This window comes from Eutrema salsugineum, unplaced genomic scaffold (assembly GCF_000478725.1).
Source record: "Eutrema salsugineum unplaced genomic scaffold, Eutsalg1_0 scaffold_1, whole genome shotgun sequence".
In the NCBI taxonomy this organism is placed as follows: Eukaryota; Viridiplantae; Streptophyta; class Magnoliopsida; order Brassicales; family Brassicaceae; genus Eutrema; species Eutrema salsugineum.
In genome coordinates this window covers 11069233-11136511 of record NW_006256909.1, presented here as the reverse complement: position 1 = coordinate 11136511, position 67279 = coordinate 11069233, and the positions used below count along the sequence as shown (strand labels likewise).

Here is a 67279-nt window from a genome sequence, read left to right as displayed (position 1 = left end):
GAATACTTTTAATAATAAATTATTTTTAAAATTTAAATATTTAAAATTTAAAAAATATATTATATATAATATGAAAAAATAGGGTAAAATTATGTTTTTATATTCATAGTCTTTTTCAGATCAATCGAATGGACGTGTTAAAATTATGTTTTTATAATCGTTGTCAAATTTATTAGAAAAAATAAGTTTAAAAAAATAAATTTTATTTAAACACAAAAATAAATTTGTGTTATTTACTAAAAAATCATATATAAAATATGTAAATTATAATATCAAATTAAATTAAAAAAAAACAAAATTTATGACGCATAGGATAGAATCTAGTATCCTTTAAAGAGGACTTTCGTAACAAGCACAAGTACAACGCTCCATTTGGTGCCTCTGATTTTTTTTTTCTTCCCGTGGTAATATTGATCTAAATGCATACTTAAACAAAGAAAATCAAACATTATAAACATAACTAAAACTAAAGATACGATACAACAACTGATCATACTCAACCGAAAAACCAAAATCAACGAAAGACACTATGAGAAAAACGTGATTTTTTTCTATTCATATATATATATATATATATATATATATAATACTAGTAAAGAAAAGTAAAAAGTAACAAAGGAACAGTACTTGAAAAAAAGTAACAAAGGAACAGTATTTTAATTATTTTTGTTATTTGTAATGGTATATCATATAAGTTTTTACTAGGATACTGGTCCGCACGCATGTGCAAGCTTGAATTTTTGTTAAAAAAATGAATGTAGTTGGACCGATGTTAAGTACATTGAAAGTTAGTTACTTGGTTTCTGATGGATTCAAATTGGTATATAGATCGCGACGATTTTTAAAATATTTAGTCAAAGACCAATTTTTTGTCATATATTAATATAACTTTTTATTTGTTACTACTGACAGATTTTGAGGACAACAATAGTAGAATAGCAATAAAAATGTAAAGTAATTATAATTTTTCAAGCATGATTAATCTTACCAAAATTTTAGTCTACATGCTTATATACGCATGTACTACTGGTTGTACAAAAATATTATATTTACTTATCATATATAAGAATTGGGATATTGATGTTCTTGATTGGTATAATTTGCTCCAAATCATGATAATGAATACTAAATGTAATTTGAAGATAGGTAAATAATTCAAATAGGTAGAGTTCGCCCTAACTCTTTCTCTCCCAGGCACATTTCCCCAGGCAGCCGCTCGACTCAGTTTCACCGATCTAACATCTTCTTCTCCGTCCAATCTTCTTGTTGTCGTTTCCTCCTCTCTTCAACTGGGTTTGGGTCGAGCCTTGCTCCGGCCTTGGCTGTGAGTCAAGCGCCGGCAAATTATTATTCTCTCCGTCGTTACTCTCACTTGTTTATGTACTTTCGATTTATGCTCGCTCTTGCCGTCACGTCACCACCAGCTCAGTCCCACCATCTCTGCATCTGCGTTTCACCGCCACACCCTCTCTCCGACACGCCATCTCACCTCTCTCCTCTATTGCCAGCTTTCCACCTTGCCTCCATTCGCTAGATTTGTCATCTTCTTCGCTATATCTCCTTTTGATCAATCTTAGACAGTTTCGAGGACAAACTGCTTACAAGCTATCAAAAGTTTCTCTAGCAACGAAGTCGGGCGGTCCTGCTTCCATGTCTGCATCTTCCAGAGCATTGTACTACTTTACTGAGCCGGTCTTCCAGGTTCCCCTTTGCTCACTCTCTGCTTCTTTTTCTTTGGTAAGAAATGGACTGCTTGTTGAGAGAAGGATTTTGATCTTGTGGAATCCCGATATAGTTAGTTATGTTCTGAAGGCTGTTTTCTCCGGCATTCCCACGTTTTTGGCCTTTAATGGCATCCATGTCGTCTTGCTTGAACGGCAGGAAGGTATTTTGTGTAAATCCAAAGCAGCTTTGCTTGTGGTATCCGTACCTGTCCATAAATCTTTCACAAAGTTTATTTGCCAAATTCAGGATCATTTGAGTAAATCCAAGGTGTTTTCGCATATGGTGTCTTTATCCCAAGGCTTTGAACGCCTTGAACTCGTCATTTCCATTTTAGTGGCAGATGATCTTTCTCAAGCTATCTCTGAAGAATTAAGGATAATCTCGGTAAAATCCGACTCCTTCCATTTGGTTGAGCCATCATCTAAGGCTTTTGTGACTTCGAACTTCGTGGTATTCTCGAGGATTCCACTCCTCACCAGAAGATTTGTTTTCACTTCTATCAAGTTTATCATAAGTTTATTTTATGTATTTGCTGCTTCCTTCGGGAATAACTCTTTGTATGCGGTTCACGCATCTTTCGTTTCGTTTGATTAATCGAAGTAACTGGTTGCACAAAAAAAAAAGAATACTAAATGAAATTTTTGTATTTAGTATATTATATTATGAAATTGGCTAATGTTTGTAATATAATAAATTCTAGTATTCATATTTTTACAAAACTATACTTAAATGCTGAGAGTCTTAATATTTTGGCTACTACAAAAAAGTCAATAGTGGTTATAAAAAAAATTATACAATATAACATGTTTTTTAACTATGTTATATAATCAAATAGTTTGTATTAACTATTAAAGTTACTGGGTTATTACTGTTATTTACAGGAAATATAAATAATATAAAATAAAAATCAATTTTTAATACAAATTATTTTGTTTAATTTTTAATCATTCTCTTTTTCAGTTCTACTGTCTCAAAATAATCAATTTCACTATGTAACTGCAAATGTGACCATCATGGAGTCTCAAGAACTTTCTCAAAAAAGGAAGAAGGATAATATGATGATGGAGCTTCTCTTTACAAAAGGAATATAGATTTCATTCTTTAATGAGTGATTAAGTCCAATATTGCTGAAAACCACCGTATTTGCGAAGATAACCATGGTCCCACCGTATCTGCAGAATAGCAGGGGAAGAAGCAGAGGAAATTACCACCGAAACCCTTAAACTCTTTCCTGTAAATCCCTGTTAATATTACGGAAAGTATTAGTAGGGGTGTAATGATAGTTATAGGGAGGCTTAGCCTGCGCAGCAACAGAGAAAAAATCTCTAGTATGTCGACGCGGTTCACCATGAACCACTCATTTCTTTCCCGCCTGAATATCGCATTAAATGCTGAGATACGTGCTAGATTACATTGACCCTTGCGCCATATCGCTGTATTCTCGTATGTATAGATAATCTTAGCAGTCCAGTCAGAGAAAACGCCATAGTTAGACCTGCAAACAGAGACAAAAAGAAAGAAATTTGTTTGTGCGATCTAACAATATCAGCAAGTTCAGTTCGAGTGCAAGAAACAAGGTACATTTATTCTTACATTCATTGCTTATATGAGACTTAAATGCAGATAGAAACGAACCTCGTACAGTAATTAATGAACGACTGCATTTATAGCTCATTTATGTTGAGATAAATTTGTTGGATTCGAGTTATACAACACTAAAACACATTTACCGTTTACATATTCCAGGTGAAATGAGTTTGATGGTGAAGTACGTAAGAGGTGTGTGGAACAAAACTGCAGATGGTGACTGGGATTTTGAAGTGGAGACACCCGGAAGAGGGTACAGACTCCTGATGTCAGAGGGAGAAACCTTCGAGTCGCTTGATGGAATGATGAGAGCCCGGTACAGTCTCGATCCAAACGACATGATGGCAATGACCTACCAGACCCCTCCAAGCATCTGTGTAACTCCAGTGTGGAAGACTCCTCCTTTCGACATCATCAACAATGGCGATGTCCAACTCTTCATGGCTCTCCGAGTAGAGGTGGAGACTCTGGCCATTTGTGTTACTGTGGGAAACGAAAACGTGGAGCGCTACCATCGTGATCGACGCCTCACTGGTGATGTTAGCGGACCGCCGCCTGGGTTTAGTCGTCCAACTCGGGAAATCCCTGGTAATCCTCTTGGTTACAGCGATAATTCATTTAATACCGTTGAACATGCAAAGTATGATGATAAAACATGTGGTGGACTTACGATGTTTACAATTTTTGGGAAGGCCTCTTGGAGGGACCAACGGTGCTGATTGCTGAGAGTGTATTCCATGAGATCTTTAATGAGGAAGAGCAGCGGTACATCATGGAGTTTCATAATGCCTACACACAGCGGGAGTCTTCTCGTCAACCACCCATCGAAAACGATGACAGCTCATCCGGATCCTCCAGTGGAGAGTTCAACCAGTTGCATCATGAAGAGGGAATAGAAAGTTTGGACATCGGAATCTTAAACGGTGACCCCATCTCAGCTCAACCACAAACGCATGTAACTCGCGCAGTAGCCAACCTCTCCCTAAGGACTACAATGGGTGGAGGTACGGACTATTTTAATCCATTTTATGACATTGCCATTACCCTCTAACTATAGTGTTGTATGAGGTACATTATGATTTAACGGCTAACTTTGTTATTACAGTAATTGGAAGCTCGGCTCTATCTTCAGGTTCAACGAGCGGTGGCCAGATCAACATCCCTCCAACTGACGATAAGGGGAAATCTATGATGCCGAATGATGCTGCCGGTAGTCCATTCCTCGGATTGACAATCGCATACGCCGGGGAGGGTAGCGGCGTGCCGAATAAGCCGGTTCTGGTTTCAGATGATGATCTCCCTGACCACGACGGAGACTACATATGTGAGTGGGACGTGTACCACCAATTTCATTAGTCAAAGTCTAACATTAGCATTATAGTGCTACTTTCTAAATTATCCTTTATTCTTAGGTAATGGTGTGAACAAACCAGATCTGCTGTACGTGGGAATAGTGTTCGAAAACCAGAATGCTTTCAAGCTACACATGTCACTGTACGCCATTGCGAAGAAATTCCACTACCACAACCGACGATCAACACCGAATCTGATGGTGTTGGAATGTGTGGGACAAAGCTGTCCATGGCGGGTTTATGCCGTAAAGATGCAGGGCATCGAATGGTTCCAGATAAGGAAGGCGGCGTTGACACATAACTGCACGGTTGACGATCGTGGCCAGTACCACAGACAAGCCACAACAGCGGTCATTGGTGATATGGTGAAGAACAGATATGCCGGAGGTCTGGTTGGACCAAGACCTAACGAATTGCGGGATATGATGCGGGATGAACATGACCTCCCAATTTCTTACTGGAAGACTTGGAGATCAAGAGAGATAGCAAGGGAAGGAAGTTTGGGGGCTGCTGGAACGTCTTACAGAGAACTTCCAAATTTCCTTCAAAGTATGGTTATCTCAAACCCTGGCAGTATTGTGTCTTTGGAAACAGACAACGAAGTTGGTTTCGGGCAATGATTTAAATATCTCTTCTTTGCTCTTGGAGCAAGTCTGAACGGGATTCCATACATGCGAAAGGTTATAGTTGTAGATGGGGCACATCTGAAAGGGAAATATGGAGGTTGTTTGCTTACAGCTAGTTTTCAAGATGGTAACCACCAGCTGTACCCACTGGGGTTTGGAATCGTTGACGGAGAGAACGATAGGGCCTGGACTTGGTTTTTCCAAAAGCTGGTGGAGGTGATACCTGATAACGAAGATTTGGTCTTCATCTCCGACAGACATAACTCCATTTATGCAGCCCTGCAGAAGGTAAATGCGTTGCTTCCTCAATGAATTTATTACTCCGGTAACTGGTATGTTTACAATCCTTTACTAATGTTAACGACCAATGTAGATATTGGTAGCTTATATATGGGGGTGTTAGATCGGTAAATTCTATGTATTATAATGCATTTAACAACTACGATTTAAGTCTAAGTAGACCTGTTGAGATAGTATTTAGATTTCATTACTCCGCTAATAGATCTGTTTACTATCTAGTCAAAATGTTAACGACTAATATAGATATGATATCAGCTCTACCATATTCTATATCCGTCTTCGAGGGATATTAGCTGATGTAAGTTATTCACAATGTAGGTTTACCCCAAGTCTTACCACTGTGCCTGCGTCGTACATCTCCAGCGGAATGTGCAGACAATTTTCAAGAAAAGATATCTAAGCTACATGGTCTCGAAGGCAGCCAGGACTTTCGTCCCTTCGGAATACTATGAGTATTTTGATGAGATTCGATCCATGGACGAGGGATGCGCAAGTTACCTGCCTTCTATCGGCTTTGAACACTGGGCGAGATCCCATTTCCCAGGTGTTCGTTACAACTCATGACCAGCAATGTGGCTGAATCTTTAAACAATGTCCTGTCAAGTGCCCGTGACTACCCCATCGTCCCACTGGTGGATTGCATCTGCGCCACACTGATGGGATGGTTTACCCGAACACGTTTAAGTGCTAACCATTGTGGTACAACCCTAACACCAAAGGTGGAGGAGATCCTTGCGACCAACTTCGAAATGTCAACGGGATTCTCATTCCGTAGAGTTAATGAGGTCGAGTATGAGGTGAGGAATAAGGAAGGCGTCCCATTCCTGGTCAATCTCGAAACAATGTGCTGCAGCTGCAACGAGTTCCAGATGCTATGCTTCCCTTGCCCACACGCTGTCGTTGGCGCAATCCGTACGGGAACAAGGGTTGACACTTTTTTGGCTTCTGAGTACAGCACCACGTTCTGGAGAAAGGCGTACGAGTGCAGCATATATCCGGTAACAGCACCAATCCCGACCATTGCAGTTGGTGATGACTTTTCAGGACTGAATTTGCTTCCGCCTCGTACTAGGCGACCACCGGGGAGGCCGCGCAAAACACATATCTGTTCCCGCGGAGAGTTTGGGGTACATAGATAATTATCATTTACTTTCCATATTAGACCACCAATACTTTGGTTATCTATTAAAAATAGTTTGTACAATTTAATGAAGGGAACCCAGCCAAGCCTGTTCCGTGTTTGTGGTCGCTGTGGTGGATTCGGTCACAACTGCGCCACGTGCAAGATGCCTATTTAGGACGAGTGGGAAAAAGAGTCAAGGAGAGAAGCAGTGGAGTTGGTTTTTGGTCTGCTTCTTTGTTGATGGGGCCATCTGAATTAATAACTATTTTGTGTAATATTTTGTTAAGTTCTGGACCCCTTTAAGTACTCCTTTTAAGTTTGATGTAATATATTTTAGGGGGTGTGGTCGAATCCCCTCGAACTTGTTTCTTTCGGTGCTTAACAAAACCATGTTTCCTTTGTTGGTTAATGTTTAATGAAGAACAAAATCTATGTATGATTATTGTTAGCACATACTTGAATTGTTAGATCGGTATTTGATTTGTTATATAATGCATTAAACCTATAACCTAGTTGGCAGACACCCAACAATGACGGAGGGAACGACTAATATACGCATCCTGGCGAAATGTAAATGTGTTGCTTCTTCAATAAGTTTATTAGTCCGCTAATTGGTATGTTTACAATCCATTAATAATGTTAACGACTAGTATAGATATTGTTAGCATGTATTTTGGGGTGTTAGATCGGTACGTTTTTTGGAATACAATGCATTAAACAACTACGATTTAAGTCAGAGTAGAACTATATTAAATTGGTTAGAAGTGTTAAGAATTTGTCTGGAAATCAGATAATGCCAACGATACAGGTTCCACACAAATTGTCCGTTACCCTTGTGGTAAATAATTTAGACTTGCTAACACGTTTTTTAGATTTGCTAACAAATTAGTTAGTTCTGTTCGTAATCGGTTTAGACGTAATCAATAAAAGAAAACTGATACTTGAACAAATATCCTGAATAATCGAAAGATAACAGTTCAAACTACAACAGTAATGCAAGCAAATGTATAAATAAGGTTATCATACAACGACAATAAACCCAATCACATGGGATTACCAACAAGACCAGGAAATCATCAGAGTTCTTCAGCAAATTCCTCAAAGAATTTCACAGCCAATACCTGGCTCGCATTGACAAGTTCTTCTGGGGTCATCAACTTGCATCTCTCCACACCCCCAATACAATGGAGCATTGCATAAAAAGCAGCAGATACTCCAGAATCGGTACTTATGGGGTTCTGGGGAATGCCTTTGGCTCTTTGTATCAAGAAGATTTTACAGTCGATAAAACGTTTGTAACCCGTTAACCTTTTCAATACATACGGCAACATCTATGCTAGAGGTGTAATCTCTTTTTTAACGGCCGCCTCCGTCCGAAGTGTGTGTTACAGTCGATAGCCAATATCGACCCTCCCAGGACGTCAACATAAACTGCTATCCAATGCTCCTTGTCCACATTGAAAGGCAAATACAATCTTTCTGGTGGCGGTTGTTCGGGTGTTTCTGGTTCCAGGTATTCCATGACACATCGACAAATACAAACTTTGGTTTGTCTTTGGGAGCAAGGTTTTTGAACTTCCCCCAGCATTTCATGAGATGAGCAACAAATTTCGTCTCCATAAACTCGGTCTTATTGTGACTTGGCTTGGGATAGAGCTTGTTATACACTGCACGGGCATAGAGCAACAGAGCATCCATCATCTGCAACCAATTGTCTGTGAGTTTAATATATGAGGTAAACACATTTTTATAGAATAAACATAAATCAGATTACGGATGACCATCCCCAGGTCTTACCTTTGCCAACATGGGTTTAGTCCTCTCTCCGATTTCAACCACGTCTTTAGCAGTAACAGATGATCCATCCCCGAGGCTGATCACACTGCAATGAAATCCAACAATTAACAAAGCACCTCAAAACAACCACGAACTTTACAGACTGTAACTTACCATAGCGATTTTACTGTTGAAAGCAACCGTGCAAACTTCTCAAAATAAATCCTCTGTTGTTCGAGAGGACATAAAAATGGGTTCGATCCCATGGAGGATGCCAAAAGCCGAGTATCAACCTGGTAATCTGTAAAGGTCGTATTCTGGATCCTAGGTCTCTTACCCCTTCGTGGGGCGACATTGAAATCAGTAACATCGTCATCGAAATCATTGCCACTATCGACATCACAGCAAATATCGTGGTCATCTTCCCCACCCTGAAAAAGACAACAAGAGGTTGACACTGAAACAAGCTAAAATCCCGAATTACGAATCTAAATGGGAGTGTAGACTCTAACAATATATTTGGACTTCTAACATATATGTTACTCTGCTATCCCGTGTTGTGGCGTTGTTATATATTCCAATTACGGTACCTTCGACTAGTACATGGGTGTAATAATATTGTTATCATGATAATCATATTGATACCGCGAATGTCATTACCGGATTGGTCGGCGGGACGTCGTTGCTGTCACCAACCTCAGAGCCAGATGCGTTAGTTCCTTTGCTAGCAATCGAATTGCCTTTCGCGGTGGGGAGATCCTCGCCCTGTTGGCCATCTCGCTATAACATTATATAGAGATACAAATGAAGCAACTTATAAGTTGGTGGTAAATTAAAGAAAAATTTGAAGTCCAATGGAAGGTTAATATGCACTAACCGATCCAGGAAGAGCATTCACCATCCCGATAGCATCAGCAATCACGACATTTGGGTTCAAATCGTCGTTTACCCGGGGAATGGTGGCACTCAAAGCGCGAAGAGCTGTCTTTGCATTTGCTGTATTACCCCCTTGACCGCAATCCGATCTCTGCTTCCCAGCAGATTGTTTCCCACTGATCGACAGCGACTTATCCAACAAACCAAGAATGTTGGAAACAAGCTCTTCCTGCATCTCTTTCAATTTGACATCAAGACTTGTCTTCAAATTTTCTTCAAAGCCAGAAACAACTTGGTCAAGAGCTGAAATTTTCAACAACGCCTCGGACAACGAACCTTGTATATCTGCGAGCTGTTCCTTAACAAGCGAACAAGTGTTATCCACGGGATGACTCGTACTGCCACCGCTGCCTTTGTCAGAAGTATGCATCCCAGAAACAGAATCCATTAACTTCTCCTTCTCTTTCTTCTTGTTTACCTCTTTCCTCTCTGATCACATCTTCACAAGTTCGGCTTGTGTCATCCCCCCCTTGAACATTTCCTTCCTGAATTGGAAACCTTCGCCAATAAGTTGCACCACATAATCAACTTTGGGGTCTTCCTCGTCATCAGACCAATCAAGGTCCATGTTCTCCGTGCTGACATTGGGATCATCAGGAATAATACTAAAAACATCAGCCTGCACATATGATTAGCGGTTAACATAAAAGTTAGATGTGTATTTAACTAGGTTAAGATTAAACAAATCGTTAGACGTCAAACAACAATGTTAACTGATACTTACTTTGCATTCTTCATCTATCTCTCTCGCATGACCAGGACTGAGTCCAAGTTTGTGAACCTCCGATCTGGGATTAGTTTTGGGTGCAATCCGGTCTGTGTCCATCACTGGCTCCTGAACCAAATTGCCCTCAACGCCTCCTCCCGATTGAACAGTGTCGTCGATGTCGACCTCTTCATCTTCACCATCTTCAGATCCCGATGAATTGGAAGATTCATTTACTTGAACTACCTCGGTCAACGCCGGAATAGCCTCAACCAAAATTAACTGAAGTGCCTGAAAAAACCTTTAACTGCAACGGTACTTTGGGCAAGTGCAACCTCGTCTTTTGTTTTTATGCTAGCGATTAACATCTCAAACCCAAGTCTACCCCATGGATATAGAAAGAATTCATCCAGATCTCTGATTAACTCGACATGGTCAAAGACGATTTTGGACCGGTGGTTCGTAGGACAAAAGACTGCGCCGGTTATAGCGAGACATGCATACTTCAACCGAGTGGTTCGGTCGGCAACGGTTCTCTTTTTCAGCATCTTGGTTGCCAAATCAACACTGCAAACTTTGAGGTTGCCAAACAAATCGGGCCAATATGGTTTCTCCTTAACCGGATTTCGTTTCTTCTTCTTCAATCTTTTGGGATACCTGCCGCAGGGAAGACCGGTGACGATTGCAAACTCGCGCAGCGAAATCCTAATAGGCCGACCAGCAAACAAAATCCAAATCTCGTGTTTCTTGTTAACTTTGAGCAGTCTGGTGATAATGTAATGCCCGAAACTGCCGGATAACGATGGTTTCTCTGCCGTCGCGATGAGCTTCCCAAACGGCGAACTGCGTAAGTAATTCCTCTCACCTTCATCGAGAGCATCCATGATGTTACCGATGCTCTTTGCTTTATGGTAGGAGTTCACCCTTTCGCCGGTAGGTTCGTCGCCGGCGGCGAAAATTCTGGATGGTAGTTCTTGTATCGCCATTTTAAGATGAAGAAATGGTGGAGATTAGATCTGAGTTATCGTATTTGCGAGGATTTTTAGGGAACTCAAACGAAAAGCAGTTTCTCTTTTTAATTTTCAAAATTCAAAAATGAATTATTACATTTACAGAGGGAGACTTTCCCTCTACTCTATAACCGCTATAATTAATAGAGTTATAGGGAGTTTTTTTGGATTATCGTAAAAGTGAACAGAGCCTTTTCAGCTAGTTATGTTTGCAAATACGGTGGTATTCTGCGTTATGGTATGCAAATACTCTTCTTTAATTTCCATGAACACATAAGGACACATAAGATCATTTAAAAGATACAAACTGATGAAAATATGACCTACCTGTTACAATGGAGTAAGGGTAATAATTAGAAACAGTAATAACAAATTTGAAACTACACCACCAAACCTTAATTAAAGAGGTCAATTAGCTTGGAACCATTCTCTATCTTCAAATTGTTGTTATACACAACTTCTTTTCTATAACATAATTCCAAAAAAGATTATTAATTTTTCTGATAATCAAAACAAAATACATATACAAATTAAACTAAACACATATATTTCAGTTTCAGTTTTTTTTTTTTTGGTAAAAGTAACAATATTTTACCAGACCCATCAAGCAAAAGGATACTCACCTATAGTAAAAAAGTTTCACGGACGAACATTTCACATCTCAGAGACCTGAACAAAAAACAGAGACGACTAAGTTAAAGAAAAAATGAGAAAATTGAATAAAAACAAAAGAAGGACGAATCTAGATCTAATAATTATGTACTCCATTCTACGCTATATAGAGGATACCGTGACAGTAACATAATACACGTTTTTATGGCTTCAAACAATTGGCAGCGACAAAAAAGACTCGGTTTTTGGAAACTGAGAACTTTATAGGAACTACTAATATATAAAGCAATAGGACGAATCTTTTTTTTTGATAAAAATAGGACGAATCTTGAATAAAAGCAGTTCGTTATCAAAGTTAATATATCCCAATGGAAATATGTAAGGAGGTTAAAGAGTAACCTTAATTTGACGAAATCTATTTATTTCACCTTGTTGGCATTTGATTGCTCCAGAATGTCCTTTCCGATGAGAATCATAGTGAGATCATTCTTCTGCGTTTTTGAGAAATCTAAACATCAAAGATTCCAACCATCAAACATAAGAATACTCACATAAATATAGAGAGGTCGCAGGAAATTTTCAGAGTCGCAAAAAATTGATCAAAACATGAACTTAGTCATGTTATCGGCATGTTTGTTTTATTAAGTTTCTCATGCTTTCTCGCCATTTCCAAATTTACAAAAAAAAAAAAGCAATTTAAAACAAACATGCCGATAACATGAATAAGGTAAATAAAAGAGAAGACAACAATTAAACAATCAAAGCATGTATCTTCTTTTGCTCATCTTAATGATATATAGATTTTTTGTGCAGCAATTCACTAAATAAAACATGCTGAATTCTTATGAATTTTCCTACCAAAATTTTGGTAGGAAAATTTTTTTATCATTTTCCTACGAATTTATGACAAAAAATAAAAATGGTAAGAAATTGGAAGAAAATTTTGGATCATAAATAAGAGTGACTCATCAGCTACTCTCATCTAACTTTGGTCGTTGTGATCTTCTGATGCGCGCAGTATCCTCTCTGCTCTTCCGCTTATGGTCATCAGCGCTTTGAGAGGTTTCACTCTTTGACAGGTTTGTGGAAAGCCATTCGAAGCTTACAGGACTTAAGTCAACCGGACAAGATGGAACTAATGGTACAAGATCGTCAGGGTCAACTGTTGCGGTAACAAGGTAAGATGCATATGACAACAGGATAAGTTGAGTGAGGAAAGCCGAATGTTTTTTTATTTGCTTAGAGATTACCAACAAACTCAATGGCCTAATGTGGTACGAACGATTTTTGCATTTCCACAAAACAATGTCCAGTAACATAAAGCGACTTCTCTCATAATTAACATCCCCTGAAAGTACAAATAAACGTCGGTCAAGAATATTAGAGACATATAAACAAGTGCAAAGGGAATAAAGACCATTAATAGACACATAAATGCGAGAATTCACCTTGTGGGGGTACAACAATGTTGATACCGGCATTCTTATAGGCAACATCGCGCCATTCATCCCTCAAGTTTTTCTCATCCACATAAGCCATGATTGACAAGTCACCAACACAACCCATACTCTCAAGAATTGTTTTCAAATTCTGATAAATCGAAACAGGACCGAGACCACGGGGGAACGGGAAATCCACTAAGTCCCAGAAGACAGGTATGCTAGACCCTGCGAGTAAGGTTTTAAAAAACAGGGAACGCATAAGCAATCAGATCGATCATGTATTATTCTCGCAGATCGATCGTATGAGATGGTCCTTAACAGAGAGAGAGAGAGAGAGAGAGAGAAAGAGAGAGAGAAAGAGAGAGAGAGATCTTACCGGAGGACTTGGTCTCGACGGGAGAGATCTCGGCGGACATGGGTTCGTCGTGAGATGAGGGCATGGGTTCGTCGTGAGATGAGGGCATGGGTTCGTCGTGAGATGAGGGCATGGGTTCGACAGAAGAAGCGTAATTAGGGTTAGACATTTTCTGGCTCCAGTTAGGAGCCGATTGATTGTAACGGTGGGATATATACCTGCGAATCAGAGTCGGTTAGGCTTTCATTTGAGATGGCTTTTATTCGATGGGCCTTTTAAGAAAAGTGTTGGAGCTAAATTTGTCACACAAATCCAATCCAGAAGATTGTTAAATGGATTGGTTTGGCCCACTCGTTTATGTGGCTTAATATTAGATTATTGGTCCAATAATCACCAAATCTCATATTTATAGACTAAGGCTCTGTTCGTTTGTTTGATCGTTTGTCATTTGCATCTATATGATCCATTTAAATAATTCATCTGAATGAGTCATCTGAATGATGTAAATAACAAATGAGCAAACAAACATTAAATAATTAATGAACATTTATTTGTTTGGTCATTTTAATCTGAAGATATCTATCTTTATCTTAATTTTTTAACAATAAAATTATTAAAATATTAATTTTATCAAATTATAATTTTATAAATCTAATTGAATTTTAAATATATTAGATTAACATTTTTACATTTTTGGTAAAAATAAAATTTTCTTTTGTATAGAAGAGATTTAAACGAGATTTTATGTTTTTTCACGAAAAAACAAGATTTTACGTTTTTAATGAAAAATGAGATTTTATGTTTTTAACGAGAAAACGAGATTTTATGTTTTTAACGGGAAAACAAAATTTAACATTTTTTATGGAAAAACGAGATTTTACGTTTTTTTACGGTAAAACGAGATTTTATGTTTTTTACTAGAAAACGAGGTTTTAAGTTTTTTTACGAAAAATAAGATTTTAGGTTTTTGATGGGAAAACGAGATTTTTTTTTTTTACGCAAAAACGAAATTTTTAATTTTTTCACGGGAAATCAAGATTTTACGTTTTTAATGGAAAATGAGATTTTATATTTTTAACAGGAAAATGAGATTTTATGTTCTCAACGAGAAAACGAGATTTAAGGTTTTATGGGAAAACAAGATTTTAAGTTTTTTATGGTGAAACAAAATTTTATGTTTTTGACAAGAAAACGAGATTTGACGTTTTTAACGGGAAAACGAGATTTTAAGTTTTTAACAGAAAAACAAGATTTTATGTTTTTGATGGGAAAACGAGATTTTATGTTTTTTCACGGGAAAACAAGATTTTAGGTTTTTGATGGAAAAACGAGATTTTAGGTTTTTGACGAGAAATCGAGATTTTACGTTTGTGATGGGAAAACGAGATTTTACGTTTTGATGTGAAAAAGAGATTTTATTGGAAAACAAGATTTTATGTTTTTGATGGAAAATTGAGATTTTAAAGGAAAACGAAATTTTATGTTTTTTACGGGAAAATGAGATTTTATATTTTTGATGGGAAAAAGAAATTTTATATTTTTGACGGGAAAACAAGACTTTACGTTTTTTAACGGAAAACGAGATTTACGTTTTGGTGGAATAACAAAATTTACATTTTTGGAGGGAAAATGAGATTTATGTTATTACAAAAAAATATATAATTTTAAGTTTTTGGTGGAAATCTAGCGGAGAAATTAAATTTTAAGTTTTTGAAAAAATGTGATTTTATCATTTTTGATGGGAAATATGAATTTCTAAATTTTGGGGAAACTTTTTATATATGTTTAATGGGAACAAAATTTTAAATAAACAAAAAATGTTATTAATATTTACTATTTATTATTTTTTTGTATTATATATTAATTTTTGTTAAGTATATTTTTGTCATTTAATTTTTTGGACTGAATTATGTTCATCCAGATGGTTCAAATTGAATCAGTTGGATGAGTTTAAAGTTTCTTCATAAATTTATGTCATCGAGATGATCCATCTAAATGATTCATTAAAATGAACTGATTAATGTAATTACACGAATATCATTTAACTGCTTTATCTAGATGATCTAGTCAGATGAGCAAACGAACATGTCCTTAGGACATTGATTAAGTCAAATATCTTCAACCTAAATATAAATACTTTGATCTCTCGTTAGCCTTTCTAAAACCCTAGTCTCTCCTCTTTCTCTCTTTTTCGTCACTTTTTCTCATAAACCGCTGTCAACTTCTGAGATAATTTCCCGGCGAGCCGGGAAGATCCACGTGACGTATAATATATCAATTTGAAGCCCCTGAGGTAAGCTTTCCGATAAGACCAACCTCGACCTGATCCGTAGTCGGAGACAAGACTTATCAAGAACAGCGTGTCGGGTGTCCAGATCCATTCTCTCTCTCTTCCTCTTTCTCATCTCTGCTCTAATCTCTTCTCTCACTCCTTTCAGTCGAACCTTCCTTCCTCCAGAGATGTCTTCGCCGCCTTCCTCTCCTGAATTCGAAGTGGGATATGATTCTGAAGGATCTCCACTTCGTCCTCCTTCTCCTATGCCATCTCCTCCTTCCATTCCCCGCCCTTCTGTGCCAAGGTGAGGACCTTGTGCTTCACCCTCTCTTTCACTCTTCTCCATAGTAGTTAGCCTTTTCTTAGGTTAAGTACTAGATCTGTGTGCTAGGGTTTAGATTGCTAGGACCTGGATCCTTGTTGATTGCTTGTTGATGATTGCTGGTTGTTGGTGGAACCTTAATGACTAACCATGAACTTAGACCTAAGACTAGAGAACCCTAAAAACATGAATTGATTGTGCTTGATTTGGATCTATCTTGCTTGTGATAGACTAGGTTGTGTGATATAGAACTGCTAGGTCCCCGACCCCTTTCTGTGGTGATTGGGGCGGTGTTGCTTGCTGGGCTAAGTGGGTGTGCGTTAGCTCAACGGTGGGAGAAGGTACGCCGATCCTTCCGGAGCTTATATGGTTGGAGGCCTGTCTGTGTGGTCGCATTGTGACCCTTTCTGTGTGATTGGGGGTGTTCCTTTCTGTGGTGATTGGGACGACTGGATGACCTTGCTTGTTGAGATCCCTTTCTGTGGTGAATGGGTGACCCCTTTCTGTGGTGATTGGGTGGGTGGAGTGACATTGTTGATAAGACGGTGATGCTTCCCTCAATGGGTTAAGGTTTCCTTGTTACTTGGTAGTTGATTGTAGGGTTACCCTTGTTTGCTAGCTTGACTTAGATTAGTCTATCTACTGTGTTCATGTTTGTTAGATGGTGTTGTGGATCTCTTTAAGGTCCATCCTCGCTGAGTAATCTCAAATTACTCACCTCTCTTCCTTCCTTGCATTTATTTTCAGGTAGATCAGCTATGTCTATATTGTTGATTGCTACCTGGGCGTTTTTGATCCTGGCAGACCTGAGGCTCACCATCTGGACTAAACCAGGTGTCTGACCGAATGCGGTTAGATAGCCGACCTAACATGCCCTATTTCACTCCCTCTCTAGGAAGCCTGGGATATGGATGTTACAAAAATCGTAATTCCTGACCGATGCGGCGTTAACCCTAAAGAGAAAATTCTTGTCTCGAGATGAACTTGAAGAACGTCTTCGAGAGGCGATTCTGCCAGGGAGAGAAGTAAAAATTCCCCTCGAGGAGGATTCTTCTTCACCGAGCACAAAGCGATGATGTCTTCCGCGAAAAAAAAAAAGAATATTTTTGTTCATTTTTTGTGACAGATTCTATGGAGTTTAACTTTCATGCTGTCGGAACCAAAGACATGGCCAGATTTCTCGTTTGAAAAATGATGCTTTCTGAAAAGCCCAAGGAGAGCTTACACTTGGCCCATTATGTATTTCTTGATGCATCCTCATATTTAGTTCAAATATATTAGCCCAGCATAATCTTAAAGAATCCTTGTATACCTAAAGCCCAAGCTGAGCTTACACTCGGCCCATTGTTGCCACGACATTTCTAACCAATTTTTTTTAGACTGTCGGAACGATTTCATTCTGTTATGTAGAAAGAAAGTTATTGATTCGTTGAATGTTCCCTTGAATGTAAGGTTGGGTTTTTATTTTTTTTTCCTCTCGTCGTTAAATGAAAATTCGCAGACTTACAAAGAAGTCTACTTTCAAAAAAATACCAAAAGGTCAATTGCAAATCTAACCTTCTACGTTGACTAGCAGACTGTAAAAGAAGTCTACTTTCACGAAACATAGCCCAATGTTAAAGAAATATTTAGATGTTTACCTCCTTCCAATTTGAACTCAATTAACTTTGACAGAAATTCAGAATTTTTGAGATGCACGGAAAGGAAACCAGCCCAGAACTCGGTTATCCAAGAATCTCACAAGATATATGATTTACGAATTCATACATATCAATGTCGACCAAGAAAAAGATTTTTAGATGAAACTAGAGAGAAATTTGAAGATAGAATGAAGTTTGAGCGGCCAAATAAGCATTTAGAGCTTCAAGTGCAGCTGGGCAAGCATTAAGAGCTTCAATTTTGGTTGGTAATGGTAGTTGGCGAAATTGAAGATGATGGCATTTTCGTGAATACTTGATATATCTTAGGATGGTTATGTCTTTTTCGAATTACCTAAAAAATCGATAATTATAAATATAATGGCATTTATGTTATTATATGTGGCTTTAGGGAGAAAGTGGGGAGAAATTGGCTAATATTGAAGAGGGAGAAAAAAGTGGTTAGATTTGCATTTGACTTCAATTTTGAGGTCATATGTGCAAGTACCCCATTTTTCATAAACCAACTTATCAAAATGTTAGATAAGATAAAAGATCATTTCTATGTCATATACATCATAATTATACACAAAGATTTGAACATATTTAATACATGATACCTGATTGCGAAGTAGTTTTGGCTGATATATTACATGGTTGCATTGCTTTCTCCATAGCAGAGTTCCAAAATGAAACAACTATTAATTGATAATATGAAGGACACAATTGTGATTAAGCAATCTCTTTAATTAAGCAAGTATATAAACAATCAGGATATAACAACTACGTTATTAAGGATACGGGCAGACTCTATCTTTTCACATGTGTTGTATCTTGATAGATCATCTCTTAGTTTTGCTAGTTGATGTAAATCAAGAAATGAAAAACTCATTATATAAAATGTAAATGGTATAATAGAGATTGAATTGAAAGAAATATAAACGTACGTGCACTTCTAGAACTTTTAGATGGATGACTCAATTTTAGATTTTCATTTCTTGAACTTGAAGGTCCATCGTTGAATTTGAGATTTCTTGTGACATCTGTTATGTTTCTATCGGGTAAAACATGATTTCCAACAATGGGTTGATCTAATTTTCCTGAAAATGAATATGAAACAAAGTAGTCATAATTATTTAATATTTTTTAAAATAATAAACTAAATATTAAACTAAATATATAAAAGTAAGCTTACTTTATTGAGTTTTTTTTCTTCTGGTCTTATCAGGATTTTGGTTATATGTGATATTTAAGTATCCTGATGTAGAATATCGACTATCACAAATATTTGCTGTTGGTATAGTTGGCAGAAATTGATTTGAGCCATAACATGGAGTGACTGGACTTGCTAGATATTATAAAGAAATTACTTTAGTTATAAAAGAGGTTTCATTCAGGACAACACAAACATAAAGAAGAAGGGTTAAAAAATACTTGTTTGTGTACCTGTGTAATTTTTTTTTCCTGTTACTGATGTTACAGGAGAACAACAAAATTTAAAGATAATACATTTGTCAATGAATAAATCGATTACAATGAAAATAAATAAACTACGTACTTGGACTAAGTTGGTTCTTTTTAGGATAACTTGAAGCACTGGGGCCAGTTCGGGTATTACTGATATCTCCTAATATATTTCGAAAAACACCAGGAATTGAAATTGGAACTGGCAATGCTTTTCGTTTAGGGGTAACTTCATTCTGTCCATTGGCATCTGTATATAATAAAAACTTCGAGGTTTCACTACATGTTTATTATCTAATTACCAAAGAATCATAAATAGTTGAGCAATATAAGTTGTTCAATGATGTTTCATCTTGGCCCATAGGAAATAAATATAATACGTACTCAAACTACATTGATTTTTTTCCGAGTACTTGAAGTTGTCGGGGGGGTTCTGAATATTAATGATATCTCCAAAGGTATTGTCGAAATCATCAGGATTTGAGATAGGTACTGGTAATGGTACTCGTGCAGGGATAACTTGAATATGTCCATTGTGTTATGTAAATAATACAAAAATATATGTGGAACTTTTAGATAGACCATTTATAAATCGGATTCTTAAGTAATTTATTGTACTTTCTTAAGAATATACAAACCCGAGTATAAATTTGAGTTTATTAGCGAATGAACCATAACTTTTATACATGGGTTGATGAAATCCAATTTAGGTCTTTTGGTTAAGATGTCATGATCTTTATCCATTGCAGAAGACGATTTTTTGTTCTTTTTCATTATTCTACAGATTTGTGAGAATGTAGAGAATCGATATATGCGTAGGATATATTTAATATTAAGAATTGAAAAGTAGTAGACATCTTAATAGGATAGTTACAATATTCTAATTGTTAAGATTACAAATAAATTGAGAATTTATCTAAACATGGAAACTTTAGGAATTAGTTTAAGTTCTTTTAATTATGATTGGTTGTGTTAATATTCACCAATTAGCATCTATATACGACAGAATATAGTAGTTACGATCGTTTTTCTAATTTTGTAAAATGTACATACATTTCTAATTTTATATTTAAATACAGAGTTGTTTTAGGATACAACTGTAATTGTAAGTGCTAAAAAAATATATGTATTGCCAAAGTAATAATGACTCCAAATATTTTGCATGAATGTTGTAAATGTTTAATTGCCATGCAGAATTTCTTTTCATACTAGGCTTGAGTTTGGCGAAACCATCCGTACATGCAGGTATTTTACTTTGTTATTTATACTAATAAATTAAAATTCCGCAGTTACTAATTAAATCGCAAAACATAATATATTTTAAAATTCTTGCTTTTATTAAACTTCAAATAACAAACCACAGAAAATCTGTAAACATAAAAAGACAAATCCTACGGGCAAGGAAAAAAATAACCGAAACTTAAACAATGAGATATTGTAGTAAATCTTAAGAAACAAAGCAAGCAGGAGAATGCATATTGTTAAAGAAACGAAGACTTCAGTCATCAACTTTCTCCTTCTTAACAGGCTTTAGAGAAATCTTTTCTTCACTCGATCCAGTCTTCATGTCCCCATTTAAAGCTTTCTTAGAAGTAGACTGCTCTCCATTATGATCATCAAAGTCAATCATCTCATCGCTTTTCCTTTTTGACTGTGGTGAATTATCATCGTCGCCACTGTCAAGTAACATCTTAGGAACCTAAAATGACAAATGTGAACAAATACGTTTATGTACAGTCATATAATCTTAATGAGAGGCATCTAATTCCTAAATAGCATACCTGTTCATCGGGAGTTATAAACCCCATTTCTTCAGACTTGACATCAGGGGTAGTCTATAAATAAAACAATAAGTTAACAATGATCAAAAGGCAATGAAATATGAATAAATATTAATACGAATAAATAGTTTAGGGATCAAACCAAAAATCCGGATATTTCTGATAATTCTTTGACCATGTCACTTTGGGTCACAATCTTTGTAACTTTGTAAACATCACTATTGAAAACGAGGTTTGAACTCTCAATAGATAGCTTGAACAGATAAGTTTTCCCACAAATGTTACTAATTGGAAGAGGTAATACATCTAGATCTTGGATCTGCAAGCAGTTTAGCAAACATATAAGTTTTCTATTATATATAGTAATTAAGATTGACTATAATAGAGTTGATAGTAAACTGCATAACTACCTCTTCCACAGATTCAGCCAATTGTGCAGCTGTTTGATTTACAACTTCCATGGCAAGCTTATCAAAGATTAAAAACTTTGTTTCACCAGTGTTGTCCATAACACGGAAAGTCAGCATAAACCTATGTTAGCATAGAACAATATATGAATATTAATATTATAAATAAAAATTACAAATATTCTTTTTGCTCTAAAAATTGCATCCAAGACTTACGCTGGTACGACACTTTCAACATCATCCTTATATTTGCCACATATCCATAACTGTTTAGGAAATGGCCTACTAGGATATTGCTCCTTCAACAAATCCATATCAAGAGGAAGCACCTTTTTAGAGCACACTTTGCATGACATATAGTACCATCCAAATTCAGTGTCAATAGACATGATGGTAGCCATAGTCACACATTTTTCAACCTACTAATTGAAGCATTACTTTCTTTTAAAATCCCAATCGCCATATATTGTTTAAGAAATATGTGTACCACGCAAAATAAATACCTCAGATGCACCAAGTATTTCACTTATTGTCCGGCGAGGGGTATGTAAGAAGAAATCATCTCTTACAAAAACAGAATTGACAATGGTCAATTGGTTAGGGTGTGTGTATGACAAAGTCACATCATCTTTTAGTAAGCTGTAAAAGAAAAAAAAATCTTGGATTTTAGTGACATGAAAGTAAACTAAATGGAAAATTGATAAAGGTTATAGATATAAATATACCGGTTTCTAAAAGAATTTATTTCAGGGAGATCAGGATCTGTCATCACAATGGAAGAATTGTAACAATTGCCAATGCTCCATACACCTAAATAATGAAATGTCTTGAAAGTTATATATATTTTTTAAAAACGATATTTTGTTTGTTAACAAAAAAACATTTGTTTCGTACCTTGATACAATCTTAACTTTCCAAATATTAACACGAAACAAATGGTAGCATTGGTTGCATGTGTAGCAACACTCTCCAAACTTTCTGCATAATTCCCCCAGAGAACACAATTCAGGCGTACATCACTAAAAGACAAAATATATTAGACGTTTTATTAACAATATTTAGGTGTCAAAGGTAATTAAAAAACCTGGTGTCACGAAGTGTCATTGTTAGACGTTTGGTCTGTTTTTTGTTAACGTTGAGAATTTCAACCTCGCCAATACTAACAATTTGTCCAACAATATCTGTAAAATAAAAACATAAACCAATAATTAGATGTAATATGCTTTGGTTCATATTAATAATGTATGCGAGATATAAATATACCATTTACCTATTAGAAAATCAGGATTCAACTTGCCATCATGAATATCAGTGAAGTTCACAAACTTCAACCCAAGAATTGTGGCATCCAGATCTTCAGAAGGTCTGACAGACGTCGTGGCAGCAAACTGGATCTTGTAAACATGAGAGGTAGTCCTGAACTTACCACCGTTGTGAGTGACTTGAAAATTAGTGATGATCTTAGTAGTTCTTTCCTCTAGAAGATTTTCAAATTTTTTGATGAACTGGTTCTTCATACTAACATGCATAGTTTGATTCTGCATGGCAATATAATAATAAGCAAAACGTTAAAATATATATATATGATCAAAATGGATCAGTATGAATAACGAACAAACAAAGTACAAAACAATACCAGTTCATCGACAACGACCATCTCCATCGTCTCGATCCCATTCAAATACTGTTTTCACAACTTCAGTATCTTGACACGGATCCTCCATTGGGTTTTGAATGGCTTTAGGGCAGTGAGGGATGTGAAGGTCGACATCGCAAACTTTGCAAAGGGAGTATGTAAGCTAAATATTGCTTAGCTGGTGTGATGAATTCGATATCTACAGTGGTAACTATTTATAGCAAAATAACGAATGTGGTGAGTCTAGGGTAAATCTTCGATGCAATCTTAAAATATTGTAGGCGGTAAATTATGAATTTGAATTTGAAATGACTTTGAAATATGATAGATTTAGGCAAATTTGATATATTTAATTTGCAATATTGTTCGTTTTCCATAAAGGGTCTATTTTTTTTAATTACTCCTACATATACGGAAAACAGAATATTTTGATTTAGGTAGGTAAAATGCATCTAAAATATATTGAAAATATAAGAATTGTTTAGACTATCCAAACAATAATTTGTAATTTGGTTATATAATTTCATATTGATATGGTTACGATAATATAGGAAGGTAATATAATCATTAACTGATAAATTTGGAATATGCATGCATACATTGATTCTATTTATGTTTAATCATTTAATTGTGTCCGGAGGAAAGTTTAAGGTGGAATTATGATTTCTTGATTATTACGGTAATTAAATTTTTAAATTAAATGAACCGAGATTATGGGATCATGTATATTGACACATTAATATAAACAATATTGTAATTAGGATTTGAAATTTATGAAGCGCAAATATGAACTCATGTATATTAGACTAAATATAATTATAATTATCATTTGTATAAATACATCCTTCATTTATATAATAGTAATTATGTAGAATAATAAAATTTGTATTTCTCAGTAAGACAGGTTCTACCAGAGTTACGGTGGGGAAGCTCGAACAAAGAGCAAATCAAGAAGCAGAGTCTGCGTGGGCCCCAGATCCAGTCACGGGATACTATAGACCTTCTAATCGGACGGATGAGATTGATCCAGCGGAGCTCAGGGAGATGCTTCTGAAAAACAAAGCCAAGTCTTTCTGATAACGATGTTGACTTTTGATTGGTTGATTCCACGGTAGGCTGTCGTAGGCGATTATTATGATTCCGTTTGTTATGTTTGGCCTTATATATCTGTTTGAGATTAAAGTTTTTTTGTAACAATGTTTGAGATTAAAGTTAAAAATAAAAGTTTATAAATCAGTTAAAAATATATATATGTATATAGATGGAATTCGTATATCTAATTGTATAAGGGTCTATTTTTATCGGAACCTACGATACCGAGTATCTTATAATATGTTTTGGTGAATTTAGAAAGAAGGTTAAGTAAAGTGAGATTTTTTTTGGGAATATATGGGGATAGAGTTTCCCGGGAAGTTAGAGGTTCGAACCAAAAGTCATAAAAGATGAACGAAAGAAATGTGCTACATTTGATATTGGCCGGATCACTTGTTTTTAGCTATATATAAAATAAAGGCTACAAATGTTTCGAATGTAGTATTGTCGCTTTTGAAACATATCAACATCTTTAACAAAAACAAGAAACATATCAACGTAATTAATCCACAATGAAACTGAATAAGACTAATTAAGATTTATAGATCGAACTAACTGCACTTGATTTGACTATAATTGCCATCTTTTTATTGGATTGCTTTTTGTATTAGTAGCTAGTGGATACTTTTATTCTGAAAGAGAGATAGGATTACATACTGACACTGATCACACATATAAATACAAAAATCAATTACAACACTGACCCCTTGATCTAACCATCTAAAAACAAATCATTTGTACATTATTTCAAAATAGGTTTGTTCCGTCGTTAACTTTAATCACATGTATAATCTCTAGGTTTCTGGACAATTATTAAGGTTTACGAACTTGACAACCCCCAAGTACACCATTAGCAGCTTCATGTAGCTTAGGATCCGGAGACTTAAGGGATTTAGAGATACATGATGTCGAGTTTTTAAGTTTCTTACAACATGCTTCTCCGTATTTAGGATAAAAGGCAGTTCCTGTATTGATACAAGGTGATCTAAGCTCTTCCCAACATGCTGGTGGCATTGGCGTATTTGTACAAGTGGGTTGTTGATAACGACAACCTCTAAGTACACCATTAGCAGCTTTTCTTACCAAAGGATCCTTGTTCGTAAGGAATTTGCACATACAGTGTATTGTGTTTTTAAATTTCTCACAACATGGCCCTCCGTTTTTAGGCTCCCCCTCGCCTTTGTATATATGCCTAGTGATGCAATCTCTAACCTCCACTTTGCATTCTTTTGGTATATCCTCCATCTTTGGCAGCTCCTCCTTAGGCTCAGGCTTGTCGGGTATTACTTTACCCATTACATAGCCCGTGCCAATTCCACCAGCCATATAGCACTACAAGAAAACATCCGCTTTTAGACGGTTATATCCGTCTGTAATCTGTCGGAAAAAGCTTTTCCAGACGGATTTCCGACAAAAACAGGTCGTCGGGATCATCTCGTCAGAAAAAAATATCCGTCGGAAATTCATCGGGTATTTCCGACGGAATACCGACGACTTCAACTACTCGACGAATTCCCGAGGACAAAACTTTTCCGACGGATTCCTGACGACGCAATTTTCCTGACGGATTCCCGAGGAAGCATTGTTCCGACGGATTCCCGACGGTTTTATAAACCAAGGAGTTTCCGATGGTTTTGATTTTGTCGGAGTTTCATTTCCGACGGAAACTCGACGAACTTGACGATTTTTGTTTCCTGATGGATTTCCGACGGTCATCATTTCCCACGAATTTCCAACGGTCTTTTTTTGTTAGTACCGACGATTTTCCGACGGTAAAAGAAAAATTAAAAAAAAAAATTTAAAAACATTAATTCAGAGAAATAAAATTGTAAATTAAATATAAATAAAACTGAAATTTATAAATATAATGAAAATATTTTAACAATTTTTAAAATTCAAATATTCAAATAACAAAAAAAAACAATAATCTAAGTTTCTAGATTTTCCGTTCCCGAACTTTCGAATCCCGGGAAGTCAGGAAACCTCGCCTTCATCCAACTTGCCATGGTTGCGACTTCCGATCTGGTTGTAGTAAGCTCCGATTTGGTCGTAGTGAGCTCTTGTTGTGTTGCATCTAACTTGTGCTCCAAATCCGCTGCTTTTGCCTTGAGCTCTTCGTTTTGCTCGACGATATCTTCGGGATAAGAAGAAGAACCGAAAGATTCTTGACTTGAGACAACATTACCCAAACCACGTCGACGTCCTTTCTTCAACGGAAGCTCCTGCACAATTAAAACAATAAGTTGTTAATACCAACAGCAAATGTAGACAAAAAAAAAATTAAAGGTACACAAACCAAGAAAACTTACTTCGCGAACCAAAACGGGGTTTATCCATCCATGATCGAAAATAATTATATGGGTTTGGGTTTGAAGAAGACATGTTCTTTCACCCTTGATTTGTATGTTGGGAATGAGAAAGAAGAGGTATTTATAGCAAAACCTGATTTCATTTCCGAGCGTATTCCGACCGATTTCTGACGAAACAAAACGGCTAGAAACGGCTAGTTCAACGGATACAACAACGGCTAGATCTAATAATTCCGTCGGAAATCTGTCGGGAAAGTTGAAAATTTAAAAAGAATTGAATTCCGTCGGATATCCGTCGGAAATTTCCGACGGATTACCCACGGAATTGTATTTTTTTTTTGAATTTTCAACTTTTTAGAAATCCGTGGAAAATCCGTCGGGAATTTACCGACGGATGTCCGACAAAACCTTAAAAAACGACCATTTCAATAATCCGTCGGAAATCAGTTGGGAATTACGACCGATTTCCGTTTAACTTCTTCTCGTCGGTATTTTTTAGTTTTTCGTCGGGATTCCGTCGGTAGTTTCCGACGAAATATATTTCGTCGGAAATTTCGTCAGGAATCGTAGTGTTTTCTTGTAGTGTAGCCGCCACCGCCACGGCTACCGCCACCCCCACCGCCACGGTGCCTGCCGGTGACGGGTATGATGATGACAATGAGCATCAATGCAATGATCTTCATTTTTAATGAATTAGTAGCTATTTAATTTGTAGAAATTATCTCTGCTTATATTTTATTTTGTTTTAGGTCTTTAAATAGGAGATTGCAACCTATGGTTCATAAAAAAGACATGGAAATATGAAAAGTGGGAATCGATTCCTATAAAGAAGGGAGGATTTGATTCTTGGAAAAAAAAAAAAGGGACGATCATAATTCTGTTACTTCGTATAGTTTTCAGAGCTCAAAGACCAGAGTAGAACTGAATAGTTCATGTATATTAATCATAAGAAAGTGGCCTTATAAAGACCTTACAAAGAAACAAACTTGACCGAATCTAAAGCAACAAATTTTTAAACAACTCCTACATTCTCGGATGACTTATTCAAACTTTGAACCATTCAAACAAACTCTGAGCTCTTCTAACGGCTCTGTTTTATTCTTCATTCCCTCCCTTAAACTGAAAATACTCCTTTCAGTTTATTCTTCCTTTACGCAGACACCCATTTCTCCTCTGAGCTTCTCAAAGACTTCCAACTTCACGGCTTTTGTCATAATGTCAGACAGTTGATCTTGTGTTGGACAATAATCAAGTCGTATCACCCCATCATTCACCAACTCACGCAGAAAGTGAAACCTCACATGTATGTGCTTGCTTCGCCCATGTAGCACTGGATTTTTTGACAATTTGATAGTGGAACTATTATCACAGTATAGAACAGTACCTTCTCCTTGATCCAAACCGAGATCCCTAAGCACATTCCTCATCCAAACTGCTTGACATGCTCCATACGCACCTGCTACAAACTCAGCTTCAGTAGTGGACAAGGTAACGATTGGTTGCTTCTTAGAGGCCCATGAAACAGCTCCACCACCTAACATGAACACATATCCAGAAGTACTCTTTCTGTCATTCGTATCTCCGGCATAGTCACTGTCCACAAAGCCGACCAGCCTATGTTCTCCTCCAAGTTTGTATCGAATACCGTATGTAGTTGTGCCCTGCACATATCTCAGAATCCTCTTAGCCGCCATCAAATGCTGCTCAGTTGGTTTCTCCATATATCTACTGATCAGATTCACCGAGTACATCAAGTCTGGTCTAGTAGCTGTCAAGTATCTCAGACTCCCAACTAACTGCTTGTACCTCGTCGCATCAACAAGCTCTCCTGCTCCTTCCTTTGACAGTTTATGCCCTGGAACCATCGGATTCTTGACAGAGTTACAGTCTTCCATTCCAAATTTCTGCAGGATTTCCTCAGCATACTTTTGTTGGCAGATGAAGATTCCTTTGTCATCTTGAATCACCTCTACACCCAAGAAAAATTTCATCCTTCCCAAATCTGTCATCTTGAATTCCAGCATCATGGAACTTTTAAACATTTCCAGCATTGCATCCGAGTTCCCAGTGTATATTAAGTCATCGACATAGAGACTTATCAGCAGAATATTTTTCCAGTTTCTTTTCACAAACAGAGTGTGCTCACAATAGCATTTCTCAAAACCTTCTTGCACAAAATACCTTTCTATGCGGCTATACCAAGCCCTTGGCGCTTGTTTCAGCCCATAGAGGGCTCTATTCAACTTATACACCTTTTCTGCATCACCTTCCACCACAAAGCCCTCAGGTTGTTCGACGTAAACATCCTCCTCTAAAGTGCCATGTAGAAAAGCAATTTTAACATCTAGTTGAAATACCTTCCAACTCTTCTCAGCCGCAACTGCAAGGATCGTTCTGATTGTGTCCCATCTAGTCACTGGAGCAAAAACTTCATAGAAGTCCACTCCTTGCTTCTGGTGATACCCCTTAGCCACCAGTCTGGCTTTAAACTTATCGACCTCTCCTTTTTCATTGAATTTGGTCTTGTAGACCCATTTAACTCCGATAACCTTTGCTTCTTTTGGCAGATCCATCAGCTCCCATGTATTATTTTCCTCTATAGCCACAATGGCTTTCCTCCACACTTCTTGTTGAACTGCATCTTCGAAAGTTTCTGGATCATCTGGGGCTATGAACATTGCAAGAAGTCTGTCTCCATTCTCTCCCTCCTCTGATACAAGAATCCCCGCACCGCTTGTATCAAAATCTTTAAACCATACTGGTCTTCTCACCTGCCTCTTACTTCCCTCTCTATTCAACATTTGTTATGTCTGCACTCGTTCTCCAGCTACTGTACCGTCTCCTTCTACTGCTTGTGCTCCTTCGACACCTGCTTCTCCTTCTGTATTCTCATTTGGCTCCTCGTTTACAGCTCCATTAGTTTCAACCCCTTGATCTGTCTCTGCATCTTCGCACAAGAGCTCACCATTCTGTCCTTCTTCATCCCAGTTCCACCCTTTTCCTTCATCGAAGTGTACATCTCTACTAATCACAATCTTCTTTGTCTCAGGGTTGTACAAACGATAGGCTTTAGACTCTTTGCTCACTCCAAACATCACGCATTTGGTGCTCTTTTCATCCAGCTTGATCCGTTTCTGATATGGCACCAATGCATAAGCAACACATCCAAAGATCCTAAGGTGATCCACTGTTGGCTTATGGCTGCTCCATTTTTCTTGTGGCGTGACATCTCCTACAGCAGCTGATGGACACCGATTCAGTATGTGCACTGCATACTGAGCTGCCTCAGGCCAAAACCTTCTTGGCACAGATCTTTCCAACAGTAAACACCTTGTCATGTTCATAATGCTCCTATTCTTCCTCTCTGCAACCCCATTCTACTGTGGTGTATATGCTGCAGTGAGATGTCTTTTGATTCCCTTTTCCCTGCAGTAATCGTCAAAATCCTTGGACTTATACTCTCCTCCTCGATCCGTCCTCAAACAGATCAGTTTCTGTCCAAGTTCTCTCTCTACTGCAGCTTGGAACTCCTTGAACACATTGAATGCATCAGATTTTTCTGACAGAAATAATGTCCAGCACTTTCTGCTAAAGTCATCAATAAAATTGATGATGTATCTCTTCCCACTCTCTGACATTGGCGTTATTGGACCACAAATGTCACTATGTACCAGCTCCAACCCTCGGCTTGACTTCCACATGCTTTTCCTTGGTATGGTTTCACGAATCTGTTTACCCTTTAAGCAGACATCACACGTTGATGCCTCTGTCTCCACTTTGTCAAGACTTGGAAGCCCATTCACCATATTCTTCTCTGCCAATGCTCTTAGTCCTCTATGACCAAGATGCCCCAATCTCTTATGCCACAGCCGATCTGTTTTCTCCATCACCTGCAGGCAGTGATTCTCTGCTCCTTCTCTAGCTCCTTTCACTTTTGCCAAGATGATGAACATGCGGTTTTTAGTCATGAGAGAATGCATGACTAGCCTCTTTTGTCGTTTGCTCCAGACCTCACACACGTCATCCTCAATGACAATCTTTAATCCTTTCTCCTGCAGTTGCCCTACACTGAACAGGTTGTTCCTCAATCCTGGAACATAGTAAGCTGATGTGATCACCGGATCACTCCATTGATCTCAAGCCTCAGACTCCCTTTTCCTTCCACGGTCATTCTTCTGTCATCTCCAAGCTTCACTGTTTGACAGAAACTGGTGTCAAGATCAATGAACCAGTCTCTATTCCCACACATATGGTTGCTGCAGCCTGAATCCAAGAACCAGATGTGTTCATTCTCCTCTTTTACCATGTTTATATGAGCCATTAACAACATGTCTTCCTCCATTTCTGCGTAATTAGCCTCTTTCTCCCATTCCGGACACTCAGCCTTGTAATGTCCCTTTTTGTGACACTTGAAGCACTCCACCTGCTCCTTATTATAACTGGAGCTTCCTCGGCCACGACCCTGATATCCTCCTCTTCCTCTTCCTCTGCCACGGCCTCTTCCTCCATCGTTTCTCCATTGTGCCTCAGCCTTTAAGACCTGATCATCCCCTTCATGTCTGCTCAGGTTTTGTTCATGCACCATTAATGAGCTTTGCAACCCATCGACTGTCAGATCCTTGATATCGTTTGATTCCTCTATTGCACAAACCACATATGTGAACTTCTCAACCAAAGTTCTCAAGATCTTCTCCACCATCTTCGAGTCTGGTATCTCCTCTCCCAGATTACGCATATTGTTAGTGACTTCCATCACTCTGGAGAAGTATCCGGTTATGGTTTCTCCGATCTTCATTTCCAACACCTCAAAGCTTCTCCTGAGTCTTTGCAGCTGTGCACTCTGTACCCGAGTGGCGAGTGTTTCCCTGATACTTGTTCTTCATTGACTCCCACAGGTCTTTCGAAGTATCCTTCTTCATGATCGTCTTAAGAATCGTCTTATCTATAGAAGCAAATAGATAATTTTTCACCTTGTGATCAGTGATGGTTTTTGCGGCAATCCTCTCGAGTAGCTCGGCTCTCTGTTGCCCGGAATAGACCACATTCCTCTCCTGACGTGGAATCCCTTCTTCAATAAGATCCCACCATTCTTTGGACCTCAGTAGATTCTCCATGAGCATGGCCCAGTGCTCATAATCTCCATCGAATTTTGGAATGATCAATGCTTCTTTCTCACTCATCTCTCCTCTCTTTAGGTTCGTTCAAGCTCTAATACCACTGTTACTTCTTATAGTTTTCAGAGCTCAAAGACCAGAGTAGAACTGAATAGTTCATGTATATTAATCATAAGAAAGTGGCCTTATAAAGACCTTACAAAGAAACAAACTTGACCGAATCTAAAGCAACAAATTTTTAAACAACTCCTACATTCTCGGATGACTTATTCAAACTTTGAACCATTCAAACAAACTCTGAGCTCTTCTAACGGCTCTGTTTTATTCTTCAAATTCACTATATTTGATAGCTTCTTCCTAATTAGTCCTCTTTATGTGGAGATTGAGTTGTTGATTTAGAGGTTGTCCACGTGCTATTAAACGAACCTAAAGTTTTCGATGGTATGATTATTTCATGAACTTGTTTCAATGAAACGTTCATACTCTGAATATTAACAAAGTTAGATCGAAGAGAAGGAGCAAGAGTGTTTCCCTGCATTTTAGGCTCATCAATTTTCCTTCAAAACCTCATTCTCTCATCCATTGTGATAGCCTTGAGACTATATAAGGTTATACATTTGAATGATGGGCTTTGCATAAGGTTTAGGTAAAAGTTACGCTTCAAAACTAAATGAGCTGTATTTGTTTTGGCTTACAGTTCTCTAATTTACACTTAATAAATAAAATGATTCATTGCAAAAAAAATAGCACAACAACAAAAAAACACATACAAAAAAGACATGTGATATCCTCAACTTAATCTAATCTGGTTCTTTGACCCAAAAGAAAAAAAGTCTAATCTGGTTCAGAAAGTAAAATACACAAAACCCAAATTCCACACAAAACACTCTCCAAGAAATTAAAAAGAAATAATCTAAAGGAGGTTTGTTGTAATATAATTTTCATAAAACAAAGAAAAATTGGGTTTACGAGAGGAGAGGGACATGTGACGCGAGGCCTTCCTCTTCATCTGCAGCAATCACACTTGAGCCGTTGCTTAAACCGACCGGTTTGGCATTTCTATAAATTCCATAAAGTATGAGTTGCATTGTCCCGAACACAAACCCCACTCCATTTGGCACCTAATCAGTTTAACCACAAAATTAATTGAATTTAATTAATTGATCGTAAATAAATTATTCTGAATAGCATATTACTAAGTTCAACGCCTATCCGAAATCTCAAGAAGACGCATTTACAAAATTAAATGACCCCACAAAATAGTGGTTGTTGCATATTAGACCAAGACACTTCTTAAAAAAGACTATTATCTGAAAAAATCGCCAAAAGATCATTGGTTTGATGTTGGAGACCTGGAGTCCACAATTTTTTCAAGTCATTATGCATAAATCGTGATTTTTTCTCAGATATATATTTTTTTTTAAAATGTGGCATTGACAGTGACATGAACGGAGTTGATTACGGCGTCAAAAAACGACAAAATATGTTGGTGTTAGTGTTAGAATATCGAAGAGACATGGGGTCGATGAAATAGCTTTAACAGTGTAACTATATTTCAATTTTCAAGTATCCCTGTTTTGTCTTCTATATGTGTTGAAGGAGAACCATAAAATGACTAATAAGTGAACCACACAGTAAAACGTTACTTACGAGTAGAAAAATGTCATGTTGGAGTGAAGCGTAAACGCCCCAAATCGCGCCGTTTAAGAAGAGGAAAAACGACAACCAAAACGGCATGTATTTCACGCTCTTTGTCGTCACTACTGTTTTCTGCATAAAAACAATACTATTAGTCTATAGCTATGTTATAAGTTATAAGTTATTAACCAATAGGGGTTATAAACAGATATTTATATGAGATAAGCTCAAAAACATATATTCTAATTACATTTTTGCCCGAAATGCGAAAATGAAAATAATAAGTACGGTATGTCTTTTTCTAAGATTTGTATTAATAATGGACCCACCAAGTCATGGTTGCATTATTAATACAACTGTGGGGTACATAGAGGAGATGGCAATGACGATTTTTATTCAAATATAAACGTGAAAAATCTAATGACGTACAAGTTATATAATTGATATCTGAGTGCGAATTCTTAAAGACGTGTGCCTAAAAAATGCCATATAGTGTGGTTGGTTTATGATGATTGCATGCATGATCAAAAATAACGTTTATATTTCCCCAAAAAAAAAAACCGTTACTAAAATGACCAAATTAATACCACCAAAAATAACCACTGAACTTATTTTCTTCAACAAAATGATTCTATTATAGACGATATTCAAATACCATTAACTAAAAGACAAGATAAATGAGTAAACTACAAACTCCAAAAGGAATCATTATGCCTTTATACAACATATTAGTCTTTATACCAGGTGGGTCGTTTTTAATTATGGACGGCTAAACTTTTGTTTGGAATAATACTAATTAAAATAATCTTGTTATAACACATATCATATATCATATATGAACTCTTATACCGGCCCATTAGGCCCATCAGGGCATTGTACTTAACCTAGATTCCCTATGTACTCTATATATACATTCCAGTGATTAATAAAGTTTCTAAGTTTTCACAACACGTTATCAGCACGATAAGACTCTCTGAGCGAAAAACCCTAATAAATCCGGCCATCACCAAAACCCTAAAAGCAAGTCGAAACTTAAAAGACGCATATCTTCCAAACCGTGAGGAACCAGAAGACGATCTACATATCAAATCGAAGCCCTCGACGAGACGAATCTACTGGTGAAAACCGTTTGTCGATCCAACGTCGGACGCGCCCTCACGCACACTTACAGTACACGACGATCAACCGAAAAAAAAAAAACCAAATCCGAGTTTTTCCTTCTTCAACCAGCAGCTTCTCCAGTTTTGGTGATCAATCCTTGGAATTTGTAGCGGCTAACTGAGGTCTATTAGCTCCCAGTTTCATTAGCCTGTCAGAAATCCAAAGGTGGAAAAGCACACTAGCAAATGGAAACCATAGTCGTAGATAGTGGATCCAGCCACACTATCTTAAGAAACAAAAGTTACTTCATAAACCTAACCTATCAAACCGCAAATATTAGCACCATCGCGGGTCCCTCAAACCTTATCGAAGGATATGGCCATGCCTATGTGTTGCTATCAAATGGCACACAACTTGAAATACCAGATGCTCTATATTCTCCTAGTTCGAAGAGAAATCTTCTGAGCTTCAAGGATATAAGACAGAATGGTTTCCACATAGAAACCCAAGGTCAAGGGAACAAAGAATCCCTCCTAGTCACTAAAACCGTAGACGGCCATAAACAAATCCTCGAAACCATACCCGCGCTCTCTACTGGACTTTACCATGCTAAAGTCAGTATGATTGAAGCTAATACCACTCTCAAAGCCCGGTTTACTGATTATACTATTTGGCACGACCGGCTCGGTCATCCCGGTGCAAATATGATGCGTAAACTAATTCAAAACTTTCAAGGGCATACCCTCAAAGAAAACCGAGCTTATCCTCAACACCTCATGTGCACAGCTTGTTCTCAAGGCAAATTGATCTCTCGGCCTTCACCAGTTAAAATCTCTAAACAAACACTTCATTTCCTAGAAAGAATCCAGGGCGATATCTGTGGACCTATACATCCATCTTCCGGACCATTCCGGTACTTCATGGTCCTTATAGACGCATCGACCCGTTGGTCATATGTTTGTCTCTTGTCCTCTCGGAACCAAGCCTTCGCTAGGTTCTTGGCCCAAATCATAAAATTGCGGGCCCATTTCCCTGACTTCCCACTAAAGACTATCCGCCTTGACAATGCTGGTGAATTTACCTCACAAGCGTTTAATGACTACTGTATGGCCATGGGGGTAACCGTGGAACATCCTGTAGCACATGTCCATACTCAAAATGGATTGGCTGAATCATTCATTAAACGCATTCAATGGATAGCCCGACCATTACTCATGAGATCAAAGCTCCCGGCCTCAGCATGGGGACATGCAGTATTACATGCTGCTGAACTCATACGCATCCGGCCATCTAGTGAACACAAATATTCCCCATCCCAACTACTCTCGGGTCATGAGCCAGACATCTCCCATCTCAAAACATTTGGGTGTTCAGTATATGTACCCATTGCTCCACCACATCGAACCAAAATGGGACCTCAAAGTAGGATGGGAATATATGTTGGTTTTGACTCTCCCACCATCATAAGATATCTCGAGCCAACCACTGGAGATCTCTTCAAGGCCAGATATGCGGATTGCCAATTCGATGAATCGGTATATCCCTCTTTAGGTGGTGAGACAAACAAGCTGGTCAAAGATCTTTCATGGAATCAAACATCATTAAATTGGCAAGATCCTCGGACTCTAGAATGTGATTCAGAGATCCAAAAGATTATTCATTATCAAAAGCTAGATAATCAATTGCCAGATTCCTTTGCTGACCCGACCAAAGTAACCAAATCGTACATCCCAGCTTGTAATGCACCAGTACGAATAGCTGTCCCAACGGGACAGACCCAAGTTGCTACAGAGTCTGCACCATGTCTCAAACGGGGCAGACCTCTCGGTTCCAAAGATAAGAATCCCCGGAAATCAAAGAAAGGTGCAATAACCGAAACCGGGATTCCTGCAATATCAGACATAGCCGCGGCTGAGACTCAATCTAATGAACCCTCAATGGAAGTTCGGGACGCCGAATCTCCAGGTTCAGAAGATAACAATGAGATCTCCATCAATTACAATATGTCCGGAATACAATGGAATCGAAAAGAAGTCGACTTAAATGCACTCTTTGCATACAAAGTAGCACTTGATGTTGCGCTCACGCAAGAGGATCTAGAACCCACGTCAATAACATAGTGTACACATCGAACAGATTGGCTAAAATGGAAAGAAGCCATAAACGTGGAGTTAAAGAGTCTCAAACTCAGAAACGTGTTCGGTCCGATCATCCGGACCCCATCACACATCAAGCCTGTGGGCCACAAATGGGTCTTTGTGCGCAAAAGGAACGAACTCGGTGAAGTCGTTCGATACAAAGCACGGCTTGTAGCACAAGGATTCTCACAGAGACCCGGAATCGATTATGAGGAGACTTATTCTCCAGTGGTGGATGCAACAACATTCCGATTCCTCATAAGTCTGGCCATAAGAGAAAATCTTGATCTGCGGTTAATGGATGTTGTAACCGCATATCTCTATGGTCCCCTGGACAACGAAATATATATGAGACTCCCAGATGGCATTGAACTAAAAAAATGCATCTCGAGATCAATACTGCATCAGGCTGAACAAATCCTTGTATGGACTGAAACAAAGTGGGCGTATGTGGTACAACCGCCTCAGCGATTACCTCATCCAAGAAGGCTACAAAAATGACCCCATCAGTCCATGCATCTTCATCAATAAGTACTCAAACAAAGGATTTGTAATCATAGCAGTATACGTGGATGATCTAAACATCCTCGGAACATCTGGTGAGATCTCCCAAACAGTCGACTGCTTAAAAGCAGAATTCGAAATGAAAGACCTAGGCAAAACAAAGTACTGTTTGGGATTACAACTTGAGTACATCAAAGGAGGAATCCTTGTGCATCAATCGGCTTATATCGAAAAGGTACTCAAGCGATTTAATATGGACCAAGCTCACCCATTGACCAGCCCAATGGTAGTTAGAAGCTTAAGTGATGACCCTCTTGGTCCCAAAAAGGATGATGAAGAAATCCTTGGTCCTGAAAAACCATACCTCAGTGCTGTAGGAGCGTTAATGTACCTGGCTAGTCACACTAGACCAGACATATGTTTCGCCGTGAACCTCCTCGCTCGATATAGTTCATCTCCAACTCAGAGGCACTGGAACGGTATAAAACATCTCCTAAGATACCTTCGAGGTACTCAAGACTTAGGACTCTTCTATACTAACCAAAATAAAGATGGGTTAGTCGGCTTCGCCGATGCAGGATATCTATCAGATCCGCACACTGCCAAGTCTCAAACTGGCTACGTTTTTACGCATGGAGGAACAGCCATCTCTTGGAGATCAATGAAGCAGACACTCACTGCCACTTCATCAAACCATGCTGAAATCCTAGCCATTCATGACGCTAGTAGGGAATGCGTCTGGCTGCGCTCCATGACTCAGCACATCCGCAGAGATTGTGGTATGGACGAAGACACACAGCCCACGGTGATGTATGAAGACAACGCGGCATGCATAGCTCAGCTCAAGGAAGGATATATCAAAGGAGATCGGACGAAGCACATTCTACCGAAGTTCTTCTCAACCTCAGACTGGCAGAAGGACGGCACTCTCAGCGTTCAGCAGGTCCGATCCAGTGAGAATTCAGCTGACCTCTTCACCAAATCATTGCCTACTTCAACACACCGGAAGCTCGTCAAACAGATAGGAATGTATAGACTTAGAGATCTGCAGTGATGCTACAATCAGGGGGAGTAATGCGTGTTGTACTCTTTTTCCTTCACCATGGTTTTGTCCCACTGGGTTTTTCCTGGTAAGGTTTTAATGAGGCAACATTCCCCAGCGCATTATCGAGATCCCGATTGAGTAGCTGACCCGGTTCACTCGTCCAAGGGGGAGTGTTATAACACATATCATATATGGACTCTTATACCGGCCCATTAGGCCCATCAGGGCATTGTACTTAACCTAGATTCCCTATGTACTCTATATATACATTCCAGTGATTAATAAAGTTTCTAAGAAGTTTTCACAACAGTTTAATGATTCATACTAATATTTGTTTTAAAAAATAAAATTCTGCATAACTCACGGATAATAAATGTTGTTTCACTTAATTAAAAACAAAATAACGCTTGCCTTCCATGATTGTTGTCAATAAACATGCAAGACGATAATTTAGGCTTCATGGTTGTTTCATGACATTTCGCATCTAATTTAGCCCTTCAAGACATGCATGCATCCATTGAAAAACTAAATACTTGAACAGTTGAACTGGTCCTCTTGCCCCAAAGTCCATACACCTATATTTGTCTTGTCTACCATAAATCATAGTCCTGGTCCTTTGTACTATTAATAGAAAACCTATATATAAGAATAGGGAAATTAATATAGTTATATATATTTAAAGTAACAAATTTAAGATCTAAACATCTACATATCCTAAAAACAAAAAAAAAACAAAACAAAATGAAAACTCTCTCAATCTTTCTATTTGTTCTTAACATCTGCATGATTAGCCATGTATATGGACAATCAGTAGGTGCCGGATTCAATTTACTCGAACGAACTTCAAAATAAGAAAAAACTTTGGTTTAGCTGTTACTCTGGAGACGACAGGATAGCTCCAGGAACACTAGAACCCGGAGCAAGTTGGGGCAGAAATTTTAAGACTAACATTTGGGGGAATACACGGTTCATGTGTACGTTGAAACAAGGGCCTAACTATAGACATCATCAGAGCTTTACAGCATTTAAACAGGAAAGTTTTAAAGATGTACTGGAAGCAGGTGGGATTGGAGAGCCAGAGAAAATGGCATTTATTTGAAAGTGTGGGGCGGTAAAGATTCAAGAAGCAAGGTCAATATGCATAAAAAGTATGATTGGATATATTAGTACTCTCCCCGTTCTAAAATAACTGATGTTTTAGAGGATTTTTTTCTTTCACAAATAAGTAATGTTCTCATTTATCAAAGCAAATTTAATTAATTATTATTATTTTTGACTTTTATATTCTACAAATTATTCTTTCATTGGTTGTATTATATTGAAAATGATAAAATTAAAGTTTTAGTATAGGAAAAAATAGAAATTAAATTCTTAATTTATGTGTCCAATGCAAAAACATCATTTAATTAAAAAATATGGAGTATTTGAGAATTAATACAAGTTTTCAGTTTCTTCATTATCACCTAAGAATCATTATTATACAATACTCCCTCTGTTTCACAAATAGTGTCATTTTAAAATTTTATTTTTGTTTCACAAAAAGTATATTTTTCTATTTTCAATGCAGAATTTTAATAATATACCTTTTTAACTCTATTGATTTAATGTATTAGTTAGAAAAAATTATTTAATAAGGGTCAAAGTAGTATTTTTAATAGTTTTCTTAATATGTGGAGAAAATATCAGAATGACATTTTTTATGAAAAAAAGATAGTATAATAACAACATGTGCGTAAGAATCATTATTGTCTTTTCTTTTCTTTTTTTAGTCAAATCATCTATAAGTATTCCCTTTGTTTTAATATATAAGTCGTTTTAGGATTGATTTTTTATTTCAAAATATAAGTATTTTTTGGTTTCCAATGCAAAGATTTATTAAAAAAATCCACTTTTATCCTTATACTTATAGCTAATTAATTAGTATAAAAATTAATTCGTATATTAATAAAAAGTAAAATAGACAATTAAATTGTTTTTTTAATATGTGTGAAAAAATTTTAAAAATGAATTATATTTTATAATATATAAAGTATTATTTAAAGTTTTTTCACACTGATTAAGAATTATTTATTTTTATTTTTTCTATACTAAAAACTTCATTTATTGTCAATAAACACGCCTGATCGATTGTCAATAAACACGCCTGATCGATTGTTTAAAATATTTACGCAATTTCAGGAAAAAGGGCCCAAAAGGATATGAACAATGTCAATAAACACGCCTGATCGATTGTTTAAAATACAAAACACTGAATTTGACAATTCTTTCCGGTTAAAACATTTTTTTGATAGCGACAGATAAATTTATAAATTAGTTATATAAAGGGGAAGATTTTTCTTTCAAAACGTGGGTATTATAAAACAGTTATACACCATATGTTATTATATAAAATTTGGACATACAATACAAGTGAAAATTAAGAATGAACTTACCATAGCAGAAAGAGGAGATCCATACATTACAATGTTTAGACCGGCACATATGAAACCCATCGATTGAGAACGCGTTTTCTCATCTTTAAACGCACTTCTCGTGGCAGCAATCGCTGCGATTGGGAAAAGGACGTTCAACAACGATACCACTACGATTGTATTCAACTGTTAAAAACAAAAAATAGGAGACATTAGTATATTTGAATATAGATAAAATTCACTTACATCAACTATAAACACTTTGTAAAATGTATAAGTACGTTATAAATTCTTACTTTACAAGTCATCATAGTATTTATTATAACAAGTGGATCACATATTTTAATCAACTTAACTTCAAAAAATGTGTGATACAGAAAACTGATATTCAGATCCAAATCTGAATAATTACATCAAATAATATACTGATTTTAACCAGCTATTATATAAGAAACACAGAATATCAAGAAAATCAGATAGATAGAGAGAGAGTATATATCATATCTATGATAAAAAAGAAAAATGAAAATGAAATAAAAACCTTGAGATGTCGAGGGGCATTAAAGAGAAAGAGTGAGACATAGATGATTTCAACAAGAGCACCAAAGCCATTGACGGTGGAGACAAGGTATTCTCCGGGAGTGACTATGCCGTAATATGTCCATAGCGACGATCCTAACAACGTGCAGATGTACGGCAAGCTCTTATACTCCTCCGTCGATTTTCGCTTCACTATCTTCCAAAATGTCTCCCTGAGTTTTTGTATGTTGGACCAATCGATCAGTAATAAAATATATATATATATATATATATATGTATATATCAAATCTTAAAATTTTGTTACTTCTTCCAAAATCTAGAGAGAGAGCTCACACTGGTGAGAGGAAGACGAGTATGGAGATTACATTTCCTGCGTCAAACACAAATTACAAGAGGTATTGTCATAATTCGTGAACACGAGTGTATATACATGTAGAGATATAAGCACACGTGCGAAGAAGGGTGTTTACCTATGATTCCGATGTAGAAACTTGTCTCTACCATTTCTGGAGACAAGAGGTTCTGAAGAAAAAGAAAGAAAAAAAAGAGAAAAAGAGGAGAATGAGACTATGAGAGAGAGAGTGTGTGTGTGAGAGAGAGGAGAAAGAGGAGGCTAATTTATTTGGAGGAACGTGACCACTTTGTTTTATATTTTTTGGGCGGGTTTTGTAATGTTATTTATTTATTTTTTATTTGTTCACACTATAATATATTCAACTGGTATATTGACGTAAATAGATATTATTAGATGAATGAGAGAATAAAACCAAAATAAACGAGTTGGATGTTTTAGGAATGTAATTTCTTATATTGACGTAGATAGCTAATTAGGTTAAACACAGTATTTAGTTAAATTCAAGTTTTTTTCCATGCATGCTATTACAAAAGGTTACCGGATCAATACATGTAATGTTTTGCTAAACTATCGTGCTTACTGGCAACAATTTTATTTATACTATTATAACAGAATATTTTTAGAATGTGCTACCCAACATCCTTATTTTTGAGTTAAATATATTATCAAATATTTATTCAATCTTCATAAATTAAGCATATTTAAGTTAATAACATTTAACTTATTTTAAAAAAAAATTATTTCATATTTAATTTATGAAAAATTATTTTATTTGGACGCATGGATTAAATTCTAATTTAAGATAAATGTTAAACTATATGAAGAAAAATGATGTGTTGTACTATTATCAAATTATGTATAGTAATGGACAGTAGACCCTTTACTTAATTAAACTAACACATTCATTATGTAATGGGGTCTTGCCTTAGTGATAAATTCTTTCCAACCAAAATAAATAATAATAATAATAACACATGTGCCATGTGGTGGCTAAGGCTATATTCGTGGCTACATAATTTTACCTCTTTTTCTTTAGCTTGAAAAACTTTTTCTTCTCTGTGCTAAATAATTTTTTCCTATTAAAAGAGTGATCTAAGGTTTCCCAAATTTCTTAAATAAATTAGTTGGATTGTTAATCAAAGGAAAGCAAGGGTATAGTTGGTACGTATCTCTCATTGAGATACTCCATTTTGGTCTCTAATTAATTTCCCAAATTTCTTAAATAAATTAGTTAGATTGTTAATCAAAGGAAAGCAAGGGTATAGTTGGTATCTCTCATTGAAATACTCCACTTTGGTCTCTAATTAACTTCAACCACAACCCTCTATGATTTTGATGTCATTATCAAGACATGAAGACTTTAAATTCACGTAAATACTGATACGTATTGTATGCATATACGATTTTAGCTGGGATCAACAAGGAAGATTAGTTCAATCAGGTTTAAATAGAAGTATAGAACTATCATGTGTAAAATTACATCTCAATCTTAACTTATTGGCTAGAACAAAAAATTGTAAATTTTATAATAGATAATCCAACTACATAAGTGGTGGTACCTAATGGTAAAATGACTTGAAGACAATGTGCCACTCTTTCACCTATGAATTTGACTCTCATTAGAAATATATTCGCTATTATTTAGCAAGTAGAAATAGTACTAAGTTTTAGATCTATTAAAATTTTTAGTAAGTAAGCTATTTGCGGGTTACATTTATCCTTAAAAATATTAGAGAAATACACTCTTCTTGAAAAATTATCTGAGTCCTCATCTAAAATATGTTGGTTGAAAAAACATGTGTGAACTCATGGTGGCCCGCCTCTGGAGGTTGGTGGCTACTGGCTAAGGCAATTTGTTTTCAAGACCACTTCCCTTCAATATCGAAAATACGATTCACTAACATTAACCAAAATAGATGCAAAAAAAAAAAAATACTCAAAACTATACTATATTAAGTGATGTATCATCTATTTTTCAAAATAAATTTTAGTAAATGCCAATAAAAACTTATTGGATAATGGATAGTAATACATTCAAAATTTGTAAGGGTCTCAAGATTTCGCTGTGAAGAAAACATTACAAGATAAAAAATTCGACCAACACATATTTATTTCTTTTCCTAAGTTTTGTAATTTATTTCACTCTTGAAATTTTTGTATAATCTATTGAATTTCCATAAATTATCTATAAATGAACATATTGATTATATGTTCCGAAAATGAAACACTATTCCGAAAATAAGAATAGAAAGTTTAGTTTCTCCAACATATATAGTTAATATGTTCCTGTTTCCAACCTTTAATTATTAATCTTTGAGATAAATAGAACTGAAATACATTCAGACGTAAATATTACTGTAGTAATTAATGTTTAAATACATTCATACCGTTTTGATCTTCTACTTTCGATTTTTTTTTGGCTTTTCATTTGAAGTGATATTTGGTGTGTGATCCGAATGCACTCAGACTTTTTGCCTAATTATTTTTTTCTGCTTTTCACCTCGATAAGTATGTTATATGAACCTTAACCCCAAGTTGAGATCCGACACGAACACAATTATTGTTGTAACAAAATATAAGAGGGGAGGAGAGGGGATTTTACCAAAAAAAATATAATAAGGGAAAAAATTGGTTTCGTTGACAAATGCAGTATAATGGGTTTGAGTTACGAAGACATTAACCTGGAACCAAGTAGACGAAACGTCGACGTTTCATACGAAAGTTTTTATTTTACTTAGAACATGTCCAGTAGTGAACCCTCTTATCGTGTTTATCAGATTAAATAAATAATTTTTTTTTTCGTTTTTGTGATGAACTTTAGTTAAGTTTGAGGTTCCAGTTGTGAACTCGTTAATGGGGTTCATTATTGGAATTTTATATTATTTTTTTTTTGAAAAGTCTTTTTTGTAATTAAAATAAAAATCACTTATTAAAAAAAACAATATATTGCAAACTATAGAAGAATACAATTTATTAAGAAAGAAATTGAAACACACAATTTTTAAAATATAGAAATACTTAAACATTTGTTACACAGATTTTCGATTTTCGATTCAATTAGTGATGAGAGGTGTGTATGACTCACTTTAAAACACAGTTACTTATCATGAACGGCTTAAGCATAATTTACAAAATACATTAAATTGTTTTCAAGGGTTTAAGCGTGTTCCAAAGTAGTGAATAACAAAAGAACATAAAAGATAAATATAGATGAACTAAACCCTAAACCCTAGCGTGCTCCAAAGTATATTCCCGAGCTATTTCATCAAACCCCGCCTTGTCTTCCTTGTACATCTTCGCTTTGTCTTCATCAAAGTAGTCCCCCTCACCCAATTCTGGGTTGCTCAGCATCTCATGAATTTTAGTGAGAATCTTATGGACGGTGTAACTAGGCGAGAAGTAGTCAGTAGTGAGCATCCGTAGGAAGATATGTCCACGATCTCCTACATTGGGGTGAAAGACCTTGGTTCTGAAGAAGACCTTGGGTGGCTTGAACGGGTATTCTGGCGGAAAGTGCATGGCAATTTGGAAGACTCCGTTCTCGTAAGGCGATCCTGCTGGTCCAAAAAGCAGAGCCTCCCAATAACAGATTTTTCCATCAACGGGGCCTAATCAAATGTGTCAAGGAAAAAAAATTAGTACTTAATTAAAACTCGGAATCAACTTATGTAAGCATAATACTACAACGAAATATATGTACTGTAAAGCGGGCTCTTAACCCTCTCAATTTCCTTTTTCTGCTGCGTGAGAGATTTCTCCCAGTACGGGACTGAACTGTTGCTTTGCATCTTCTGCCCAAACAGAAGGGGATCAGTTCAACATCATCATCGATAAGTACTTAACATCGACAATGGCAAAAGGCAAGATGATCAAATCATATAGCAGAAAACATACACCTGAATGATGAAAAGCACATATATCAAACAATATCACATATTATAAACACCAAATCATATCACATATATGTAAGGGAATTACAACCAATTTAGTAAAAGTAAGAAAACGTAAAAAAAGGCAAAGTCAAGTAAACCAATCATGTAAACACCAAGAACAATTAAGTTCATCATCAATAATCAGAACATGTTACTATACTAAATCCGATCATGTAAACAACAACAACAATTCAGTTAATAATCGATAATGGCAAATCCAAGATTGTAATAGCATTTATATCAAACAGAAACGTTTAAAAAAACATTCATATGAACCCGATAAAAGAAAATATGCTTCGACAAGGCCATATGGACAAACACTAATCGTAAACACATTATCAGCTTGTTAATGCATTGTAACATACACACGACTAATGCATATAGAAGAACTAAACTCCAATTTGAACCCCAAAGAAAAGCCCCAATTTATTTCTCCACATTGAAAAAATCCTAATTTCATTGAACAAAAATTCACCAAATAAACAGTATAACATGAATTCGTATTCGAAAGCAAGTGAAAAACGGTTGAATTTTATTGTATTATACCCCAATTGCAACCCCAAATGAAAGCCCCAAAAAATTTTCCCTTTTCAAATGAACCCTAATTTTACCGATTTCAATTTCTTTTCAAATCTCCCAAAATATTAACTTCTAATCGTTTTTGTGTTTGAATGAAGTGAGATGACTCGAAATCGACACTATAACCCAACCTAAACCATCAATTAGAGATTTGAAATTTTTCCCATGAAATTCAAAACCCTAATTTCCCATTATCGAATGAAATCGGGCAAAAAGAAGAGAAAAAACGCTTACTTCGACAATAAATACGGAAGCCCAACCCTTGGTTGTCCAATACACTGGTAAAAGTCGATGGTTTCAAGGAATTTGACGGAGGCGACGAGAATCGCCGTAGGAGAGGAAGAAAGAAAATAAAAAAACTCGTGAAGGAGAAATGAATTTTTGGGAAAATTTTTTTTTTCTTCCCCAAAAATGACATGAAAAATCATCTTCTCACGCTTCGCCATGTGTCTGGGATGCGGATTCATCAAGCTCTTTCGGATGAACCGATCCGTTGAATTTGGGCTTTTTTTCTTTTTTTTTAAAGTCTATTTCGTTTTAAAACTCGAGCCAAATCCGTCCAACAAACCACTACTGGACCTGGTCTTAGTGTGCTCTGACTAGAGAGAGTATATATGTAATTTGTACCCCGACTCGTCCTCGCCGTGCTTTACGGTTTCTCGTCTCTTCTCTTCTCTTCTTTTCTTTTCTGGTTTTAGCTTATTTCTTCAGCATATTCACCGACGAAGGAAAAAATGAGTGACGAGAGGAGGAAGAAGAGTATTAACGGAGGTGCACCGGCGCAAACTATCTCCGATGACCGGAGATCTAGTCTTCCGAAACTTGAAGCTTCTCCACCGCCGGGAAAACGAGCTGTCATCAAGAGTGCTGATATGAAAGAGGATATGCAGAAGGAGGCTATCGATATCGCTATCACCGTTAGTCTACTCTCTCTATCCCTCATTTTCTCCGATTCGTTGTGTGGATACATTCTTCGAATTTAGGGATTTCTTATCTTGATAGTTATAGGGTATGAGTTGATACTGATTGTGCCTTGGGATTTTCAGCAACAGTCACTGAGCTGTTTTAGGATCTCGATTTGATCTTAGTGCGCTCAATATTCGAAAGCTGATTATACGAAGCTCAATTACTGTGTACGGAACTAGATTCGATCTCTTGTTACAGGCTATGGAACTTTTTTTTTTTTTCTGAATCCCAATCGTTTGGTTCAACTTAGAGTCTCTGGAAGTAACTCTGTGAGTGATTATGTATAGTCGCTACATGAAGCTTTACATTTCAGATTCTGAGATTCAATTTTGCAGGCATTTGAGAATTACAGTGTGGAGAAGGATATAGCTGAGAATATAAAGAAGGAGTTTGACAAGAAACATGGTGCTACTTGGCATTGCATTGTTGGTCGCAACTTTGGTTAGTTCCCTCTCAACTTAACTTCTTCTACATTGTTTGAGCAAAAGTGCCCAGTTAGATAGTGATCTCGTAGTAACTCAATCTAGCTTTTAACATATCATCGTCTTTGGCTCATGTAATTTTGCTGCTGCCAATCATTCTTTGATTCTCGACTGGTTAATAGTGATTGAAATCAATCTTTGGTTGCTTCTCTGTTCTTCATAGACTTATTTTGGAAAGGTTGTTACGTCTTGCTTTTGAATGGTTTTTGTGCACCTAGTGTTGGAGAGAGTTTGGGTCGGGTTTGGCCCCATGATATAAGTTTTAAACTGCAGATGATTGATTTCTCGGTATCACCAAGCTATGTACTTCACTGGAATACATTCTTCCTTGTTCAGATCTTCATATGTTCAGTCTTTACTGCTTCCTTGATAAATTACATTTCCTCTGCATTTAGTATATAATTCAATGTTCTATATCATAATGTGGTACCACACATTAGCCTTGCAGATCTAGGATTTGAGCTTTTCTTTTCTAACCAAAAGCATTTGCGTTCTTGTTCATGTGCATTAGATGGTATTACAACAAACAAATAATTTCTAAAACCGTACTGGCTTCTATGATGTGTCGATTAGAATCTGAATGCTGTTTGTGTTTTGTACTTATTCTTCGGTATTTCTCTACTTTGTGTTCTTGCTTATAATCTTTACTCGTTCCTTTACCTTTTCATTTTCCATGCAGGTTCTTATGTAACACACGAGACAAACCATTTCGTTTACTTCTACCTCGACCAAAAAGCTGTTCTGCTCTTCAAGTCGGGTTAAGAATTTGGTCCCATAAAGAAAAAATCGTTGGCAAAAAAATGTGATGTTCGTTCAATCGCATTATTATCATCACGTTGTAGTTAGATTCTTGTTTTGTATGTCTGTGTATGTATGGATTTAAGGCTTTTAACCAGCAAAAATTTGGAGAATAAACCCTTAAAAGTCTTTCAGTACATGTCATGCATCTTCAAATGTATATTTGATTTTACCAAATCAGCTTTGAGAAATCTTAATTCAGGTTTATGGTTGCTTTCTCTTCCTTCTTTTCATTGGTCCAATCGACCAATTGCTATCTCAAATCCTAATTTTTCAAATTCTCAAAACATAAAATTTATATTAGAACCAGAAAATATTATAGATTTATCAAAATTAACGTAATAGTTTACAATAAATGATCCTTACCCCTATATTCAAACCCTATTGAAAAGAAACAGCAAAAAGGACTCTGAATTTAGATAGAAATACCAAACCTCTAAAGATTAAATTCTAATTTCGAAACAATAATCCTAAGGCCTTTCCTTGATCACAAAGAATCAGTCTTTCATTTAGTTTTAGTGCTGGTCACTAACGACAAAAGTTGTCATTTTCGAAGTTAAGTGGTTTCGTATGTAAAACAATAGAGTTTTAGGGGTTGAAAGAGTAAATGTCGTTTTTGTGGGCTAAACGAGTAAATTTTTGTTTAGAACTGACTCGGTGAAATAAATTACAAATTTTGCAGTATTCCATTGTTCCACGATTTTATTTTTTTCATTGTTCCACGATTTAGACCGAAAGGAGAAGGAAGAAGAAGAAGAAGAGAAGAAGAAGAAGAAGAGAAAAAGGGTGTTTGTAATTGTATCGATCGGAAAATGGCGACGTCGATGATACAGAGGATGTTTAAGCAAGGCACGAAGATCGTCTGCGTTGGTCGTAACTACGCCGCTCACGCCAAAGAGCTAGGCAACGCCGTTCCCAAGGTTCCGAGATCGAATGATTTTGTTTTCCATTTTGCGATTTAGAAATTGAATTGCACAGCTCTGATCGTTGATTGTGAAAAAACAGGAACCAGTTATATTCTTAAAGCCCACATCATCATACTTGGAGAATGGAGGAACAATCGAGATCCCACATCCTCTGGATTCACTTCACCATGAAGTGGAACTCGCTCTAGTTATCGGACAGAAGGCTAGAGATGTACCAGAATCAATAGCCATGGATTACATTGGAGGTATTTGTTTTATATTATCTGCTTAGTTCTAAATATGTATAATCTTGTTTCTTATTGCATCTCTTGTTTTTTAAGGATATGCGGTTGCTCTTGATATGACTGCTAGGGAGCTCCAAGCTTCTGCTAAGGTAGAAAACTTGATTTGAGCTCATATCAATAGTTCTTGTGGGGTTTTATATATTTACAAAGTTCTTCTTAGTTCTCTGCAAGTCTGGATTTGCCCAATCCTTTGAACTTGTGTATGTTAATAGCCATACGAATGATCAAAACATCGATGATAGAACTTACCCGTTAATGAAAAGTGTTCTATGAGCTGATAAGTCATCTATGAATCGAGATTTTCCCATTTGCGTTCATGATTTGGGCTGTTCAGACTGTTTTTAATCACTATTTCCCATCACCAAATAATGGATGTGTGGTTTTGCATATTCAGCGATCTGTTTATTAACCTAAGCATGGGAAGATAACTAAATATTTAGTTTTGTGCTTAAGCATATAAATCATGTTTAAATTCTCGTTGTCAGGCATCTGGTCTCCCGTGGACGCTTGCTAAAGGACAAGATACTTTCACTCCAATCAGCTCTGTTGTAAGTATTCTTCTGAAACCTAGAATGCTACTTTCAACATGCCGTGTATAGATTATATGGAAAAATGCTGTTGTAGTAGTGATGCTTTCACAGCCAACATGACATGAGATCATATGCCTATCTTGTTGAGAATCAAAACTCTTTTTAATCTCCTAGTTTCAATTTTGTATCTCTTGCCGTGTTTCAGCTGCCAAAGGCGATGGTGCATGATCCTGATAATCTAGAACTTTGGCTCAAGGTTTGTCCCCCTAACTCTCTTGTCTTTTTGTCACTTATGAAGTCATCTCCCTCCTTAACAATCTGCAAAGACCAAACTGAATCCATTTTGTGACAGGTCGATGGTGAAACAAGACAGAAGGGTTTGACAAAAGATATGATCTTCAAGGTCCCATACCTCATCAGCTACATAAGTTCTATAATGACCCTTTACGAAGGAGATGTCATCTTGACAGGTATTTTACTTATAAATTCTGTTTTTTTTTTCCCATATCAAAACATTTGGAACCAAACGTTAAATTTATGAGACAATGCCTTCACATTATAGGTACACCAGAAGGTGTTGGACCTGTAAAGATAGGCCAGAAGATAACCGCAGGGATCACGGGTCTATCTGAAGTTCAATTCGATGTCGATAGACGTGTAAAGCCTTTGAGCTAAGTGTTGTTTTGTTTGTTGTTGTTTTGTTTGTTGTTGTTTTCTTTCGTATAAAATGTGAAATCATTTGTGGTAATAAATCGTCTCTAATTTTCATCATTTACTGTATTGTCCTTACACTTGGGAGGGAGAGAATATAGCATTAATGTAAAACTTCGTTTCCCTTTCATTTGTGATTTCGAAAACAATGACTCTTAAACCGGTTTAGATATGGGAAACATTTGGAATCGTAGGTTTTGATGTTTTTCAAAGAATATATCACATAAGAAAAGATAAAAATACAAGAATCCCTAATTTGGTTTTAACTTAGTATTTGTTATGAATTATTAATTAGATGTTCATTATAAGGCCCATAAGACCATAACATATATTGTATTTGTTTCACATCGAAAATTTATGATGATAAATAAATAAATAAATAAATAAAGTTGAAGTAGGAATTAAGATTGGACATCTAGAGTTGAATAATAAATAAATCTAATATATTCCTCTCTAAGACATCATTAATCCTCTCTGTTTTAAATAATAAATTAGTGATTTTTTTTACGTTTGCACAGATTGATATAATTTTTTATTTAATTGTTTGAAAATCTAATAATAGTTTGGATTTATTTGTTTTTTATTCTCTATTGTTAAGTATATTTTTTGTTAATTTTTTTTTGCATTTTTATACTAATATATACGCTTTCATTATATGATTAGCAATTGTCTTATTACTTTATGTTTACATACTTTATGGTAAACATAAACTAAATTTTATGTTTACAAAACTAAATTTCGATTATGTATGCAATTATGGAAGAAGAATTCTTCTGCTGGTATACTTTGATTATAATTTTGTTATTGTGGTAACTATATCATGATTGTTAAGCAAATAAGAAGAACACCATTGGTCTATTTCAGTAACTTTATTTTCCACCTCTTAGTTAAAGATACGATTTCATTTTGTATTAGACATATGATTAAATTATTTTATGTGATTATTATTTTTTGTAACTAATTTTTGGATGATCATAAGATTGAGTACTTGACCATAAAAGATCCACATATCTCTCAAAAATATAAGAAAAAATATAAGAGAATGATATAATCAAAGTGATATTGCTCAAAGCCCATTATGATATATTTTGTTGAATCTAAAATTACATGAGTTACAGTCTGTAATTGGGCATGATAATGAGTTATAAAGAGAAAATTCAAGAAACACTTCAGATTTGAGATAATTCATTCTTTGAAGCGAATGTGACATCATATATTGAGAAAGAAAAAACCATATAATTGATAAAGGCCGAATAAGTGGCTATAGAAGTGGTTGCAGGCATTAACGTGGATATGGATATGGATATGGTCAAGATCAAGTTTGAGGCCAAAGAGTTTCTTTTAAGAACTTAGATACTCACTAGAAGTGAGAAAATAAAGATAGTAACATACAAGAGATATGTCTATCATATGATGATAAAATAAACTAGTGTGAGTACAAGATGAGATTATATAAAATATTGGAAGCTCCAGAAGAGCAGATATGATTGCCTATGGAAATGATTTGAAATCATTAATGGATTATACTCTCTAAAGTCTCAAAGGTCAAAAGGATCTAAGATATAATACAAAACCCAAGTTGGGTATGTTGTTGATACTAGAGTGGGATTCAATTCGAGATGAATGGACCTGAAGTGTCATCATCATCTCGAGGGGAAGAATTGCAGAATCACACAATTCATAGTAAGTGGAACATCTAGAAGATCATCTTCACACTCATGTTCGATAAATCATGCGTAAAGAAAATCCAAAAGATTTTAAGATTTATCAAGTTGAGACAATGAGTGAAGGAAATATTTAAAATCTTCACATATATCCAAGACAGTAAAAGTAATTTAGAGAAACCACTTGCATTCTTTATTGGATTTTACTACACTAGTATATGAGATATAAATGGGTCTAGTAAACAAAAAGTTTACTGAAAATCTCACTGTTTTGGCATTACCGGTTAAGCCATTCTGGATCAATAGTAATGCGTAAAATAATCAGAAAGTATATGGACATTCATTAAAGACCCAGGAGATTCTTATATGTTGTCCATAATGAAAGTTTCATAATGCAGCTTTCTCTCTCCATAAATTTGGAAAAAGTCAAATTTCTGGTACATATAAAAAGAGATATTTTGGATTGATCATCCACTATGTATCTTTGCGAAAGTATTTGGTTAATTGATTAAACTGAAACAACATTAAATCACATTATGCCAATGAATAATTTTGAGTTCTCCCCAAGGTTTGATTTTGGTCAGGAACCAGATGTTTTCCATCTAAAAGTTTTGGATAATGTTGCTCTACCATATTGATCTATGATGGGACCTCAAAAGAGAAATATATGTTGGATATGAATCTCCTTTGATGAAATCTCCCTTGATGAGTAAATGTATTAAAACCAGCAAATAAGGGATAATATTATAATTACAGACTGTAATTTCAGTCAGTCAGTATTTCCAACAATTAAGGAAGGGGGAGAAAATAAACAGCTGGAGAATCAGTGAAAGACATTATATTGATCCTCAGAAAGAATGTGCACTAAAAATTTGAAAGATAAGTTACTTGCAAAGTTAAGCAAATTTGATGTCAGAAGCATTGCCTGACCCTAATTAAGTGATACCAGTTGTGCTCCAATTAATATTGATGTCCCGGGCCGGAGGATAATATCAACTGCTATAGAGGATAAAGATCGCATGAAGCATGATAGACCTACTGATTCCAAAGATAAGAATCCTCGAAAAGAAAAAGAGCATATTATAAAATGGCAAGGTCGAGAAAGGATTCTCTAGAAGAGATATAGACATCAAAAAGAAAGAAATCTAGGTATCTAGTAATGATAAGAAATCTGATCATAACTCTCTTACTGGTAAAGCTTATATTGTGAATATGATCAGTTCCATGTTTCAATCTGAGTCAAAGAAACAAACAATACAGCCAAAAGATAAATTCAAACTGATTTCAGCAAAAATTGATCTCTTTCTTCAAACATGTCCAACATTATCAATACTCAAATGATCACTACTACGATATCAACAAGCTATCAACAATCTACTGTGTTCTCTGGGAGATTCATTAGAGTCGATTCAAATTTATTGGGCTGAAGAAAGATGGACCTGAAATCTGCAGATGTAGTAGTCATTGCCATAGAATGATCTAATGGTCGATATCGGTTTCCTCTTAGGATTCCAAGGATCGAACACCACACTCATGTTGACCAGAGCCTTGAATCTATCCGGTCGAAGAAGACAAAGATGGAAGACGATGAAAAAATATAAGAAAAAACGATAAAAAAGAAAAACTAAAAAATAATAAGAAGAAAAAAAGATGAAAAACAATTATGTGGAGATGAATAACTCGCTTTTGTTTTAGTTCAATTGGTTTATGAGTTCAATACATTTATTTAATATACAATTATGTGGAGACAAAGAACTTGCTTTATTAGTATGTTTTAAATAGGTGTTTTAATTCTTTTCAGTTTTTAGTTTATAACATTGAAACTCCAAGGTGTAAAACAAATACATAGTAATTATTTATTGGAAAGTGAATCAACAGACTTTAATGTCTAATAGTATGTGCAACATAGAGATCTATTTAGATTTTTTATTTATTTTTATAATATTAAACTTATAGAAAGAGAAGATCCAAAAAGAAAAGAAAAACGAATTCAGAATATATAAAAAAATGAAATGTGACACTAGAGGAAAGAAAAATGAAGAACATGTAAAATATTGACACATCTCTTCTAAGAAACGTTTTTATGTCTCTTAGACCATCTCCAATAGTAGAATATTCATTTTGGGTATGTAAACAAATAAATATTAATATTTTAATATAATATAGTTATATAATTAAATTTTAATTCTAAAATTAAAAACTAACCAATATGAATGAGACACATGTAGATACTCTACACAATGGGGTTTTGAAATAAGGATTTTTAGAACCCTCTCTCTTATTTTATTAATTTTATTCTTTATTTTAATTGGTAAGAGTCTTTGTAAAACCTACCATTGGAGATGGTATTAGTTTAAACTATTTTTTAAATTTTATTTTATTAAAAAAATCTTAAAAAACTAGGTTAAAAATCCTATTGCACATGTTATAAGACCATGTTTATCAATAGTTTTTTGTTGTATTTTTGACATTTAATAATTTTTTTTTAATTAAAAAAGAGGTTTAAACACAAAGATTTATCTAAATATTCTTTAGAGATTTTAAGGATCGATCCTTATTTAAATATAACAAACTGTGATTGTGATTGGTTCAAGCATAGCATTTTCTTTCTCTCCCTTACTTTTTCGTCGTCTTCTTGCTTTATACGAATCACAGTTGATTTCTCTAATATTTTAATATAGAGTGCTTCCTTTTCTACAATCCTAATGCTTTCCTTTATTATTTTAATATTCTTCAAAAGAACCCACATTAATTTCTCTAATAAACTTACTCTAAAACTCTCTCTCTCTCTTCCAAAGTCTAAAGGGTTTGTCTTTGTCATCTGAACAGACACCAAGTCCAAGTGTCCAACCCAATAGAATCAAAAAACCTCCGTCGTACCGTACAGTTATGGATGGTGGTGAAGAAGTAGCTCCTTCCACTTCCAACACAATCATCGGGAGGTTGAGTGCACGCGCCAAGCAGACGACGCTATCGATGATCACGAAGCTCCGTCCATGGCGAGAGCTTCTTGATCTGTCGGCGATCTCTCTCCCTCGCGGATTCATCGAGGCCATGGCGCAACTAAGGCGAAACCTCTCTTACTTCCGCGCAAACTACGCTCTCGCCGTCCTCGCCACTGTTTTCCTCCGCTTGCTTTACCACCCGATCTCTATGGTCGTCTTTTTCGTCCTCTTCACCGCCTGGATCCTCCTCTATTTCTCGCGAGACACCAACGGTCCGATTGTGAATTCGGAGAAAGAAGTGGATGACCGGATCGTCCTTGGTTTACTCACTGGTTTACTCAGCTCGGTGACTATTTTGGCGTTGGTGTATACAGACGTGGGCGAAAACGCTCTGGTTCCGCTGGTCATTGGTCTTCTCATCGTCGGAGCTCACGCCGCTTCCCGTTGTACTGATGATTTGTTTCTCGATGAACAAACTGCTCGCCGGGGTTGGCTCGGTGCAGGTAACCGGCCACGGTCAAGTTATAACCCGATTTGAGTTACCGCTTATCACTTTTGCTTAGGTTTTGCTCGAGGAAAATTTGGTGGGGTAAAATCAGTTAGGGTGGTTTTGGAAATTCCCAAGATCACAAATATTATGTCTTTATCGTAAGTAAATGGCATTTGACAATCTCATAGCCAAAATTTGTTTGACAAAAAGATCACAAAAATGTTGTTATCACGCTTAGCTATACAAACTTTGCATATTTCTCGTTTCCTGCTTTACTGTGGAATATATGATCCCTAAATACATTATAAATGGCTCTAAAAAGTGAGAAAATAGTCGTGGATGTGTTTACTTATCTCGTCAGGACTTTCCTCATGGAGAAAATGTCCAACGCCTTTCATTACCACAACTTCGTCCAACAACGGTACGTGGCTCTTAAACCGGCCTTCTTGGATGTACTTCTTGGTGCCTGGGATGTGATACGTCAAGTCTTGGTCGCCGATTATGAACTTAACCGGAACTTTCACCTGAGCCTTTGAGAGTGGCCCCATCAGCTCCCATGTTCTGCAAAGAGCAATGCAGAGAATGTATTTCAAGAAAGTTCAATAGGGCGTATACAGGATAGATTAGTAATTTGAGAATTACAGGAAACATACCGGTCCATGTTTCGGTAGTAGTTTAATGGTCCAGTGAAGCCACTCTTCTCGTACTTGGAAACGTAATATTTGACATCATACTCAGTTAGCCAAGAGGGCAGTGAAACGGGATCATCATAGCTTTTTCCTCTAGGTAAGAGTATAGGACCAGGATTACGATACGTTAAGAGCTCTAAGAGAACTCGTTCCGTGCCAACTTTAGCGAATTCCGCCTCTATTTCCCCATACTCCTGCAACGTAAACCCATTCTTCTGATTAGAAACAGCCACACACGAATCTTGATGACAAGCTTCAATCGCAAACAAACTAGCAAATGTTCATTCAGGTTAGAAAATCTGATCATAACTCTTTTACTGGTAAGCTAATGTCTGTCTTGTGAATATGATCAGTTTCATGTTTCAACCTGAGTCAGGATCAAACACTACGATCAAAAGATGAATTCAAACTGATCTCTTGTTCAAACATGTCCAACATTATCAATACTCAAAGATCACTTTCACTACTACAATATCAACAAGCTATCAACAACTGAGAGATTCATTATAGTCGATTCAATTTTATTGAGCTGAAGAAGATGGACCTGAAATCTGCAGATGTAGTAGAACACAGTAAATTTGATCCATAACTCTAATACTGGTAAGCTAATGTTTGGCCTGTGAATATGATCAGTTCCATGTTTCACCTAAGTCACAAACAAACACTACAGCCAAAAGATGAATTCAAGCAGATTTTCAGCAACATTGATCTCTTCTTCAAACATGTCCAACAATACTCAAAGATTACTACTACGCTATCAACTAACTACTGTGTTCTACTGAGAGATTCATTAAAGTTTATTGAGCTGAAGAAGATGGACCTGAATTCTGCAGATGTAGTAGTCATCGCCATAGAATGATCTATAGGTCGAGATCGGTTTCCTCTTAGGATTCCAAGGATCGAACACCACACTCATGTTGACCAGAGCCTTGACTCTATCCGGTCGAAGAAGACAGAGATTCCAAGCGATAATTGCGCCCCAATCGTGTCCCACCACGAACACCTTCTCACGATCTCCGACCACCGCGTCGATCAATCCAATCAGATCTCCGACCACGTGTAGACTTGTGTACGCGTCCACGCTCTCTGGTGCCTCGGTGTCGCCGTATCCGCGCAGGTCCGGCGCGATTGTCCGGTAACCTAACGAAGAAAGTGCCACCATCTGGTGTCGCCACGTGTACCAGAGCTCCGGGAATCCGTGGAGAAAGAGTATCACCGGACGTCGTAAAGCCCCGTCAAAAGCACCGTTCCCGGCGACGGAGGGACTTTTCTCGGCGATGTGCATATTGATTCCATTAACCTTCACAAATCTGTGACTGAAAGTAAGATCCATCCGTAAGAGAAGCTAATAAGAAATGATCGAAATTTTCAAATTTGGGGAAAATTTGTTCTTATCCTTTTGATCTGCGTAAGTACTGAATACCAAGTAGCAACAAAGTCCGGACTCCGGAGCAGTCTAGACCGGTCCGATCAAACTTGGTTAAGAAGTGGAGGATTTTCACACGGTTAAATCCGATCATGTTCGGTTTAAATTCTGTTTTTCCGGTTTAATCCAGTTGAATCCGATTTCCCGGACTTTCTTAATCCGATGTTTGCCGTAAATTTGAAATTCCACTGAACAAGATCATTACATTTACATGTAATTGTGAAAAAAACACACGAATGTAGTTTGTTTTTATTTGATCGTATCGATAAAGATTGTAGATAGATCAGTAGTTTTGATTGTAAACCAACTTGTGAATGTGTTGATTGATCTCGTCAGGATTTTCCGTGTGGAGAAAATGTCCCAAGTCACTGAGCTCGATGGTTTTGTACATCAAATCCTAATCTAAAGTGTTTCGTAGGAAGGATTCAAACTTTAGGACAAAACGAAAAATATGTTTTAAAAACAGCAGGGTTATTTTTATTTGTCAATTTTTTTGTTGTTTAAAAGAAAACATTAACTTTTCTGGAAATTTCCCATTTATCAATAATTGAATTTGTAAATAACATACGCAATTGTCATAGTTAATAGATTAATGTCGTTTACTTTGAAAACATTCTTGGATGCATCGACGAGACCAGATGAGAGAGATGACTTATACAAACCCTCTGAGACGGGAAGATTCAACGTTCCTTCGTCTAATTTATTTTTTTTATAAGATTAATTAAAGTAAAGTTCTGGCCAGTGTTCCTGGAAAATGTCGAACCAAGTCAATGTCTACCATTCACCTTCCCTTATAAAGTCTTGTTGAGTTCGATCTTTTCCCAGAGAGGCAGAGACCATTCAATTCAATTCAATTCAGTTCAGCTCGATTTTGATAAAAAATATCGTCAAGCTAGATACTTTGGAGCAAATTCGGCTTAATCCAAAGAGAGTTGAATTGTGATGGAGAATCAGATCCTTTTACTTGAAGGTGAGACTGACAATTTCAATGGCGTTACCGTTACCATAGAGGAACCCATGGATGCTGAGGTTTTCACCGAAAGGCTTAAGGCTTCGCTTTCGCATTGGAGAGAAGAGGTATTTTACCACAACCCCACTTTCAGATTTCATTCTATAATAAAGTTTCTCCTTTTCTTATTGTGAGCTCTTAAGGGTCTGAAATCATATGAAAGTCTTCGTTTTTTTTTTTTTTGTGTTAATTTGCAGGGAAAGAAGGGAATTTGGATAAAGCTGCCTCTTAAATTTGCTAATCTTGTAGAGCCTGCAGTTAGTGTAAGAGGGTTTGCTAATGATTTATTGGAATCCTTGAGTTTTGGTAAGAGTTTTTTTTAGAAATGATGTTTGTGTTTGGTGATTATAATTCTTCAGGAAGGGTTTAGATATCACCACGCTGAGCCTGATTACTTGATGGTTGTATCTTGGATCTCTCAAACTGATGATACCATCCCAGCCAATGCTTCTCATGTTGTTGGTGTCGGTGCTTTGGTCATCAACAAGAATACTAAAGAGGTAAAGACCAATTAATTTGATTCCCTTGTTTAAATCATGGGGACTCAAGAAGAGCAGAATAACAATTAAATGAATAATAATTATGTTTGTTTATGAAAACATTTCTTCAATGGGCGCAGGTTCTCGTTGTCCAGGAAAAGAGTGGTTATTTCAAAGATAAAAATGTGTGGAAGCTGCCTACCGGTGTTGTCAACGAGGTGAGTTACATCGATTTTCTTAAGAAAATAACTCTTAGCTAGGACTGAATGATAGTCTTATATCTAAAGCTAGGACTGAATGTAGATGTAGTAAGTCGGTTAGAGAGCAATTAGTGAGCGCTTGGCTTGTAAATGGTCTTAAGCATATTGTCTAGGGGAGTTGAGAGTTTCTTATTTTTTCAGTCTATCTTGGTGGTGATTTGGAGAAGAAAACAAGTTTTGACAGCTTCTGTTCGACGCTGAACCTTAAAAGTGTTTACAATAACTCAGATCAATTTTTTACATCATAAATTCTGTTCACGACTTGGCTAGTCAGCTTGGTATACATATTTGCGATAGTATCAAACATTTGTCCCTGGAAAGAGAATTGATGATCAAGTTTGAAATTAAAAGGAGAATGGCAGAAATGAAGTTGTGTTCGTTTTATTTTTCTTGCTGCTTCTAATTATAACATTCCAAATCCACAGGGTGAGGATATCTGCACTGGAGTAGCTAGGGAAGTGCAAGAAGAAACTGGTGTATATATCCTGCTTTCAGAAACAAATTTATCTATTTTAACGATCTTTTACTTTCCATTTTATTCTAAAATCTGTGTTTTTTTTCATTGGACGTTATTTACTTCAGATTGTTGCAGATTTTGTTGAAGTGTTGTCTTTCAGGTAAATTATGTTTCATTGCCTTGGAAAACATTTGATCTAGCTTACCGCATCGGTTCTTTATTGATTAACTCTGTGTACTCGTAGGCAAAGCCACAAATCATTCTTGAAAAAGAAATCGGATCTGTTTTTCCTTTGTGTCTTAAGTCCACGCTCCTACGAAATCACTGAACAAAAATCTGAGATTTTGCAAGCTAAGGTATTCTAACTTCTTTCACTGTTGATGAGCCAAGAAAATGTTTAAGTTACCGTCACCTGAGCTGGTTGGTATATATCGTTTTTCACCTACAGTGGATGCCGATCCAAGAATATGTAGACCAACCATGGAACCAGAAGAACGAGATGTTCAAGTTCATGGCTAACATTTGCCAAAAGAAGTGCGAGGAAGAATACTTGGGATTCTCCACCGTGGAAACTATCACAGGATCTGGCAAGAAGAGCTTTATGTACTGCAATGCTGATCACGCCAATCGCCTTCAAGAATTGCGTAACCAAGCCTCCTCTTCTCTCTGATAACATTCTCATCCGATCCGATTCTGTTTGATATCGGCATTTGTGTTTGTCCAGTGTGTTTCTTTCTTCTACTTACAAGCTTTCTTAGACAATGCAGCCTTTGGCATTGTCTTGTAATCTATTTACAGTGGTGCTTTTTCATTCTCACAAAAACATCTACCCTTAACCGGTTTTAAATTCTCAGCTCTATGTTTCATGTTATTTCCGGTTTAGTCCAGCTGAATTCGAGTTCCCGGGCTTTATTTGCTGTTCATTTGAAATTCTAAGTGAACAAGATCGATCTTACATGTAATTGTAAAGTGCACACGAATGCTATTCTCTTTTATTTGAACGTTTCAAATACACACGAGTGGTTTTTTACTTTTCAAGGAACTTTTGAAAAAAGTTGTGAATATGTTGATTGATCTCGTCAGGGCTCTCCTCATGGAGGAAATGTCCCAATCCGTTGAGCACGACGGTTTCATCAAGCAACGGTACATCTCTCTTAAATCCGCCACCGTGAATGTATTCCTTAGCTCCCGGCGAATTGTACGTCAAATCTTGATCTCCGACTATGAACTTCACCGGTACACTGATCTTAGCACCGGTCCACGGTGCAGTCAGCTCCCAATTTCTGTTATAAAAATCAAACCAAATTTAGACCGATTGGTTAAATCTGTGATTTAACTTATTAAACCGGGGAAATATGCGTACCGGTCAATGTTGCGGTAGTAGTTAATTGGTCCAGTGAAGCCTTTCTTGTCGTACTTGTTGACGTAATAGTCGAGGTCTTCTTGTGTTAACCACGGTGGTAACGCAGACGCTGCGTTTTCTGAGCGTTTGAATAGTTTGGGTTTTGGGAGGTAAAGCGGGCCAGGCGTTTTGTAGGTGAGGAACTTTTTCAACACATTCTCTGTTCCCAACTTTTTGAACTCTGCTTCTATCTCTCCAGGTTTCTAAATCACAAAAATAATCACTCATATACATTTATTCTTTTACATTTAGATTTATATAGTCCTTTATATGATAGAATTATAAAAATCCATTTCTCATCAACCAAACTAGAATTTTCCCTAATTTTCATTCAGTTTTGATTTTTCTCCAACCGGTAAGAGTTTTTTTTTTTTATGTAGTTATTATAAAGAGTCGTATGAAATTTTAAAGGTGGACATTCCGGTTCAGAATTTCTGGTTTTATTCGGTCCCATTTCGCTTGGTTGGAGAGCAACTTATAAAACTCAAACAAAGCCTAATTAGTTTGATCCGGTTTTCGATTTCGGTTTCATCATGATAGTCATCACAGACGGATCTGGTTTACTTTAGTTTGATTTGATTATTATGGTTTGAGACTTGAGTAAACAAAAACTAAATTTACTTTTGGTCAACATAGCTCGTTTCCTAAATTCCTAATCCAGTAAGTCATTTTTAATTTTGTTTTTGTATCCCTTATTTAATTATACTGACCACAACGAAAACTTATTAGACGATGTTGGTTTGGGTTGGTCTAATTTAATTTAGTTCGGTTTAGGTTGATACAAGTCTTTAACTTGCAAACCAATCCAAATGAAAGAACATTAGGGCAACAAATTAAACTATTAATTACCTGAAATCTGCAGATGTAATAATCGTCACCAAAGACATGTCTCAACGTCGGAACCGGAACTCGATCTGGATACCTCGGAGAAAACACAACACTCATGTTGACCAGAGCCTTGACTTTCTCCGGTCGGTACTGACACAACTGCCACGCAATCATCGCTCCCCAGTCATGACCCACCACGAAAACCGCCTCGTCTCCGCTCGTCGTCACGGCGTCGATGAGTGCCACCAAGTCTCCGACCACGTTTAAGTAAGTGTAATCCTCCACTTTCTCCGGCGCGTCTGTGTCACCGTACCCTCGAAGATCCGGCGCGATCGTACGGTATCCCAAGGAGGAAAGCGCAGCCATCTGGTGCCGCCACGTGTACCAAAGCTCAGGGAATCCGTGGATGAAGAGGATGATCGGGTCTCTTCCTGATCCGGATATCTCTGCGTAGTGCATGTTTATGCCGTTAACATTGAGTGTTTTATGTTCTACGCCGTCGAGTTTTGACATCTTCACGGTGGTTGTTTTCTCTGGTGGGTTTGATTGGTTTTGAGGGAATGTAGGAGATTGAGTCGTTGGCTCTGGTCGTTTCCCGAAATGGAGGAATCTGGAAAGGAAATGGTTTAGGGATCTATACAAGAACATGAAGGTTTTTTTTACTTTTGCGTTGTTTGGGTTTGGTTGGTTGTGGTAAGGCTATAAGGCTCATGCCACATTTTAAAGATAAGGAACAAAAGGTTTTATCAAATGTGTATCACGAGGAATAAAGTAGGAGAGGACATATGCATTATTGCGTACGAAAAGTTATCAAAATTATTGTCTTCATTGTTTTAAACGATGGACATGTATTCAGTCGATTTCTTATAAGATAAAAAAAAAAATTCAACCAATGTGAAATTTGCAGCATTTTCGATTTCGAATCTCGCAATTAAATTACTGGAATTTCTTGGAGTGGACACAACATTACATTGGAATAGTAAACTCCTAGGTGTGAACGTATCAAAAGAGTATTCTTTATTTTGCTTGATGGTTACATAGTGGTATCACTACGTTTTTGCTCAAGTCATTCACTTTTCTTCCAATGCTAGCTTACTGCATTTATGTGTCAACCGGATCCGGAGAATCAATACGTATTCTCTTTTCTTTTTATCACGTATGAATATACACGGGCAGAACAAAATAATACGTATCAATACGATAAAATACGTATTCTTATATATTTCTTAATTTCTTTTATATAAATATCAATATAAACGGACCAAACGAAATAATATCCAAGTATATAGTGATAGATATTAGATAGTGAAATTAATTACATAAACCTATATATGATGAAAACCTTATGATAAATGGTCTAGCTCGGTAAAAAAATTACGTTTAGATCTATAATGAGTTCTACATTTTAAAAAATTATAAATGCGCTTGGTGAAAGTCGGACATCGATCAGTTATTATTTATTAATCTAGTTAAAAGTTGAAAACTGGCGATGATTAATGTTGTTATTTACATGGTTTATGGTTATCAAGTAATTATATGAATATACTTTGTTTTTGTTTTCCGGTCAAGACAAAACATGTGATGGTACGTATTATACGGCTATAAACAAAACTCGAATTTTGTGATTATACAAAGACTAAAAGTATGATGACTTGATGAGCATCAGACCACATGTGTTGTAAATTTTATATATGCTTGACAGAAACAAAAAGATGGTGTCTTAAAAAAAAAAAATCATAACAAGAAAAACAAGGTTAGAAGAGATTTTGGGATGAACTATATATAGAATGTAATTTTCCAAGAAGAAAGATTCATTAACAAAGACGGCACATATATAATAAAAACTAGATGTTTACATTGGAGGTTTCGTAAATCTCTCTCTCTATGATATTAAAGTATCGAAAAAGATGGATAGATCAAAGATAACTAAATTTACTCACTCACCAAAAGGATTTATATGATCTCACGTAAACATATGATTAAATTAAGCTTTTATACGTTCCATTCGAAATAATTGATGTCACTTGTGAGAAACAAATATGGCTGATGTACGGAGCGTTAGCATTACCGAAGAAGGTTGCAACAACAATTCGCTGCGGCGAGAACAGTTGATAATCGGGAGGAGAGATATGAAGAGGATCACAGTTTTCCTAACCGCAACTGTTTTGATGCTCCTAGTGTGCTACCGTTGGGAATCTCCCATCCAGCCGCAGCTTCTCGGTTTTTCCGCGTTTACGTCGCTGCAGCCGATCCCGACCAAACAAGACTCTAACAAAACCAATCTCGTTAAGTAACTTACATTTATCTACTACATAACATTTTTTGGATGCAAACATGTTTTTTCGAAGGCAAATTGCGTTTACTTTGACCGGTGTTTCTTTTGGCTCATATAAGTTTTGATTTATTGTGTTTTTGGGCAGTATGAATCAAAAGATGTGAGAAGTTTGGAAGATATCATGAGAGAAGCAGCGACAGAGGAGAAAACGGTTATAATAACTTTCTTAAACCGGGCCTGGGCTGAACCAAACTCGATATTCGACTTGTTTATCGAGAGCTTTCACGTCGGCCAAGGGACTAAGCGGTTGCTCCGTCACCTTGTGGTGATATGTCTAGACGAGAAAGCCTACTCACGGTGCTTGAAAGTCTATCCCCACCGTTGCTACTTCTTGAAGACCGCAGGAGTTGATTTCTCCGGCCAGAAGAACTACATGACGCAAGATTATCTCAAAATGATGTGGCGTCGTATTGAGTTCTTGGGCTCCCTCTTGAAGCTCGGATATAGCTTCATCTCCACGGTATCTATCTATATATTTCACGTGAATATTTAGAAATCATTAACTTTTCAACTCAAAATGAGTGGATGACTTTTTATTCTTTGAGGTTTTAACCATAGCGCTAATTAATTATGGTGAAATAAAACATAGGTCCAAATTGGTAGTCTTGAAATTTGATTAGATATATATTGTACCTATTTTTTAGGTTAATTGTTCTTGAAATTGGAAAATAGGACATGGATATAATGTGGCTTCGAGATCCATTTCCTCGTCTATTTTCAAAAGGAGATTTCCAAGTCTCTTGTGACAGCTACAATGGCAACTCTATGGACAAGAGAAACCTCGTCAATACCGGTTTCTATTTCGTCCAAGCCAACCAAAGAACTGTCAAGTTCTACAATTACTGGTACAGTTCAAGGTCGAGATTCGGAGGCAAGAAAGATCAGGACGTGTTCAACAAGATCAAACACGACCGTTATATCACGAAAAAACTCGGGCTTACGATAAGGTTTCTCGACACGGTTTACTTCCGAGGATTCTGTCAAATGAGGCGTGAGATGAGCAAAGTAATCACTATGCATGCCAATTGTTGTTTTGGTCTACAGAACAAGATTTTTGATTTGAGACAAGTGCTTGAGGATTGGAACGCTTACATATCTGCGGCTGGGACAGTCGATGGCCGGAAAATGAGATGGCGATCACCGGATCATTGCTGGGGAAGAGTGAAAAAAACTAAGAAGACAAGGGTTTAGTGATCGATGCAAGAAAAGATTACATCAATCTCTTTTTTTTTTTTTTTTTTTATTGGAAGCTAAAGATTCCAAATGAAGCAAAAGTTAAGTCCTTGTAACAAAACCGATTTATACACTAAAATATAATATTGGACTATATATATGAAAATGCATCTTAAGGTTCTTGAAAAAATTGACTGACGAAAAAAAGTTCAAGAACAAATTAACATTCTCGATTGACTGCTGCTGATTAGATTGGATACAACTCAAGAAAAGTAGTAGAAGGAAAAAAAAGCTATCTATAAGAGTCTGAAGAAAACATTTATACCGGATGTTGAGCAAGAAACTGGCCTGGAAGGCTGGAACAAGGGCTAACTCGTCAAACTTTTGTTCCACAGTTGGTGGCAACTCCTTGTTAGCAAAATATATTTTGGCCCGAGAATCAAGCTTTATATTAATCTCATGGAAACGAGTAAACAAGAATAAATCTTTAAAAATGGAATCCATTTGATCAGGATTCTTTCTCAGATCTTCATTCAAATCTTGGGGGGGCTTCCATACCTGCGAACACGAAGCAACAACTTCTTTAAAAAAAGGGAACCACCTATCAGTGGGCTTTAGAAACTGAAAGTGAGGCTTTGTCATAGCTCTTCTGGCCAGTTCCCCCAAAAATACATCTTCCCCGTACCAGGCCACAAACTTTGCTGTGATCCTAATAGTGTCAAGCTCCATGAGCTTCATCCCTTTAGGGCGTACACACTCAGGGAGTACACAATGTGCATTTGATACAACACAACATTCAAACGTTGAGCTCGTCTGCCTGGATACTTAGAGTAATGACGAAGCTTGCTACTATAAAATTCGTGATCAGGATCTAGGATGTTGAGAAAGTTGAATCTTGGATCATCCGCAGTACGGTTCATGACCGTACTCTCAAACTCAGACCCGTTTTGGGCAACCAATAGAGCCGTCCTCTCGATAAGAGTATTAATTCTCACATGTGGAGGCGTGTCAAAGATCTCAAGACTCCTTAGATGATCCTCAGGCTCGAGAAAACCTTCATAATCAACACTATCATCATCCGGATCTCGGTTTTGGTTCCGTGCACGTTTTCAGCGAGCTTGTGCTTGTAATAGGCGTGATGAGCATCTGTTGGATCCCTCAAAAAGTTGAATCTTGCATCTTTGGGCTCGATCTTACTCTCAAACTCCAACCCCTTCTTGGAAACTAAACTTGCCGCTTGCTCCACTATACGTCTAGTGAATTTATCCGCAGGTGGCTGAATGATTTCGCTAGTCTTGTTTTGCCCCGAATGCAATTCATTAATCTCCATCGGACTGGACATTGTTTTTTTCGAAACTTTAAAATCAATATCAGGTTAATGACTAATTAGGGTTTCGGAGAGAGAGATCCGAAAAGCTAGCCCTAACGAACGACTTCGGGATTTGAACCTTTGGCAATCGACAAACCCTAGGCTAGCGAATTTATAAATCAAACCAAAACACCCAGTGTTCACCTTTTTTAATGGGTTTGTTGGGATTTTGTGATGATTTGTATAAAACTTTTCCCTCTCTTGATTAATTTTTTTCTCTTTTCTC

At 36.5% G+C, this 67279-nt stretch overlaps 14 protein-coding genes and 1 pseudogene across 15 annotated transcripts; 7 read left to right on the top strand and 8 right to left on the bottom strand.

The window, feature by feature from the left end:
* Positions 1-7755: 7755 nt before the first annotated feature.
* Positions 7756-10323, bottom strand: LOC112082351. Its single transcript, XM_024150017.1, has 5 exons — positions 9367-10323; positions 9150-9269; positions 8664-8920; positions 8511-8595; positions 7756-8414 (listed from the first exon to the last, which is right to left on the bottom strand). The coding sequence occupies exons 1-5, from the start codon at positions 9811-9813 to the stop codon at positions 8148-8150; spliced, it is 1176 nt and encodes a 391-aa protein (XP_024005785.1). The 5' UTR covers positions 9814-10323; the 3' UTR covers positions 7756-8147.
* On the bottom strand, positions 9859-11117 carry LOC112081946. The gene is made up of 3 exons (XM_024149017.1): positions 10433-11117; positions 10150-10334; positions 9859-10044 (listed from the first exon to the last, which is right to left on the bottom strand). Exons 1-3 carry the CDS (start codon positions 11115-11117, stop codon positions 9859-9861), a joined length of 1056 nt encoding a protein of 351 aa, XP_024004785.1.
* A 1386-nt stretch (positions 11118-12503) lies between these two features.
* LOC18028201 lies at positions 12504-13730 on the bottom strand. Of its 2 annotated transcripts, XM_024150018.1 has the most exons (4): positions 13572-13730; positions 13202-13420; positions 13004-13101; positions 12504-12915 (listed from the first exon to the last, which is right to left on the bottom strand). In XM_024150018.1, exons 1-4 carry the CDS (start codon positions 13717-13719, stop codon positions 12889-12891), a joined length of 492 nt encoding a protein of 163 aa, XP_024005786.1. In that variant the 5' UTR covers positions 13720-13730; the 3' UTR covers positions 12504-12888. The 2 variants fall into 2 exon arrangements, with proteins under 2 accessions (XP_024005786.1, XP_006414422.1); XM_006414359.2 differs by having other exon boundaries at positions 12504-13101.
* A 7016-nt stretch (positions 13731-20746) lies between these two features.
* Positions 20747-23099, bottom strand: LOC112081945. Its single transcript, XM_024149016.1, has 10 exons — positions 23073-23099; positions 22707-22974; positions 22521-22617; positions 22331-22414; positions 21940-22075; positions 21653-21765; positions 21440-21560; positions 21172-21348; positions 21030-21083; positions 20747-20947 (listed from the first exon to the last, which is right to left on the bottom strand). The coding sequence occupies exons 1-10, from the start codon at positions 23097-23099 to the stop codon at positions 20747-20749; spliced, it is 1278 nt and encodes a 425-aa protein (XP_024004784.1).
* Positions 23100-23304: 205 nt separating this feature from the next.
* LOC112081944 (late embryogenis abundant protein 41-like) lies at positions 23305-24308 on the top strand. The gene is made up of 2 exons (XM_024149015.1): positions 23305-23309; positions 23969-24308. Exons 1-2 carry the CDS (start codon positions 23305-23307, stop codon positions 24147-24149), a joined length of 186 nt encoding a protein of 61 aa, XP_024004783.1. The 3' UTR covers positions 24150-24308.
* Positions 24309-32367: 8059 nt separating this feature from the next.
* LOC18028572 (bidirectional sugar transporter SWEET17) lies at positions 32368-41602 on the bottom strand. The gene is made up of 6 exons (XM_024149643.1): positions 41435-41602; positions 41298-41334; positions 40966-41176; positions 40446-40610; positions 33238-33357; positions 32368-32708 (listed from the first exon to the last, which is right to left on the bottom strand). The coding sequence occupies exons 1-6, from the start codon at positions 41466-41468 to the stop codon at positions 32553-32555; spliced, it is 723 nt and encodes a 240-aa protein (XP_024005411.1). The 5' UTR covers positions 41469-41602; the 3' UTR covers positions 32368-32552.
* On the top strand, positions 38807-39180 carry LOC18028573 (annotated as a pseudogene).
* Positions 41603-44541: 2939 nt separating the features above from the next.
* LOC112081943 (ubiquitin-conjugating enzyme E2 28-like) lies at positions 44542-45107 on the bottom strand. The gene is made up of 2 exons (XM_024149014.1): positions 45020-45107; positions 44542-44927 (listed from the first exon to the last, which is right to left on the bottom strand). The coding sequence occupies exons 1-2, from the start codon at positions 45105-45107 to the stop codon at positions 44542-44544; spliced, it is 474 nt and encodes a 157-aa protein (XP_024004782.1).
* A 1295-nt stretch (positions 45108-46402) lies between these two features.
* Positions 46403-48279, top strand: LOC18028571 (dynein light chain 2, cytoplasmic). The gene is made up of 3 exons (XM_006414355.2): positions 46403-46747; positions 47132-47237; positions 47958-48279. Exons 1-3 carry the CDS (start codon positions 46565-46567, stop codon positions 48038-48040), a joined length of 372 nt encoding a protein of 123 aa, XP_006414418.1. The 5' UTR covers positions 46403-46564; the 3' UTR covers positions 48041-48279.
* A 482-nt stretch (positions 48280-48761) lies between these two features.
* LOC18028570 (probable acylpyruvase FAHD1, mitochondrial) lies at positions 48762-50587 on the top strand. Its single transcript, XM_006414354.2, has 7 exons — positions 48762-48996; positions 49082-49247; positions 49323-49375; positions 49772-49834; positions 50022-50072; positions 50169-50286; positions 50379-50587. The coding sequence occupies exons 1-7, from the start codon at positions 48889-48891 to the stop codon at positions 50489-50491; spliced, it is 672 nt and encodes a 223-aa protein (XP_006414417.1). The 5' UTR covers positions 48762-48888; the 3' UTR covers positions 50492-50587.
* A 4392-nt stretch (positions 50588-54979) lies between these two features.
* Positions 54980-55807, top strand: LOC18028569 (PRA1 family protein E). The gene has a single exon (XM_006414353.2). It carries the CDS (start codon positions 55081-55083, stop codon positions 55672-55674), a length of 594 nt encoding a protein of 197 aa, XP_006414416.1. The 5' UTR covers positions 54980-55080; the 3' UTR covers positions 55675-55807.
* Positions 55783-57730, bottom strand: LOC18028568 (epoxide hydrolase A). Its single transcript, XM_006414352.2, has 3 exons — positions 57136-57730; positions 56280-56509; positions 55783-56187 (listed from the first exon to the last, which is right to left on the bottom strand). Exons 1-3 carry the CDS (start codon positions 57646-57648, stop codon positions 55941-55943), a joined length of 990 nt encoding a protein of 329 aa, XP_006414415.1. The 5' UTR covers positions 57649-57730; the 3' UTR covers positions 55783-55940.
* Positions 57731-58436: 706 nt separating this feature from the next.
* Positions 58437-60817, top strand: LOC18028567 (nudix hydrolase 7). The gene is made up of 8 exons (XM_006414351.2): positions 58437-58818; positions 58948-59013; positions 59110-59250; positions 59370-59447; positions 59915-59965; positions 60072-60106; positions 60191-60302; positions 60395-60817. Exons 1-8 carry the CDS (start codon positions 58684-58686, stop codon positions 60614-60616), a joined length of 840 nt encoding a protein of 279 aa, XP_006414414.1. The 5' UTR covers positions 58437-58683; the 3' UTR covers positions 60617-60817.
* Positions 60818-60902: 85 nt separating this feature from the next.
* LOC18028566 (epoxide hydrolase A) lies at positions 60903-62865 on the bottom strand. The gene is made up of 3 exons (XM_006414349.2): positions 62198-62865; positions 61310-61551; positions 60903-61229 (listed from the first exon to the last, which is right to left on the bottom strand). The coding sequence occupies exons 1-3, from the start codon at positions 62822-62824 to the stop codon at positions 60974-60976; spliced, it is 1125 nt and encodes a 374-aa protein (XP_006414412.1). The 5' UTR covers positions 62825-62865; the 3' UTR covers positions 60903-60973.
* Positions 62866-64201: 1336 nt separating this feature from the next.
* Positions 64202-65714, top strand: LOC18028565 (uncharacterized protein At4g15970). Its single transcript, XM_006414348.2, has 3 exons — positions 64202-64461; positions 64597-64971; positions 65184-65714. Exons 1-3 carry the CDS (start codon positions 64216-64218, stop codon positions 65700-65702), a joined length of 1140 nt encoding a protein of 379 aa, XP_006414411.2. The 5' UTR covers positions 64202-64215; the 3' UTR covers positions 65703-65714.
* Positions 65715-67279: the final 1565 nt, after the last annotated feature.

Bases quoted from the DNA above. Each gene is read 5' to 3' on its own strand.
- LOC18028201 (XM_006414359.2), bottom strand. From the start codon at position 13,719: ATGTCTAACCCTAATTACGCTTCTTCTGTCGAACCCATGCCCTCATCT. The intron at 13,421-13,571 runs GTAAGATCTCTC...CCTTACTCGCAG, and splicing joins CGTCGAGACCAAGTCCTCCG to GGTCTAGCATACCTGTCTTC. The intron at 13,102-13,201 runs GTGAATTCTCGC...TTGTACTTTCAG, and splicing joins CATTGTTGTACCCCCACAAG to GGGATGTTAATTATGAGAGA.
- LOC112081946 (XM_024149017.1), bottom strand. From the start codon at position 11,117: ATGGCGATACAAGAACTACCATCCAGAATTTTCGCCGCCGGCGACGAA. The intron at 10,335-10,432 runs GTTTTTTCAGGC...CGGGATCTGAAG, and splicing joins AAGTACCGTTGCAGTTAAAG to ATGGTGAAGATGAAGAGGTC. The intron at 10,045-10,149 runs GTAAGTATCAGT...TCATATGTGCAG, and splicing joins AGATAGATGAAGAATGCAAA to GCTGATGTTTTTAGTATTAT.
- LOC18028568 (XM_006414352.2), bottom strand. From the start codon at position 57,648: ATGGATCTTACTTTCAGTCACAGATTTGTGAAGGTTAATGGAATCAAT. The intron at 56,510-57,135 runs GTCCATCTTCTT...TTTACGTTGCAG, and splicing joins ACTACATCTGCAGAATTCAG to GAGTATGGGGAAATAGAGGC. The intron at 56,188-56,279 runs GTATGTTTCCTG...TGCTCTTTGCAG, and splicing joins TACTACCGAAACATGGACCG to AACATGGGAGCTGATGGGGC.
- LOC112081945 (XM_024149016.1), bottom strand. From the start codon at position 23,099: ATGGAGATGGTCGTTGTCGATGAACTG. The intron at 22,076-22,330 runs GTACGAAACAAA...TTTCTTTTACAG, and splicing joins AAAGTTAAGATTGTATCAAG to CTTACTAAAAGATGATGTGA. The intron at 21,561-21,652 runs GTAAGTCTTGGA...ATGCTAACATAG, and splicing joins GTTGAAAGTGTCGTACCAGC to GTTTATGCTGACTTTCCGTG.
- LOC18028567 (XM_006414351.2), top strand. From the start codon at position 58,684: ATGGAGAATCAGATCCTTTTACTTGAAGGTGAGACTGACAATTTCAAT. The intron at 59,448-59,914 runs GTGAGTTACATC...CCAAATCCACAG, and splicing joins CTACCGGTGTTGTCAACGAG to GGTGAGGATATCTGCACTGG. The intron at 60,107-60,190 runs GTAAATTATGTT...GTGTACTCGTAG, and splicing joins GTTGAAGTGTTGTCTTTCAG to GCAAAGCCACAAATCATTCT.
- LOC18028569 (XM_006414353.2), top strand. From the start codon at position 55,081: ATGGATGGTGGTGAAGAAGTAGCTCCTTCCACTTCCAACACAATCATC.
- LOC18028570 (XM_006414354.2), top strand. From the start codon at position 48,889: ATGGCGACGTCGATGATACAGAGGATGTTTAAGCAAGGCACGAAGATC. The intron at 50,073-50,168 runs GTTTGTCCCCCT...ATTTTGTGACAG, and splicing joins ATCTAGAACTTTGGCTCAAG to GTCGATGGTGAAACAAGACA. The intron at 50,287-50,378 runs GTATTTTACTTA...TTCACATTATAG, and splicing joins AGGAGATGTCATCTTGACAG to GTACACCAGAAGGTGTTGGA.
- LOC18028572 (XM_024149643.1), bottom strand. From the start codon at position 41,468: ATGGTAGAGACAAGTTTCTACATCGGAATCATAG. The intron at 40,611-40,965 runs GTTTTTATTTCA...TGTTTTTAACAG, and splicing joins ATGCCCCTCGACATCTCAAG to TTGAATACAATCGTAGTGGT. The intron at 33,358-40,445 runs GTAAGTTCATTC...GTTTTTATGCAG, and splicing joins GATCTCCTCTTTCTGCTATG to AAAACAGTAGTGACGACAAA.
- LOC112082351 (XM_024150017.1), bottom strand. From the start codon at position 9,813: ATGGATTCTGTTTCTGGGATGCATACTTCTGACAAAGGCAGCGGTGGC. The intron at 9,270-9,366 runs GTTAGTGCATAT...ATAATGTTATAG, and splicing joins TGAATGCTCTTCCTGGATCG to CGAGATGGCCAACAGGGCGA. The intron at 8,921-9,149 runs GTAATGACATTC...TGTCTTTTTCAG, and splicing joins ACGTCCCGCCGACCAATCCG to GGTGGGGAAGATGACCACGA.
- LOC18028571 (XM_006414355.2), top strand. From the start codon at position 46,565: ATGAGTGACGAGAGGAGGAAGAAGAGTATTAACGGAGGTGCACCGGCG. The intron at 46,748-47,131 runs GTTAGTCTACTC...TCAATTTTGCAG, and splicing joins CTATCGATATCGCTATCACC to GCATTTGAGAATTACAGTGT. The intron at 47,238-47,957 runs GTTAGTTCCCTC...TTTTCCATGCAG, and splicing joins CATTGTTGGTCGCAACTTTG to GTTCTTATGTAACACACGAG.
- LOC18028566 (XM_006414349.2), bottom strand. From the start codon at position 62,824: ATGTTCTTGTATAGATCCCTAAACCATTTCCTTTCCAGATTCCTCCAT. The intron at 61,552-62,197 runs GTAATTAATAGT...TTTGTGATTTAG, and splicing joins ATTACATCTGCAGATTTCAG to AAACCTGGAGAGATAGAAGC. The intron at 61,230-61,309 runs GTACGCATATTT...TTTTTATAACAG, and splicing joins TACTACCGCAACATTGACCG to AAATTGGGAGCTGACTGCAC.
- LOC18028565 (XM_006414348.2), top strand. From the start codon at position 64,216: ATGGCTGATGTACGGAGCGTTAGCATTACCGAAGAAGGTTGCAACAAC. The intron at 64,462-64,596 runs GTTAAGTAACTT...GTTTTTGGGCAG, and splicing joins ACTCTAACAAAACCAATCTC to TATGAATCAAAAGATGTGAG. The intron at 64,972-65,183 runs GTATCTATCTAT...ATTGGAAAATAG, and splicing joins GATATAGCTTCATCTCCACG to GACATGGATATAATGTGGCT.
- LOC112081943 (XM_024149014.1), bottom strand. From the start codon at position 45,107: ATGCAAAGCAACAGTTCAGTCCCGTACTGGGAGAAATCTCTCACGCAG. The intron at 44,928-45,019 runs GTACATATATTT...ACATTTGATTAG, and splicing joins GGTTAAGAGCCCGCTTTACA to GCCCCGTTGATGGAAAAATC.